The 70035-nt window shown below is 44.9% G+C and overlaps 5 protein-coding genes across 7 annotated transcripts; 2 read left to right on the top strand and 3 right to left on the bottom strand.

Annotated features, from left to right (window-relative positions):
• Positions 1 to 35874: 35874 nt before the first annotated feature.
• Positions 35875 to 42096, top strand: LOC123148237 (E3 ubiquitin-protein ligase RGLG5). The gene is made up of 12 exons (XM_044567618.1): positions 35875 to 36273; positions 36952 to 37185; positions 38514 to 38598; positions 39138 to 39278; positions 39385 to 39498; positions 39627 to 39724; positions 39852 to 39931; positions 40032 to 40137; positions 40226 to 40353; positions 40459 to 40729; positions 41477 to 41533; positions 41619 to 42096. Exons 2-12 carry the CDS (start codon positions 36985 to 36987, stop codon positions 41697 to 41699), a joined length of 1362 nt encoding a protein of 453 aa, XP_044423553.1. The 5' UTR covers positions 35875 to 36273; positions 36952 to 36984; the 3' UTR covers positions 41700 to 42096.
• A 1001-nt stretch (positions 42097 to 43097) lies between these two features.
• Positions 43098 to 50619, top strand: LOC123148236 (E3 ubiquitin-protein ligase RGLG2). 2 transcript variants are annotated; one of them, XM_044567617.1, is made up of 12 exons: positions 43098 to 43509; positions 44344 to 44575; positions 46317 to 46401; positions 46782 to 46922; positions 47586 to 47699; positions 47814 to 47911; positions 48054 to 48133; positions 48225 to 48330; positions 48419 to 48546; positions 48654 to 48876; positions 49984 to 50040; positions 50126 to 50619. In XM_044567617.1, exons 2-12 carry the CDS (start codon positions 44363 to 44365, stop codon positions 50204 to 50206), a joined length of 1326 nt encoding a protein of 441 aa, XP_044423552.1. In that variant the 5' UTR covers positions 43098 to 43509; positions 44344 to 44362; the 3' UTR covers positions 50207 to 50619. The 2 variants fall into 2 exon arrangements, with proteins under 2 accessions (XP_044423552.1, XP_044423551.1); XM_044567616.1 differs by having other exon boundaries at positions 43098 to 44171.
• A 603-nt stretch (positions 50620 to 51222) lies between these two features.
• Positions 51223 to 52998, bottom strand: LOC123148234 (fructose-bisphosphate aldolase 5, cytosolic). The gene is made up of 3 exons (XM_044567613.1): positions 52699 to 52998; positions 51923 to 52608; positions 51223 to 51821 (listed from the first exon to the last, which is right to left on the bottom strand). Exons 1-3 carry the CDS (start codon positions 52724 to 52726, stop codon positions 51453 to 51455), a joined length of 1083 nt encoding a protein of 360 aa, XP_044423548.1. The 5' UTR covers positions 52727 to 52998; the 3' UTR covers positions 51223 to 51452.
• A 617-nt stretch (positions 52999 to 53615) lies between these two features.
• Positions 53616 to 56538, bottom strand: LOC123148235 (protein transport protein SFT2). Of its 2 annotated transcripts, XM_044567615.1 has the most exons (5): positions 56360 to 56538; positions 56039 to 56292; positions 55115 to 55382; positions 54267 to 54371; positions 53616 to 54040 (listed from the first exon to the last, which is right to left on the bottom strand). In XM_044567615.1, the coding sequence occupies exons 2-5, from the start codon at positions 56242 to 56244 to the stop codon at positions 53930 to 53932; spliced, it is 690 nt and encodes a 229-aa protein (XP_044423550.1). In that variant the 5' UTR covers positions 56245 to 56292; positions 56360 to 56538; the 3' UTR covers positions 53616 to 53929. The 2 variants fall into 2 exon arrangements, with proteins under 2 accessions (XP_044423550.1, XP_044423549.1); XM_044567614.1 differs by lacking the exon at positions 56360 to 56538 and having other exon boundaries at positions 56039 to 56339.
• A 549-nt stretch (positions 56539 to 57087) lies between these two features.
• LOC123148233 (ABC transporter B family member 28) lies at positions 57088 to 69665 on the bottom strand. Its single transcript, XM_044567612.1, has 16 exons — positions 69175 to 69665; positions 68902 to 69089; positions 67990 to 68013; positions 67099 to 67200; positions 66765 to 66855; positions 65875 to 65975; positions 65707 to 65757; positions 61754 to 61882; positions 59468 to 59530; positions 59114 to 59372; positions 58526 to 58674; positions 58341 to 58430; positions 58000 to 58134; positions 57862 to 57918; positions 57657 to 57713; positions 57088 to 57535 (listed from the first exon to the last, which is right to left on the bottom strand). The coding sequence occupies exons 1-16, from the start codon at positions 69596 to 69598 to the stop codon at positions 57299 to 57301; spliced, it is 2157 nt and encodes a 718-aa protein (XP_044423547.1). The 5' UTR covers positions 69599 to 69665; the 3' UTR covers positions 57088 to 57298.
• Between the last annotated feature and the right edge of the window lie 370 nt (positions 69666 to 70035).

Below are 70035 nucleotides of genomic sequence, written 5' to 3'. Positions count from 1 at the left end.
TGCTAGAGTTTTCCAATGTCAAAGTATCTTTTCCTTAGACCATGAGATCGTGTAACTCCCGGATACCGTAGGAGTGCTTTGGGTATGCCAAACGTCACAACGTAACTGGGTGACTATAAAGGTAGACTACGGGTATCTCCGAAAGTGTCTGTTGGGTGACATGGATCAAGACTGGGATTTGTCACTCCGTATGACGGAGAGGTATCACTGGGCCCACTCGGTAATGCATCATCATAATGAGCTCAAGTGACCAAGTGTCTGGTCACGGGATCATGCATTACGGTACGAGTAAAGTGACTTGCCGGTAACGAGATTGAACGAGGTATTGGGATACCGACGATCGAATCTCGGGCAAGTAACATATCGATAGACAAAGGGAATAGCGTACGGGGTTGATTGAATCCTCGACATCGTGGTTCATCCGATGAGATCATCGTGGAGCATGTGGGAGCCAACATGGGTATCCAGATCCCGCTGTTGGTTATTGACCGGAGAGTCGTCTCGGTCATGTCTGCTTGTCTCCCGAACCCGTAGGGTCTACACACTTAAGGTTCGGTGACGCTAGGGTTATGAAGATATGTATATGCAGAAACCCGAATGTTGTTCGGAGTCCCGGATGAGATCCCGGACGTCACGAGGAGTTCCGGAATGGTCCGGAGGTAAAGAATTATATATAGGAAGTGCTATTTCGGGCATCGGGACAAGTTTCGGGGTTATCGGTATTGTACCGGGACCACCGGAAGGGTCCCGGGGGTCCACCGGGTGGGGCCACCTGTCCCGGGGGGCCACATGGGCTGTAGGGGGTGCGCCTTGGCCTAGATGGGCCAAGGGCACCAGCCCCTATAGGCCCATGCGCCTAGGGTTTCCCCTAGGAGGAGTCCTAGTGGTGGAAGGCACCCCTAGGTGCCTTGGGGGGGAGGGAAACCTCCCCTTGGCCGCCGCCCCCCTAGTAGATGCCATCTCCTAGGGCCGGCGCCCCCCCCTGGCACCCCTATATATAGTGGGGGAGAGGAGGGACTTCATACACCAGCCCCTGGCGCCTCCATCTCCCCCCGTTACGTCTCTCCCTCGTAGTCTCGGCGAAGCCCTGCTGCTGTGACGCCCTGCATCCACCACCACGCCGTCGTGCTGCTGGATCTTCATCAACCTCTCCTCCCCCCTTGCTGGATCAAGAAGGAGGAGACGTCTCCCGTCCCGTACGTGTGTTGAACGCGGAGGTGCCGTCCGTTCGGCGCTGGTCATCGGTGATTTGGATCACGTCGAGTACGACTACATCATCACCGTTCTTTTGAACGCTTCCGCTCGCGATCTACAAAGGTATGTAGATGCATCTAATCACTCGTTGCTAGATGAACTCCTAGATGATCTTGGTGAAACGAGTAGGAAAATTTTTGTTTTCTGCAACGTTCCCCAACAGTGGCATCATGAGCTAGGTCTATGCGTAGTTCTTCTTGCGCGAGTAGAACACAATTTGTTGTGGGCGTAGATTTGTCAACTTTCTTGCCGTTACTAGTCCTTTCTTGCTTCAGCGGTATTGTGGGATGAAGCGGCCCGGACCAACCTTACACGTACGCTTACGTGAGACCGGTTCCACCGACTAACATGCACTAGTTGCATAAGGTGGCTGGCGGGTGTCTGTCTCTCCTACTTTAGTTGGAGCGGAATCGATGAACAGGGTCCTTATGAAGGGTAAATAGAAGTTGACAAATCACGTTGTGGCTTTAACGTAGGTAAGAAAACGTTCTTGCTAGAACCCTAATTCAGCCACGTAAAACTTGCAACAACAATTAGAGGACGTCTAACTTGTTTTTGCAGCAAGTGGTTTGTGATATGATATGGCCAAAGTTGTGATGAATGATGAATGATCTATATGTGATGTATGAGATGTTCATGCTATTGTAATAGGAATCACGACTTGCATGTCGATGAGTATGACAACCGGCAGGAGCCATAGGAGTTGTCTTTATTCTTTTATATGACCTGCGTGTCATCAAGAAACGCCATGTAAATTACTTTACTTTATTGCTAAACGCGTTAGCCATAGTAGTAGAAGTAATAGTTGGCGAGCAACTTCATGGAGACACGATGATGGAGATCATGATGATGGAGATCATGGTGTCAAGCCGGTGACAAGATGATCATGGAGCCCCAAGATGGAGATCAAAGGAGCTATGTGATATTGGCCATATCATGTCACGTTTATTATTTGATTGCATGTGATGTTTATCATGTTTTGCATCTTGTTTACTTAGAACGACGGTAGTAAATAAGATGATCCCTCACAATAATTTCAAGAAGTGTTCCCCCTAACTGTGCACCGTTGCGACAGTTCGCTGTTTCAAAACACCACGTGATGATCGGGTGTTTTATTCAGACGTTCACATACAACGGGTGTAAGACAGATTTACACATGCAAACACTTAGGTTGACTTGACGAGCCTAGCATGTACAGACATGGCCTCGGAACACAGAAGACCGAAAGGTCGAGCATGAGTCGTATAGAAGATACGATCAACATGAAGATGTTCACCGATGTTGACTAGTCCGTCTCACGTGATGATCGGACACGGTCTAGTTTAACTCGGATCATGTAATACTTAGATGACTAGAGGGATGTCTAATCTAAGTGGGAGTTCACTAATAATTTGATTAGTTGAACTTAATTATCATGAACTTAGTCTAAAATCTTTGCAATATGTCTTGTAGATCAAATGGCCAACGTAGTCCTCAACTTCAACGCGTTCCTAGAGAAAACCAAGCTGAAAGACGATGGCAGCAACTATACGGACTGGGTCCGGAACCTGAGGATCATCCTCATAGCTGCCAAGAAAGATTATGTCCTACAAGCACCGCTTGGTGACGCACCCGTTCTCCCTGCAGAACAAGATGTTATGAACGCTTGGCAGGCACGTTTCGATGACTACTCCCTCGTTCAGTGCGGCATGCTTTACAGCCTAGAGCCGGGGCTCCAAAAGCGTTTTGAGAGACATGGAGCATATGAGATGTTCGAAGAGCTGAAAATGGTTTTCCAAGCTCATGCCCGGGTCGAGAGATATGAAGTCTCCGACAAATTCTTCAGCTGTAAGATGGAGGAAAACAGTTCTGTCAGTGAGCACATACTCACTATGTCTGGGTTGCATAACCGCTTGACTCAGCTGGGAGTTAATCTCCCGGATGATGCGGTCATTGACAGAATCCTCCAGTCGCTTCCACCAAGCTACAAGAGCTTTGTGATGAACTTCAATATGCAGGGGATGGAAAAGACCATTCCTGAAGTATTTGCTATGCTGAAATCAGCAGAGGTAGAAGTCAGGAAGGAACATCAAGTGTTGATGGTCAATAAAACCACTAAGTTCAAGAAAGGCAAGGGTAAAAAGAACTTCAAGAAGGACGGCAAGGAGGTTGCCGCGCCCGGCAAGCAAGCTGCCGGGAAGAAGCCAAAGAATGGACCCAAGCCCGAGACTGAGTGCTTTTATTGCAAGGGAAGCGGTCACTGGAAGCGGAACTGCCCTAAGTACTTAGCGGATAAGAAGGCCGGCAAAACAAAAGGTATATGTGATATACATGTAATTGATGTGTACCTTACTAGTGCCCGTAGTGGCTCCTGGGTATTTGATACCGGTGCAGTTGCTCACATTTGTAACTCAAAGCAGGGGCTGCGGAATAAGCGGAAACTGGCAAAGGACGAGGTGACGATGCGCGTCGGGAATGGTTCCAAGGTCAATGTGATCGCCGTCGGCACGCTACCTCTGCATCTCCCTTCGGGATTAGTTTTAAACCTTAATAATTGTTATTTAGTGCCAGCTTTGAGCATGAACATTGTATCGGGATCTCGTTTAATTCGAGATGGCTACTCTTTTAAATCTGAGAATAATGGTTGTTCCATTTTTATGAGAGATATGTTTTATGGTCATGCTCCTATGGTGAATGGTTTATTCTTTATGAATCTCGAACGTGATGCTACACATGTTCATAATGTGAGTACCAAAAGAAGTAAGGTTGATAATGATAGTCCCACATACTTGTGGCACTGCCGCCTTGGTCACATAGGTGTCAAACGCATGAAGAAGCTCCATGCTGATGGACTTTTAGAGTCTCTTGATTATGAATCATTTGACACGTGCGAACCATGCCTTATGGGTAAAATGACCAAGACTCCGTTCTCAGGAACAATGGAGCGAGCAACCGACTTATTGGAAATCATACATACTGATGTGTGCGGTCCGATGAGTGTTGAGGCTCGCGGTGGCTATCGTTATGTTCTCACCCTCACTGATGATTTAAGTAGGTATGGGTATATCTACTTAATGAAACACAAGTCTGAAACCTTTGAAAAGTTCAAGGAATTTCAGAGTGAGGTTGAAAATCAACGTGACAGGAAAATCAAGTTTCTACGATCAGATCGTGGAGGAGAATACTTGAGTCACGAGTTTGGGGCACACTTAAGAAAATGTGGAATAGTTTCACAACTCACGCCGCCTGGAACACCTCAGCGTAATGGTGTGTCCGAACGTCGTAATCGCACTCTGTTAGATATGGTGCGATCTATGATGTCTCTTACCGATTTACCGCTTTCTTTTTGGGGCTATGCTTTAGAGACTGCCGCATTCACTTTAAATAGGGCTCCGTCGAAATCCGTTGAGACGACACCGTATGAATTATGGTTTGGGAAGAAACCTAAGCTGTCGTTTCTAAAAGTTTGGGGATGCGATGCTTATGTCAAGAAACTTCAACCTGAAAAGCTCGAACCCAAGTCGGAAAAATGCGTCTTCATAGGATACCCAAAAGAAACTATTGGGTACACCTTCTACCTCAGATCCGAAGGCAAGATCTTTGTTGCCAAGAATGGGTCCTTTCTGGAGAAAGAGTTTCTCTCGAAAGAAGTAAGTGGGAGGAAAGTAGAGCTTGATGAAGTATTACCTCTTGAACCGGAAAATGGCGCAACTCAAGAAAATGTTCCTGAGGTGCCTGCACCGACTAGAGAGGAAGTTAATGAATGATCAAGATACTTCTGATCAAGCCCCTACTGAAATTCGAAGGTCCACAAGGACACGTTCCGCACCAGAGTGGTACGGCAACCCTGTCTTGGAAATCATGCTGTTAGACAACGGTGAACCTTCGAACTATGAAGAAGCGATGGCGGGCCCGGATTCCGACAAATGGCTAGAAGCCATGAAATCCGAGATAGGATCCATGTATGAAAACAAAGTATGGACTTTGACTGACTTGCCCGTTGAGCGGCGAGCCATAGAAAATAAATGGATCTTTAAGAGGAAGACAGACGCGGATGGTAATGTGACCATCTATAAAGCTCGGCTTGTCGCTAAGGGTTATCGACAAGTTCAAGGGGTTGACTACGATGAGACTTTCTCACCGGTAGCGAAGCTGAAGTCCGTCCGAATCATGTTAGCAATTGCCGCATTCTATGATTACGAAATATGGCAAATGGACGTCAAAACGGCATTCCTTAATGGTTTCCTTAAGGAAGAATTGTATATGATGCAGCCGGAAGGTTTTGTCGATCCTAAGAATGCTGACAAAGTGTGCAAGCTCCAACGCTCGATTTATGGGCTGGTGCAAGCATCTCGGAGTTGGAACATTCGCTTTGATGAGATGATCAAAGCGTTTGGGTTTACACAGACTTATGGAGAAGCCTGCGTTTACAAGAAAGTGAGTGGGAGCTCTGTAGCATTTCTCATATTATATGTAGATGACATACTTTTGATGGGAAATGATATAGAACTCTTGGACAGCATCAAGGCCTACTTGAATAAAAGTTTTTCAATGAAGGACCTTGGAGAAGCTGCTTATATATTAGGCATCAAAATCTATAGAGATAGATCGAGACGCCTCATAGGTCTTTCACAAAGCACATACCTTGATAAGATATTGAAGAAGTTCAATATGGATCAATCCAAGAAGGGGTTCTTGCCTGTGTTACAAGGTATGAAATTGAGCTCAGCTCAATGTCCGACCACGGCAGAAGATATAGAAGAGATGAGCGTCATCCCCTATGCCTCAGCCATAGGTTCTATTATGTATGCCATGCTGTGTACCAGACCTGATGTTAACCTTGCCGTAAGTTTGGTAGGAAGGTACCAAAGTAATCCCGGCAAGGAACACTGGACAGCGGTCAAGAATATCCTGAAGTACCTGAAAAGGACTAAGGAAATGTTTCTCGTTTATGGAGGTGACGAAGAGCTCGTCGTAAAGGGTTACGTCGACGCTAGCTTCGACACAGATCTGGATGACTCTAAGTCACAAACCGGATACGTGTATATTTTGAATGGTGGGGCAGTAAGCTGGTGCAGTTGCAAGCAAAGCGTCGTGGCGGGATCTACATGTGAAGCGGAGTACATGGCAGCCTCGGAGGCAGCACATGAAGCAATATGGGTGAAGGAGTTCATCACCGACCTAGGAGTCATACCCAATGCGTCGGGGCCGATCAAGCTCTTCTGTGACAACACTGGAGCTATTGCACTTGCCAAGGAGCCCAGGTTTCACAAGAAGACAAGGCACATCAAGCGTCGCTTCAACTCCATTCGTGAAAATGTTCAAGATGGAGACATAGAGATTTGTAAAGTACATACGGACCTGAATGTAGCAGATCCGTTGACTAAACCTCTCCCTAGAGCAAAACATGATCAACACCAGAATTCCATGGGTGTTCGATTCATCACAATGTAACTAGATTATTGACTCTAGTGCAAGTGGGAGACTGTTGGAAATATGCCCTAGAGGCAATAATAAAAGCATTATTATTATATTTCCTTGTTCATGATAATTGTCTTTATTCATGCTATAATTGTGTTATCCGGAAATCGTAATACATGTGTGAATAACAGACACCAACATGTCCCTAGTGAGCCTCTAGTTGACTAGCTCGTTGATCAACAGATAGTCATGGTTTCCTGACTATGGACACTGGATGTCATTGATAACGAGATCACATCATTGGAGAATGATGTGATGGACAAGACCCAATCCTAAACATAGCACAAGATCGTATAGTTCGTTTGCTAGAGTTTTCCAATGTCAAAGTATCTTTTCCTTAGACCATGAGATCGTGTAACTCCCGGATACCGTAGGAGTGCTTTGGGTATGCCAAACGTCACAACGTAACTGGGTGACTATAAAGGTAGACTACGGGTATCTCCGAAAGTGTCTGTTGGGTGACATGGATCAAGACTGGGATTTGTCACTCCGTATGACGGAGAGGTATCACTGGGCCCACTCGGTAATGCATCATCATAATGAGCTCAGAGTGACCAAGTGTCTGGTCACGGGATCATGCATTACGGTACGAGTAAAGTGACTTGCCGGTAACGAGATTGAACGAGGTATTGGGATACCGACGATCGAATCTCGGGCAAGTAACATATCGATAGACAAAGGGAATAGCGTACGGGGTTGATTGAATCCTCGACATCGTGGTTCATCCGATGAGATCATCGTGGAGCATGTGGGAGCCAACATGGGTATCCAGATCCCGCTGTTGGTTATTGACCGGAGAGTCGTCTCGGTCATGTCTGCTTGTCTCCCGAACCCGTAGGGTCTACACACTTAAGGTTCGGTGACGCTAGGGTTATGAAGATATGTATATGCAGAAACCCGAATGTTGTTCGGAGTCCCGGATGAGATCCCGGACGTCACGAGGAGTTCCGGAATGGTCCGGAGGTAAAGAATTATATATAGGAAGTGCTATTTCGGGCATCGGGACAAGTTTCGGGGTTATCGGTATTGTACCGGGACCACCGGAAGGGTCCCGGGGGTCCACCGGGTGGGGCCACCTGTCCCGGGGGGCCACATGGGCTGTAGGGGGTGCGCCTTGGCCTAATGGGCCAAGGGCACCAGCCCCATAGGCCCATGCGCCTAGGGTTTCCCCTAGGAGGAGTCCTAGTGGTGGAAGGCACCCCTAGGTGCCTTGGGGGGGAGGGAAACCTCCCCTTGGCCGCCGCCCCCCTAGTAGATGCCATCTACTAGGGCCGGCGCCCCCCCTGGCACCCCTATATATAGTGGGGGAGAGGAGGGACTTCATACACCAGCCCCTGGCGCCTCCATCTCCCCCCGTTACGTCTCTCCCTCGTAGTCTCGGCGAAGCCCTGCTGCTGTGACGCCCTGCATCCACCACCACGCCGTCGTGCTGCTGGATCTTCATCAACCTCTCCTTCCCCCTTGCTGGATCAAGAAGGAGGAGACGTCTCCAGTCCCGTACGTGTGTTGAACGCGGAGGTGCCGTCCGTTCGGCGCTGGTCATCGGTGATTTGGATCACGTCGAGTACGACTACATCATCACCGTTCTTTTGAACGCTTCCGCTCGCGATCTACAAAGGTATGTAGATGCATCTAATCACTCATTGCTAGATGAACTCCTAGATGATCTTGGTGAAACGAGTAGGAAAATTTTTGTTTTCTGCAACGTTCCCCAACACCAAGGCCCAGCGCAGCGCCAAGCCGGCCCAGCTCTGTCCCTGCTGGCCCACTCCCTCCACCCACTCCCCGAGTTTCCCACGTTTCATATGCCTATATTCATCATGTCGTAACTCCGCATCCGTAACTCCGATTTGAGCATATAGCATATCAAAATGTTCGTCCCAGAGAGCACATCATTTCGTTCCATTGCATCATTTTTATTTGAGTTCATATTGATGCCCGAAATGCTGTTAGAAGAGTGCTACTTGAGATAATTGTCAGATCTGCTGCTCCATTTAGATATTTGTCATTTTTGCCATGATTATTGTGTGCATGATTATGCCCATGAGCTCTACATGTGTTTTGTTAAGGGTTTTGCCATCTATCCAGAGGTGCAACCCATGTATTTTTGTGATGTGTGTGGTGACTAGCACAAGCTTGCGAAGTGAGGCACTTGGTAATGCTGATTTCAGGGACTTAGCATTTCCACTAAGTCCTTGATCTGTTTATCTCATTATGCCATATGTTCATGTTGTTTCCTAGTGATCCGTGCCTCTTTTGAGGATGATCAGTAAGGATGTTTTGTTAATCTTGTAGTGCTCTATCCATCCATGTCTTTGTTTGCAATTATGGAGCACCCTAGCTTGAGTCAATCGAGCTCTACTTTTGTCATTTCGTGAATTTGGGCAGATTGTCTACTTGTTAGCGATTTTGCCGAGGATGTTGTAGTTGATCCGTGCATGCTATGTTATTGTTCTTGCCATGCCTAGCTTGGATTTGTGTATTCTTGATGGGTGTATGCTTAGATTATCATGACTTGATCCGTAGTGAGTGCATCGAGCTCGTAAACATGCCTACTTGATATCTGTTTTCAGCATGCTCCAGTTTTTCACTAAGTCTGGAACTGATTACGTTTTGCCATGTTCACATGCTTGCAAATGTGTTTTTCTGATCCCTTTTGGCTCAAGGTCACTAAGGGCTTTTGTTAAGCTCTTTGAGTAGCTCCATGCCATGCTTTTACTTTGCCATGTTCAGGTCCTGTAGCATGTAGTTTTGTTGCTCCAAAGAGTGCTATCTGATCTGAGATTCCAGACAAGTGTTAATTTCACTAAGACTGAAATCTGTTTACCATATGCATTTTTTCCATGCTTTTTTGAACCTGTTAATGGATGAATTGGCCATAGCTCAGTGCTAGTATTTTGTTAAGCATCATGAATGGATCCCTGCCATGTATTTTGTTGTCATGTTTGGGTGCTGTAGCATGTTCATCTTGTTGCATTTAGATGGCTACTTGCTGTAAATCGCAGACCGGTGCCATATTTGAATCGCTTGCCATTTCCAAACCGTAACTCCGATTCCGGTGACCTTTATATCATTTTCAAGCGATTTCATCTCACCTTTCTAGTGGCACACTTGGATGTCCAAGTTGAGTCCAGGTTCATGCATTCCTTGTCCAATCATACATATGCATCGCATACCGCATCTCGCATATCATACCATGCTCATGTGTTGGTTGTTTACTATGTTGTGTGCTTCTTTCCGGTGTTTGCTTCTTCGGGTTGGTTCCGGTAACGTCGTGTTTGTGAGGACCCGTTCGTCTATGTCCGTTTGTCTTCTTCATGGACTCGTTCTTCTTCCTTGCGGGATTTCAGGCAAGATGACCATACCCTCGAAATGACTTCTATCTTTGCTTGCTTAGTTGCTCGCTCTTTTGCTATGCCTATGCTGCGATACCTACCACTTGCTTATCATGCCTCCCAAATTGTTGAACCAAGCCTCTAACCCACCTTGTCCTAGCAAACCGTTGTTTGGCTATGTTACCGCTTTTGCTCAGCCCCTCTTATAGCATTGTTAGTTGCAGGTGAAGATTGAAGTTTGTTCCTTGTTGGAACATGGAGATGTTGTTCCTTGTTGGAACACGTTTACTTGTTGGGATATCACAATATATCTTACTTAATTAATGCATCTATATACTTGGTAAAGGGTGGAAGGCTCGGCCTTATGCCTGGTGTTTTGTTCCACTCTTGCCGCCCTAGTTTCCATCATATCAGTGTTATGTTCCCGGATTTTGCGTTCCTTACGCGGTTGGGTTATAATGGGAACCCCTTGACAGTTCGCTTTGAATAAAACTCCTCCAGCAAGGCCCAACCTTGGTTTTACCATTCGCCACCTAGCCTTTTTCCCTTGGATTAGGCCAGCCCAAGGGTCATCTTTATTTTAACCCCCCGGGCCAGTGCTTGTGTAAGTGTTGGTCCGAAATAGAGCCACTTGCGGCGCCACCTCGAGGAAACTTGAGGGCTGGTTCTAGCTGTATGTAGTGTTCATCCGGTGTTGCCCGGAGAACGAGATATGTGCAGCTCCCATCAGGATGTCGGTGCATCGGACGGTCTTGCTGGACTTGTTTTACCATTGTCGAGGATGTCTTGTAGAACCGGGATACCGAGTCTGATCGGAATGTCTCGGGAGGAGGTCTATTCCTTCGTTGACCGTGAGAGCTTGTCATGGGCTAAGTTGGGACACCCCTGCAGGGATTTGAACTTTCGAAAGTCATGCCCGCGGTTATGGGTAGATGGGAATTTGTTAACGTCCGGTTGTAGAAAACCTGAAGTTTGACCTTAATTAAAATGCATCAACCGCGTGTGTAACCGTGATGGTCTCTTTCCGGCGGAGTCCGGGAAGTGAACACAGTGTTGGAGTTATGTTTGACGTAGGTTGCTCTAGGATCACTTCTTGATCATAGATTTTCGACCGTGCTTTTGCCTTCTCTTCTCGCTCTCATTTGCGTATGTTAGCCACCATATATGCTAGTCGCTTGCTGCAGCTCCACCTCATACCTTTACCTTACCCATAAGCTTAAATAGTCTTGATCACGAGGGTGCGAGATTGCTGAGTCCCCGTGGCTCACAGTTTACTCCCAAAACCAGCTTGCAGGTGCCGAGGATACCGTGCAGATGACGCAACCGAGCTCAAGGAGGAGCTCGTTGAAGATCTTGTTCTTTATGCTGTTCCATTTTCCAGTTGATCAGTAGTGGAGCCCAGTCGGGATGATCGGGGATCTGTGTAGCATTTGGGGTAGTCTTCTTTTATTTTGGTTCCGTAGTCGGACCTTGATTGTATCCGGTTGATGTAATGCTTTATTCATGTAATTGTGTGAAGTGGCGATTGTAAGCCAACTATGTATCTTTTTCCCTTATGTATTACATGGGTTGTGTGAAGATTACCTCACTTGCGATATTGCTTTCAATGCGGTTATGCCTCTAAATCGTGCTTCGACACATAGGAGATATAGCCGCATCGAGGGCGTTACACACATGCAAACACTAACCATAATATCTATCCTAGATGCACATAAGTACAATAAAGAACCAATCATGGAGCGGTATACCTTTTGATCGAAGTCAATACCATTTTCATCAGTGCATAGATGACCATTTGTGGGCATAGGGATTTTGACTCCTTTGCAATCTTGCATGCCGAATTTCCTCAGTACATCCTTGAGGTATTTCTCCTAAGATATGAATATGCCATTGCGCTGTTGACGAATCTCAAGACCTAAGAAGAATTTCAATTCTCCTATCATAGACATTTGATATTCTTCACTCATCATATAGGCAAATTCATCACTGTAACGTTGGTCAGTACAGCCAAAAATGATATCATCAACATAAATTTGGCACACAAACAATTCACCATCATAAGATTTAGTGAAAAGAGTTGGATCAAGTGAACCGGGTTTGAAGCCTTTCTTCATGAGGAATTCATTCAAAGTATCGTACCACACCCATGGGGCCTGCTTGAGGCCATAGAGGGCCTCACTACAGGAATCAGCTAATTTGTCGTCCGCCAAGGCAGACTGCAAAGGCCTTTGCCGTTTGTCGCGGACAGAAAAATGCACCGGCAAAGAAAGGATCGATAAAGAGCTTCTTTGCCGTCCGCTTTCGGAAGCGGACGGCAAAGAAACCCGACGGCAATAAATTCGCCGTTAGTCCGTTGGGTGGCTAACGGCAGTGTTTGCCATCCGCGGCTGACGGCAAATATCATCAGGCCTTTGCCGTCCGCCTGATGACGTCAGTTGGACGTCACTTTCCAGCAAGTCTTTGTCGTCCGCCGTTGTAGCCAAAGGCTTTGCCGTTCGCTACTGTAGGCAAACTGACCAAATGGGTCAGCTCCCAGGAAGCATAGTTGGCTGCCACGTGGCTTCTTTGCCGTCTGTCGCGGATGGCAAAGAGCCCATTGCCGTCGGTGACTAACGGCAAAGAGCCTGCATTGGCTCTTTTTTCTGTTTTTTTAAATCCAACAATTTTCACAGCAAATATATATGGCATATATAGATATATTTCACAGGGTTATTTCACAGCAAACATATGACATATCCAGCACATAAGTTTCATCGTACATACATATATAGTTCCATCCATTCATACATAGCAAGTTGCACATACACATTGTTCCATCATAGCAAGCTAAAAATACTAGAAGAGAATGAAAGAAAAAACAAGCACTCCATCATAGCAAGCTAGCTTCCGTGAAGTGAATGAGATCTGCAAAATGGCAAATAAGAAAGTTATAAAAAAGGTGACTAGAAGAAGAAGTATATGTCATTTATGAGCTAACTTAGGTGAAATGGATCATTTATGAGGTAACTTAGGTGAAATGGATCGTTTATGAGCTAACTAAGGTGAAATGGATCATTTTAGAGCTAACCTAGGTGAAATGGATCGTTTATGAGCTAACTAAGGTGAAGTGGATAATTTTAGAGCTAACTTAGGTGAAATGGATCATTTATGAGCTAACTAAGGTGAAATGGATCGTTTATGAGCTAACTAAGGTGAAACGGGTCATTTATGAGCTAACTAAGGTGAAATGGATCGTTTATGAGCTAACTAAGGTGAAATGGATCGTTTATGAGCTAACTAAGGTGAAATGGATCATTTTAGAGCTAACCTAGGTGAAATGGATAGTTTATGAGCTAACTTAGGTGAAATGGATCGTTTATGAGCTAACTTAGGTGAAATGGATCGTTTATGAGCTAACTAAGGTGAAATGGATCGTTTATGAGCTAACTAAGGTGAAATGGATCGTTTATGAGCTAACTAAGGTGAAATGGATCGTTTATGAGCTAACTAAGGTAAAATGGATCATTTATGAGCTAACTTAGTTGAAATGGATCGTTTATGAGCTAACCTAGGTAAGATGCATCATTTTAGAGCTAACCTAGGTAAGATGGGTCATTTTGGAGCTAACCTAGGTAAAATGGGTCATTTTAGAGCTAACTTGGGTAAAATGGATCGTTTACGAGCTAACTAAGCTAATTATGCCATTTTTCATAAGTAAGCTAACTTCGGTAAAATGGATGGTTTTGGAGGTCAGTAAGCTTATTAAGTCATTTTGTAGGAAATAAAGCTAAGTCTAGGTCTTTATGCATTTGTTAAGCAAAACACTAGAGAAACTTACCGTGATCATGGAGGTGTAGGAGCGGGCTACTAATAATCTCGATCACTATCATCAATAAATTCATAATCATCATCATCACTATCATCAATGACGTGCTCATAGGGTTCAGCGGCATCAAAATGTGGAAGACCACCTTGACGTAATCGGTCAAGCATTGACAGGTCATCCGCAGCAGTAACCTCTTCTTGTTCCGGCTCTTCTTGTTCCTCCGCTAGGGTGATGCCAGATTCACTGTCGCTGTCTACTTCAATGTTTTGGGGTGAAGTATATCGGTTCTTGAAACATTTTTTGGAAAGACGTGTCTCTTGGAAGAATTCTCCTTCATATGTGTCTGGGTTAATGTGAGGTTCATAATCCTCTTCCTTTGGGGGAGATAGTCTAGCACGTGGCGGCACTTCATAAACGACATCCCAACCTTTCAGATTTGGATTAGTTTGGCAGGCCCACGGTAGATAGAATACTTGGGTCGCCTGTTGAGCCGTAATATAGACATCAGGAACATCTAAATGGGTGCTTTGTTTGATTTCAACTAGCCCTATATGTTCATGAGTCCTTCTAGTCTCCTTCGGTTGAAACCAATAACATTTGAAGAGTACGACATTCGGTGGGTTGTCACCATAGAATAGAACTTCATAAATTGCTTCAACTCTCCCATAATACTTGGTACCTCCTTCGCCGATAGCAGATACACAACAATTTGTAGACTTTCGGTCGGCCATAGATAGCTCTTTGCCATAGGTACAAAAGCAATACCCTTGATGTCGTATTTGTCAAATGAACGGACCTTATAGTCAAAACCATTAGCGACTTGTCTCAATTCGGCGTCCATAGACTCTGAATTAGTCTACATGTTTAATATGAAAGGATTGTTGCATTAGGCAGAAATTAGCGAATGAAATGAAATGGTCTAATAGAAATTACCGTTTGTTTGAACCAAGAGATGAAACCGGGATAGCCGCCTCCTTGCTTTGCGAGAAGCTCATACTCTTCGACGGAATCCTTTTGGATTACCGCTCCATACGAGAATATGGTGACGTATCGACTGTATGAAATATCCAAGAGTAAGAGAAGTTCAAAGGAAATAGAAGTTGCGAAACAATGTACCGAGAACTTACTCGATGTATGTCCGCACTTCTGTTAGGTTGTTGAGGATATACAACGTAATGGTCCGCCATTTTTCGTTATTCAAAGATAATGGTTTCGAACCACTGGCTAGTGTGAGATTCCCTTTGAATAGGCTGAGGTTGGATCCACCCTTTTGAGGTTCGTCAGCATTGTACCGAGGCTTCAGATTATGCAAATGACGATTTTTGGCTTCGTAGTGTGTTGTCACGAAGTTTGCCGCCTCCTCAGTGATGAATGCCTCATCCATCGATGCTTAAATTCTACGTTTATTTTTGCATTTTTGTCGAAGCGTCTTCTGCATCCTCTTAGTTGGGTAGCACCAACGATTTTGCACGGGCCCCCCAATCTTGCCTCGGTCGGGAGATGCAAAATCAAATGTTGCATTGGATTAAAGAAGCATGGTGGAAAGATCTTCTCTAACTTGCAGATCAACTCCAGCGCCAACTCTTCCATTTCCTCTAGCACGCCAAGCGATAGTTATTTCACACAAAGAACATGGAAGAAATAGCTGAGTTCTGCCAGTACTAGCCATTCATCCTCAGGGATGAAGCCACGCAACATCACCGGCATTACCCGCTCAATCCATATGTGTCAATCATGACTCTTGAGACCAAATATCTTAATTTATCAAGATTTGCTCCCCTCTTTAGATTCGCTGCATACCCATCGGGGGACATCAACTGCTGTTGCACCCACAAGATAATTTCCCTCATAGCTGGCCTTCCAAGATTGAACCATGCCTTTGGCTTCGTCCAGTTCTGCTTTCCTTTCAGTTCTTTCATGTTTTGTAACGGCCTATCACATAGCGCCTCCAGATCGACTCTAGCCTTAGTATTATCCTTTGACTTCCCATCTATGCCGAACAATGTACCAAAAAGTGCATCGGTGATATTCTTCTCAGTGTGCATCACGTTGATGTTGTGTGGGAAAAGGAGGTCTTTGAAGTAAGGCAGATCCCATAAGCATGTCTTGTGAGTCCAGGCGTGTTTAGAATTATACCCCTTGAAGTACCCTGGACGTTTAACTGATCCAGGGTATGTTGGCCTGTCAACGCAGGTGGTGCAGAGTTTTTGACAACTCTACCTCTGATGAAGTTCTTCTTGTCTTTCCTGAACTTATGGCGAGGATTCAGGAACTGTCTATGCATGTCGAAGCAAGAAAACTTGTGACCGGCCTGAAGCCAACAAAACTCAAGAGCTCCCTTGCATGTGGGGCACAGGAACCTTCCATGCACACACCAGCCAACGAATAGCGCATACGCCGGCAAGTCACGCGTCGAGTACATGTACCAGACACGCATTATGAAGTTATGTTTGCTATAGGCGTCGTATGTATTGAACCCATTATCCTAGGCTTCTTGCAATTCGTCCTTAAGCGGCTGCATGTACACATTCATATTTCCCCGGATAGTTGGGCCCTGGAATTATCAACATCAGGAAAATGTTCTTTCTTTGCATAATCTGTCCGGGGGGGGATTGAGTGGAAAGACAAATACGGGCCAACAACTGTATTGGGTTGCCGTCAGACCAAACACACTAAACCCATCCGTGCTTATGTCGACTCGAGGATGCCTCAGATCTGCCGCTTTGTCATCATGTAATCCATCAAACTTCTTCCACGCAACTCCATCCGATGTGTGTACCATCATCAGATTCCCATCTACATCTAGTTTGGTTTTTTTGCCCGTTTTGTGCCATGTCATCTATCTGGCCATCTCTTCAACCATGAAAAGACGTTGAAGTCTTGGTACGATTGGCATATACCGAAGAACACTAACGGGGATTTTGGTCTGCGTCTTCTCACTCATACCGTTGTCTACCACAACATACCTGGAAGACTTGCAAATGGGACAATAGTTCAAGTCCGCATATTCAAGCCTAAATAAGGCACGTCCTTTCTCATGTGCATGTATCTTTTCATAGGGCATCTTCAGTGCACGGAGGATTTTGTTCGACTGGTACAGGTTTGCAAGCATTACATGACCTTTGGGTAGAAAGCGTCCAAATACTGTTATAATTGCATCATAGCATTCTCTGCCCAAGTTGAACTGAGCCTTCAAAGCCATTACTTATGAGATGGCATCCAATTGACAAAGCTTAGTGTGCTCGTGGAGCGGACGTTTTGAAGACTCCAACATTTCATTGAAGGCCTTTGCAGATTCCTCCATCTCCTCGTCCGAATCCCGAGCATCATCCAAGTCTTGCACCATGTTTTCCATCCCGGTACCATGCTCGTCGGTGCGAGGACGAACCACCTTAGCTCGGTCACGTTGGGCAGACTCACCATGAAATGTCCACACCGTATAATTGGGTGTAAAACCACTCTTCTGCGGGTGTTTGCCCATTTCAGCCTCTGTCCTCTTTTCCCAATTGTCGCACCGGGAATAGGGGCACCAGGTTTTACTCTGGCCATTTGCAAATGCGGCTTGCACAAACGCCTTGGTTTTTGTGAACCATTCAGTGCTCCATTTGTTCTGACCAGTGTGACCGGTGTACATCCACGCACGATCACTCATCTTGACTTTCAGAGCTACTGGACACACAACAAATATATATATATATATATATATATATACATATATATATAATTCACCATGTATATATTCATTAGTTGATCTAGTTTGTCAATTTTATTACGTCGATGCAACCTACACTCTAATAGGTAATGATAGGTCCTAATCCCACCAGAGTATGTGTAGATTGGGTTCCTTTTCCCATGCTATGCTCCGGATCCGACGCAAAATTTTGGCAGCACATCCCCGCTGTTCTCCTGATACACGTCTCTGCAATAAACAGAGAGGATGTGTACCCGGAGAACAACAGGGGAGACACTGACGAAATTTATGCGTTGGATCCGGAGCAAAGCATATGGGAAAACGAACCCAATCTACACATACTCGGGCTGTCCATGGATAGCGTTGGACAATTCAAAAGAATCACAGTTATAAATATGCAAATGCATGCATATTTATAGATGTAACCCTTTCGAATGGGAGACGCATAGTGGTTACGCATACTGATGATTGACACCTATAGCTAGCAAGTTTCATCGGCACAAAGACCGGAACAGAGCAAATGAAGGGGGAGGAGGAGATGTCATTTGTGCTCACCAACGAACGCAGGGGCGGAGCTCGTCGAACGCACGGGGAGGTCGTCAAACACCAAAGCCTCGCAGCGACGAAACAACTGCACATTTGAATCCACCCAATAAACACAAATATGTATGATGTTTTGCATAACAAAATCGAAAAATATATGACCTAACTCATAATTCACAAATATATGACCCCGCCGGCCTCTGGAAGGCCAAAGAGCACCTTCTACATATTCTTCTTTTCTTCTTTTCTTCTTCTTCTTCTCCCCTCCTCTTCTTCTCCTACACCTACACTTTCTTCTTCTTCTTCTTCTTCTTCTTCTTCTTCTTCTCCCCTCCTCTTCTTCTACTACACCTACACTTTCTTCTTCTTCTTCTTCTCCCCTCCTCTTCTTCTCCTACACTTTCTTATTCTTCTTCTTCTTCTTCATATTCTTCTTTTCTTCTTCTTCTTTTTTCATGTTTTTTCTACTTCTTTTAATTATATGACTAATTATCTAAAACCCATGCACTAAATCTAACACTAACACATATATATCTACCACTAAACCTAACACTAACAATTAAACGGCAAAAAAAGAAAAAAATAACTCACCGAACCGTGGTGGCGGGTGGTGGGGGCGGTGGCGACGCCGGGGTGGTGGGGCGACAGCACGGGTGGGGGCGGCGACGGGTGGCGGGGGCGGTGGGTGGTGGGGGTGGCTGTCGGTGTCAAAACCGGTGGATCTCGGGTAGGGGTCCCGAACTGTGCGTCTAGGCCGGATGGTAACAGGAGACAAGGGACATGAAGTTTTACCCAGGTTCGGGCCCTCTCGATGGAGGTAAAACCCTACGTCCTGCTTGATTAATATTGATGATATGGGTAGTACAAGAGTAGATCTACCACGAGATCGAGGAGGCTAAACCCTAGAAGCTAGCCTATGGTATGATTGTTGATGTGTATGTTGTCCTACGGACTAAAACCCTCCGGTTTATATAGACACCGGGTAGGGTTAGGGTTACATAGAGTCGGTTACAATGGTAGGAGATCTACATATCCGTATTGCCAAGCTTGCCTTCCACGCCAAGGAAAGTCCCTTCCGGACACGGGACGAAGTCTTCAATCTTGTATCTTCATAGTCTAAGAGTCCGGCTGAAGGTATAGTCCGGCTATCCGAACACCCCCTAATCCAGGACTCCCTCAGTAGCCCCTGAACCAGGCTTCAATGACGACGAGTCCGACGCGTAGATTGTCTTCGACATTGCAAGGCGGGTTCCTTCTCCAAGTACTTCATAGAAGATTTTGAACACAAAGATAGTGTCCGGCTCTGCAAAATAAGTTTCCACATGTTGCCATAGAGAGAATAATATTTACACAAATCTAATCTGCTGACATATTTCGTAGTGTGACATCACACCACCGCCAAGCTTTTATTCGAACCGTTTTACTGTCCCATCTCAGCGCGTTATGCGAGGCGGTTTCCTTGGCACGTCTTGTTAAAGCAGAGATCGTGTCCCCTTATCCCGGGATTCTCATCAATACGGGCGTGGGTAACCCAACCGCGCCATTGATTATGGTGCTTGGAGATAAGCGAGTTTTACTAGGCTGGTGGGGACATGTAGTTGCATCCACCCATATAAGGGGATAAGGATCCACCTTTTCACCTACGCCTTCTTCCTCCTTCTCCTATCCATTCTTGCGCACTCGAGCTCCAGCGCCCAAGTTCGCACTCCCCACCTGAACCTTCTCCAGCCATGTCCGGAGTGGGAGGCAAGTGGATGGTCTCCTCTGTCATGGAGGGACACGTCAAAAAGCTGAGGAAAGCCGGATACCTGTCTAACAACATCGCGTACCGGCTTCCCGAAAAGGGGAAGCTCATCCCCACCCCTAGGCCCCATGAGAGGGTGGTGTTCCTCCCCATTTCCTCCACGGACTAGCCTTCCCTCTCCACCCATTTGTCCGGGGGCTCATGTTCTACTACGGCCTGAATTTCCACGATCTGGCCCCGAACTTCGTCCTTAACATCTCGGCGTTTATCGTCGTGTGCGAGGCCTTCCTCCACATCCGCCCCCATTTCAGGCTCTGGCTCAATACTTTCAACGTCAAGCCGAAGGTGGTGCGCGGCAGCTAGGCGGAGTGCGGAGGCACCATGGTGGGCAAGATGGCCAACGTCCTCTGGCTCGAGGGCTCCTTTGTGGAGACCCTGAAGGGGTGGCAATCGGGGTGGTTTTACATCACCGAGCCACGCGACGCTGAATGGGTCGCACCCCCCGAATTCCGGTCCGGACCCCCAACGTGGCTCATGTCCTGGAAAGAGACGGGCTTGTCATGGGGTAAAAAAGGAGAGCTAACCGGACTCCAAACATGCGTCAAAACCCTGGTGGACAAGAAGCTCAAACTTGTCAACGTAGTACAGGTTATGCTCATCTGCTTGATCCTCCCGTGCCAACAACGGGCTTTCAACATGTGGGAGTTCGACCCGGCGCGGCACCAAACTCTGAGCAGGCTCTTCGACACGACGTACGAAGATGCCTGGAAGGTGCTTTTCAAGGGCGTCGAGGCTCCCGCATCTGCTACTGAGGATCACGGATTCAGTGCGCAGCGTCACGCTCTCGCGGTAAGCTATTTTTTCCTTTTACAGGGCATCAGTTTTTCATAGTTTGACTCCATGCGGGATCTAAACTCCCTTACCTTTGACAGGATTGGCAGGTGACCTCCAGACAGATCAATTGTCCGGCTCCTTTGCTCGAAGGCCCAGCGGATGCTCGCTTGGCGAAGCTGCTGGTTCCGGCACCCTATGTGGTGCCGAAGAAGAAGGTCAAGAAGAAGGCCACGGGGACTCGAAAGAGTGCCCGACGCCCGGAGGTGTCGGATTCATCATTCGACGAATCCAAGACGCACTCCTCCCGTGAAGACGAGGAGGAGGAAGAAAAGGAAGGTCGCCCCAACTGAGGAGGCCGAAGGGTCCAAGAAGGGGAAAACCCTTCCTCCGGACTGCTCCACCGACGCTGAAGGCGGCAGAGAGGAGTGGGCGCCTAGGGCCAAGCCCCTGGCAAAATTGTAAGTATCCGGATACCAGAGTAATTCATAGCATTCGTTTATTGCACAGCTTTCCCTAATGTCGAATATTTTTATGCAGCCCACCCAAAGACCTGCTCGACGCGTTGTCGAGCGGCTCACTGGACTCGTCGGATGTGAACTCACTTCCGACGGCTTCCTCCCCCCGCCCTATGGACGACACCAAAGTGTTGTCTCAACAGGTTCCAAGCCGGAAGGAGGTGGTCCTGGAGGCGCCGCAAGGCGACCTCCCGGACTCCAGGAGTAAAGGGGGTGGAACCCCTCAGGGTTCCAAGTCCGGCTATAGGCCGGACACCGCTCCTGAACCTTCAAAGGTTCCAGAGTCCGGCAGGGGACCTCCTTCCAAGAGGAGCAAGTCCACCGTGCCGGCGGCCCCCGTCCAACCGGAGGCGCCGGACAATATGTTGGAGGCGCTCCAAGGTGCCTCCATCGACGAGGAGCACCACGCTATTATGAGTGCGGTGGTCCAGAAGGTTTAGTCCGCCAAAGACGGACTGACTGAAGCTTGTACTAGCCTTTTGACAGGCTTTGAGGTAAGTAAAGAAAGTGTAAATAACAATACCGCATAGACAGTAGCCCCTGATGCTCTGTTTGGCGTTCGGGAAGAAAAGCCGAATAGAGGATCAAATAGAATTCACAGGAGTCTAACAAAAATGAGTCAATATGCATATGCAGGCTTCCCTGCTTGTGTCCGCCGCACTGACTATGGAAGTGGACACGCTAAAGCAGAACCTCGAGCAGTCTGAGAAAGAGCTCGAACGTTCCAAGAAGCAGCTCGAGGATAATGAAGGTAAGAAATACCTTGTTAAAAATATATATAAAAAGGTGCAATTGCAAAAAATGACAGGATTATCGTGGCTATTGTAGGGGCCACGTCTGAAGTGGCGACCCTTAAGCAAGCGTTGGTCGAGGCCGAGAAGAGGGCGGCCTCGGAGTGCACCGAGCAGGAGAAGTATGAGGCCGAAGTTGGCAAGGTGCGGCAAGAGCTCCAGGCTCTCATGGAAAAACATGAGAGTTTGGAGCTTGACTCGAAGACGCAAGCGTCCGAGCTCGCTGTGGCTGTCGAAAATGCCAAGTCTACCAAGGCCGAATCCCAGAAGACCCTCCAGGAGTTAGATGAGGTGAAGAAGATAGCGGCGGGTAAGGCATTCTTTATGTAAAGCAAACACGTAAACGTGAGTTACTTGTTACTTACCCGAATCCAGAGCTCTCCAAGAGCGTTCGCAGATCTTCCTCGGAGTGTATCCGATGCCGCCTCATTCTATCGAGCCGAGGAGGGCAGCTCGACGGAGAAGGTGTTCTGGTCTCAGTATGCTGAGGCCGGACACCCCGTGCCCCTGAGCGACCAGCTGAAGCAACTGGTCGAGCTCCACAAGGCGGCCAAACAGGCCATGAAGGGCCTCATTGTTCGGCTGTGGCCTGGAGGGGCTCTGCTTGGGAGCTATTTTGGGCTGGTGCGGCGGTTGGTGGAGGCCTGTCCAAGGCTTGAAGTCATCAAGCGCTCCGTCTGCATTGAAGGTGCCCGTAGGGCCCTTGCCCGTGCTAAGGTGCACTGGGGCAAGCTGGATGCTGAGAAGCTGGTGAAGGACGGGCCACCGCCGGGGAAAGAGCATCGCAAGCCCGAGAATTACTATAAGGATGTTCTGAAGGGTGCCCGCCTTGTGGCGGATGAATGTTCTAGGGATGTAATTTTTGAGTGAAACTTGCTCGTTTTGTCCTGTGCGCTGAAAACTTGTTCATATGCGCTAAGCAATGCTGTTGGAATTTAAAATATTACCTTCTGTGTGGCTGTTTATCAATTCTGAGAGATGGCGAGTCGTCGGCTTCTACCCCCGTGCCGCTAGTGCTGGGGTGTTCGGGGATAAACCTGAGCGCTCTTTTTCCCATGTTTGGGTCCTTCGAGGGAGGCGCTCAGCCCAACGAACAAGGCAATCGGACTATAATGCGTGACCACTCTCACTCAGCCATAGAATTCTATAATTTTAAATTTCGCGAAGCACCTAGTATTTGGAAGACCGAGTTCGGGGCGCTATCCACGCCTTGGCCGGACAGAGCCGGCTCCTCGCCCTAAGCGGCATAAGTCTTTAGGGACTCGAAAAAACCTCTCGAACAGCGACCAACTCTCGCTTCATCATGACAGTCAGTTTTAGCTTTCTCCATTGAGGTGCTCGACCCAGCTCAACTGGGGCACAATCGCAGTGGTTCTCCTAGTGCTACCTTAGCCGATATAACGGAACGTAAGGCACCAAAACATAGGAGCCAGGCAAACCCAACTATTGACCCAAGACATGATTCGGAGCCGATGCATATAATGCTATAAGTTCGGGGTGCCGCACTTGTTAAAGTGTTCGGACTTCTTACACCATATTGAGGGGTACTAAAGCCCCTGGCGTATTTTGGCCGTACCAACGTGTACGGGTGCAACATGTCGTTAAGGAACATATATAAAGAAAAAAGGTAATGCAAAAATAGACGAAAGCTATGCATTGTTTATTAAAAGGGCTGCGACTAAAGCAGACCGATACAAATAATGCGATAAGTGGAAGGTTGGACTAGTTAACATGCCCGTTCCAGGGGCAAGCTGCGGAATAGTATGTGGAACGGGTATACTGCTCGTGATAGAGACCACCTGGGAGTTCCGTAATGCGGCGTGGCTTGTCTGCTTCCCTGGTTCTTGCATCATTTGTGCGGCAATTGAACTGCCGAACAGGCCTTCCGAAGGATGGAGTCCTAAAAGTAAGAGAAAATTAAAAAATCGGCAGCCCCTGGTACGGTTTAAGCCGTGTTTTGGGCGTGCCGTGATGGTGCCCCTCCCCCTGTACCCATGGTATCTCTAGAGTGTAGTTATGTACGCGAAGTACTGGCGTCGCCTTTTTGCGAGGGTTGGGGTTAGGGCCGCATTGCTACGCCTGCTCGGATCGTGCCAGGCGGTCTTGTTGTAGGTTACTCCGGGCACGCTTGATGGTGTCCGGTCGTTTAGTGGCCGGACTAGAGAACTGCCTGGAGAGGCTGCTTTGTACTTCCGCTGCAAGGGCCGCCGTGTGCTCCTCCGTTCGGAGGGAGCGTTCGGTGTTTCCATTGACAGTAATTACACCTCGAGGGCCTGGCATCTTGAGTTTAAGGTATGTGTAGTGCGGTACCGCATTGAACTTAGCGAATGCGGTTCGCCCGAGCAGTGTGTGATAACCACTGCGAAACAGGACTATGTCAAAGATTAACTCCTTGCTTCGGAAATTATCCGGGGATCCAAAGACCACTTCAAGTGTGACTGAGCCTGTACAGTTGGCCTCTACACCTGGTATTACGCCTTTAAAGGTCGTTTTGGTGGACTTAATCCCCGAGGGATCTATGCCCATTTTCCGCACTGTATCCTGGTAAAGCAGGTTCAGGCTGCTGCCGCCGTCCATAAGGACTCTAGTGAGATGAAATCCGTCAATAATTGGGTCTAGAACCAATGCGGCGAATCTGCCATGACGGATGCTAGTGGGGTGGTCCCTTCGATCAAAGGTGATCGGGCAGGAGGACCATGGGTTGAACTTTGGGGCGACTGGCTCTACCACGTATACGGCCCTTAACACGCGCTTCCGCTCCCTTTTGGGGACGTGGGTTGCGTATATCATGTTCACCGTCCGCACTTGTGGGGGAAAACCCTTCTGTCCACTGTTGTTCGGCGGCCGGGGCTCCTCTTCGTCATCGCTATGCAGCCCCTTGTCTTCATTTTCGGCGTTTAACTTGCCTGCCTGCTTGAACACCCAAAAATCCCTGTTGGTGTGATTGGCCGGCTTTTCGGGGGTGCCATGTATCTGGCATGAGCGGTCGAGTATTCGGTCCAAACTGGACGGCCCCCTAGGATTCCTTTTGAATGGCTTTTTCCGCTGACCGGATTTAGAGCCTCTGAATCCGGCATTAACTATCGTATCCTCAGCATTGTCGTCGTTAATGCAGCGCTTCTGCTTGTTGCGATGCGACCTGCCGCTACTGTCCCTGGTGTCCGAATTACCAGGGTTCTTGGTCATATTGTTGCTACGAGCAAGTCAGCTGTCTTCTCCCGCGCAAAAGCGGGTCATAAGTGTCGTGAGTGCTGCCATAGATTTCGGCTTTTCCTATCCAAGGTGCCAGGCCAGCCACTCATCACGGATATTGTGCTTGAAGGCTGCTAGGGCCTCAGCGTCCGGACAATCGACTATTTGATTTTTCTTTGTTAGGAACCATGTCCAGAATTGCCTGGCTGATTCCTCTGGCTGCTGAATTACGTGACTTAGGTCATCGGCGTCTGGGGGTCGCACATAAGTGCCCTAGAAATTGTCGAGGAATGCGGCTTCCAAGTCCTCCCAACAACTAATTGATCCTGTTGGCAAGCTGTTAAGCCAATGCTGAGCTGGTCCTTTAAGTTTGAGTGGGAGGTATTTGATGGCGTGGAAATCGTCGCCGCGTGCCATGTGGATATGAAGGAGATAATCCTCGATCCATATCGCAGGATCTGTTGTGCCATCGTATGATTCGATGTTTATGGGTTTGAAACCCTCGGGGATTTGATGATCCATTATTTTGTCTATAAAGTAGAGTGGGTGTGCGGCGCCTCTATATTGGGCTATATCATGACGTAGCTCCAATGAGCCTTGTCTACTGTGTTCGGCCCCGCCGAATTTGTGGCCGATGTGACGGTTACCGTCTCGAGCCGTGGGGCGCCCACGCGATCCGTAGATCGATCTTGTTTGCCTTGCCTTGTCCTCCAACATGTCTTGTAAGTCCGGCGCATATTCCCGTGCCTTGGTATGGGGTGCGGCTTGAGTGGAGGGCCGAGAGGCCTCTCTGTCGCGACCACGAGGTGGCCTGTTGGCCGCATCAAGTGCTTCCTCCTCTAATCGGGGTAGCAACCTGCACTTTGGGTAGCTTTTGGAGGGGCGTTCGAGTTTATGCTCTTCGGCCGCAAGGACTTCAGTCCATCTGTCGACTAGCAAGTCTTGATCAGCCCTAAGTTGTTGCTGTTTTTTCTTGAGGCTTCTTGCCGTGGCCATAAGCCTGCGTTGAAAATGTTTTTGCTCGACGGGATCCTCTGGCACGACGAATTCATCGTCGTCGAGGCTTGCCTCGTCTTCGGAGGGAGGCATATAATTATCGTCCTCGACCTCTTTGTCTGCTGCTCTCTCGCGAGGGCTGGTTTCTCCATCCTCCTGTGCGAAATCTTGCTGGAGGGGGTTTTCTTCGGCGCTTTCCAGAGTATTATTATCTCCCGTGCTGGAATCACCTTGTTTGTTTTGGCGGGATTTTGAGCGGCGCCGCTGACACTGGCGCTTAGGTTGTTTCTTGGAGGGGTCATCCTCCGCTGTTCCATCGCCATCTCCCTCTTTTGGGGTGTCCACCATGTATATGTCATACGATGAGGTGGCTTTCCAGGGCCTAGTAGGCGCTGGTTCTTCATCATCTCCTTCATCGACGTCCATACCGTCGATGTCTTTGGAGTCGAAGTCGAGCATGTCGGTTAAGTCATCGACAGTGGCTACAAAGTGGGTGGTGGGTGGGCTTTGAATTTCTTCATCGTCCGTACCCCAACCTTGCTGACCGTAGTCCGGCCAGGGCTCTCCTGATAAAGAGAGAGACTTCAGTGACTTCAGGATATCGCCGAAAGGCGAGTGCTGAAAGATGTCCGCGGCAGTGAACTCCATGATCGGCGCCCAATCGGATTCGATTTGTAGGGGCACGGAGGGTTCGGAGTCCGGAGAGGGGTCCGGCTCCTTGGAGTCACGAGTCTCGTAGAGTACGGGGCTGGTGTTTGGCTCAATCACCGTTGGGGTCGCAGCCCCCGAGGTGGCGTCCAACCGCCCATCCTCGATCGGCGCAGTTGGCTCCGAATTAAGGGTCGGAGCCGATGCGGGTGCGGCCTCCAGGGCACTGTTCGGTGGCAGAGCTAGATCATGCTCGTCGTGACAGTGCGACGCGCTCGGCAGTGGCTCGAATCCGTCGAAGATCAAGTCCTCGCGGATGTCAGCCGTGTAGTATAAATTTCCAAATTTGATCTGACGGCCAGGGGTGTAGCTTTCGATCTGCTCCAGACGGCCAAGCGAATCAGCCCGCAGTGCGAAGCCGCCGAAGACGAAGATTTGTCCGGGAAGGAAGGGATCTGTCCGGGGAGGAAGGTCTCACCCTGGACTGCATCGTTATCGATGATCGTGGGAGCCATCAAGCCTGACGGCGACGACACAGAGGAACTCTCAATGAAAGCACCAATGTCGGTGTCAAAACCGGCGGATCTCGGGTAGGGGGTCCCGAACTGTGCGTCTAGGCCGGATGGTAACAGGAGACAAGGGACACGAAGTTTTACCCAGGTTCGGGCCCTCTCGATGGAGGTAAAACCCTACGTCCTGCTTGATTAATATTGATGATATGGGTAGTACAAGAGTAGATCTACCACGAGATCGAGAGGCTAAACCCTAGAAGCTAGCCTATGGTATGATTGTTGATGTGTATGTTGTCCTACGGACTAAAACCCTCCGGTTTATATAGACACCGGATAGGGTTAGGGTTACATAGAGTCGGTTACAATGGTAGGAGATCTTCATATCCGTATCGCCAAGCTTGCCTTCCACGCCAAGGAAAGTCCCTTCCGGACACGGGACGAAGTCTTCAATCTTGTATCTTCATAGTCCAGGAGTCCGGCTGAAGGTATAGTCCGGCTATCCGAACACCCCCTAATCCAGGACTCCCTCAGTGGCCATGTGGTGCGTGGCGGCTATTGGCGGCGATATGCTTCGGCGGCTGTTGGGTGACCTCGGTGCTGGGGCGACGCACGGCGGGTGGCGGTATTGGCCTGGAGGATGGGTGACAGTGCGCGCGTGGTTGGCTCTGAGGAAGAGGAGAGAAAGAGAGATGGATCCAAGGCGGGTGGGTCTCATCGTTAGGTAGGTTAGGTCTTTGTCGTCCGCCAAACCTTTGTCGTCAGCTTTTTTCCTCTTCGTCATCCGCTAGCTGACGGCAAAGAGGGGGGCCGTTAAGTTTGGATTAATCAACTCGTTAGTGGGGACCACCACCCTCTCTGTCGTCTGCTAGCTGACGGCAAAGATTCGTTGTCGTCCGCTAGCTGACGGCAAAGAGTAGGAAGATGACAAAGACCGTTCTTTGCCATCGGCTAGTTCATTGTCGTCTGTTTTCTGCAAGCGGACTGCAAAGACCTTCTTTGCCGTCAGCTAGCGGACGGCAAAGACTTGGAAGACGGCAAATTAGCTAATTCCAGTGGTGCCTTATTGAGTCTAAAGACTTTGTCAGGATGCTTTGGATCTTCAAAACCTGGGGGTTGACCAACATATACTTCTTCCTTAAGCTTACCATTGAGGAATGCACTTTTCACATCCATTTGATATAAGATGATATCATGATGGTTAGCATAAGCAAGTAATATGCGAATAGCTTCAAGTCTAGCAACAGGTGCAAAAGTTTCATCAAAATCAATTCCTTCAACCTGTGTGTAGCCTTGAGCTACAAGCCGTGCCTTATTCCTTAGCACAAGGCCATTTTCATCTTGCTTGTTGCGGTAGATCCACTTTGTGCCGATGATATTGTGCTTGCGAGGATCTGGACGTTTGACCAGTTCCCAGACGTTGTTGAGCTCGAATTGATGTAATTCCTCTTGCATAGCTTGAATCCACTCAGGCTCCAGAAATGCTTCATCTACCTTAGTGGGCTCTGTGATAGAGACGAAAGCAAAGTGCCCACAAAAGTTAGATAAATGTGAAGCTCTTGAGCGTGTGAGAGGACCTGGAATGTTGATGTCGCTGATGATTTTCTCAATTTGCACTTCATTTGCAACGCGAGGATGAGCGGGTTGACGTTGAGGAATTTGATCAGCATTTTCTTCAGCACCATTTTCCTCAGGTGCATCAGCATGACGTTCTTCATGTTCTGGAATGACTTCTTCAGCAGATTCTTCAGTAGGAATGACATCCTCAGTAGCCTTGAACTTAATAGATTCCTCAGGAGGTATTTCATCTGTCACAGGAGGTAGGTGCTCTCTTTGCGAGCCATTAGTTTCATCGAACCGCACATCTACAGTTTCAACAACCTTGTGATGACAGGTGTTGAAGACTCTGTAGGTGTGCGAGTCCTTACCATAACCGAGCATAAAACCTTCATGTGCTTTCGGTGCAAATTTAGAACTGTGATGAGGATCTCTAATCCAACATTTAGCACCGAAGACTTTGAAATAACTCACATTGGGTTTCTTGTCAGTGAGGAGTTCATATGCAGTCTTCTTGAAGAATTTGTGAAGATATACCCCGTTGATGATGTGGCACGCAGTATCAATTGCCTCAGGCCAAAAGCGAGGAGGCACCTTGTACTCATCAAGCATAGTGCGGGCCATCTCAACAAGAGTCCTGTTCTTGCGCTCCACGACGCCATTTTGCTGAGGAGTATAAGGAGCAGATAACTCATGAGTAATACCAAGTTCATCAAGATAGTCATCAAGACCAGTGTTCTTGAACTCAGTTCCATTATCACTTCTGATGTGCTTGATCTTCACACCAAAGTTGGTTGAAACCCTCGATGAAAATCGTTTGAAGACTTCTCGCACTTCAGTTTTGTAAGTGATGATATGGGCGCATGTATATCGAGAATAATCATCAACAATGACAAAGCCATATAAGGATGCAGCATTAGTAAATGTGGCATAGTGAGTAGGGCCAAAGAGATCCATGTGAAGTAATTCAAATGGTCGAGTAGTAGTCATGATAGTCTTCGCTGGATGCTTGGCCTTGGTCATCTTTCCAGCTTCACAGGCTCCGCATAAGTGATCCTTGAGGAATTTGACATTTTCAATGCCAATGACATGCTTCTTCTTCGCGAGCGTGTGCAAATTCCTCATGCCAGCATGACCAAGTCGTCGATGCCATAGCCAGCCTTCTGAAGCTTTTGCAAGTAGACATGTAGCAGGTTGTGGTCCTGTAGAGAAATCAACAATATACAAATCTCCTCTCCTAAAGCCTTGTAAGACTTTGGAATTGTCAGCTTCCATGATCACAACACAACGATACTTGCCAAAGACAACAATCATATCAAGATCACAAAGAATTGAGACAGACATGAGGTTGAACCCTAAGGACTCGACAAGCATGACTTTGTCCATGTGTCGATCCTTTGAGATTGCAACCTTACCTAGACCCAATACCTTGCTTTTGCCTTTGTCAGCGTAGGTGATATGATTCAGGTGTGATGGAGATAAAGCAGTGTCCATCAATAAGCTCCTGTCACCAGTCATGTGATTTGTACATCCACTATCGAGGACACACTCAGTGGCTTTGGGTTGATCATCCAGCAGATGAATTACTGCAACTTACGAACTCATATACTTCAGCAATGAAGAATATGGCATCAATTTCATCAAGCAATAGAACAGATAAAGCAGCATGAGGACGTGAGAAATGAAAATTCATTTCTTCATGATTAGCCTGCGTCCTTTCAAGCAAATTCAGGTCTCCAGCAAATTCTTCAGACGATTAAGTTCGTCTGGAGACCTGACCCTGCATAAGAGGTTAGTTCTTTTTCTTCACCACCCACATCTGAAGGGGTGGCAAAGAATTCATCATTCTACGAGCTCCATAAGAGAAAGGTGGCATAGATGCCAATCCACTTCGTTTCACATAAGAGGGGTTAGGGTAAGCATAGGAGTAAGCAGAGAAATTCTTCGAGGACTTATGAACATAATGATTTGAAGAATAATGCACATATCTATAGTCCTTAGATCTTCCCTGCGAAACAGACGGGTTAGCACGATGATGTTCATATGAGGACTTTGATCCTTTTGAGGAATTTGATCCATGTGAGGAGTTTGGTCCGTATGAGGACTTGGATCCATATGAAGAATTTGGTCCATATGAAGAATTTGATCTGGGGTTCCTATTCTTCACAGGTGGTGTCATGATGACATTCACCTGAAGATTTTCAAGGCACCTTTTGGGAACCCAGATTTTCTTCATAGGAGGACCGTTCCTGCAGTTAGTGCCAACATATCTAGCAAATACTTCACCATTCTGATTTTTGAACAGTTTATAGTTGGAGTCAATGACTCATCAGAAGAATATGAAGATTCACATGTAAAGCCAGATAAAGTAGATGGATCCACTGAAGGTCCCTTTGCAGCAACCCATGAGGTTTTGGGATACTGCTCAGGTTTCCAGTAGGTCCCATCAGCATTGAGTTTCCTCTCAAAGGCAATACCCTCTTTCCTAGGGTTCCTGTTGAGGATCTGCTTTTTAAGCACGTCACAAAGAGCCTGATGCCCTTTGAGGCTTTTGTACATGCCTGTCATATACAATTCCTTCAGCCCTGCATCATCAGTGATACTAGCAATGTCCTCAGATGAGGAATTAGTGATAGCAGAGGCAGTTGAAGAATTTGCAGCAATGGAAGTATTTGAGCATTCAGGTGAAAAATTAGCAGTTTCACGTTCAATGCACTTCAAACACGGAGGAACAAATTCATCGTGAGTAGCACTGATCTGTTAAGCAAGTAATGAATCACGCTCCTTCTGAAGATCTTCATAACTCACTCTTAACTGCTCAAGATCTTGCTTTCTTTGAAGAAATTCATAAGAAAGCTTCTCATAATCAGATAGAAGAGTGTTATGATGACCTTGAAGATTGTCAAACTTGGACTGAAGTCTCTGAAGATTTTCAGTCAAAATTTTAGTGCGATCCATTTCCTTGCCCAACATATCGTCGCTCTCATTTAGCATGTTTTGAACTTTTTCCAAAGCTCTTTGTTGTTTAGTGGCAAGGGAAGCAAGTTTGACATAACTGGGTCCAAATTCATCAACAAATTCATCATCACTTGACTCAGATAAGTAGCAGTCAGTTACCTTGGCACCTTTTGCCATAAGGCATGGTGCAGAGGATGATGACTCTGGATTGAAAGTCATAGCCTTGCGTGATTCCATGAATTCTTTGAACCAGGGATCATGGTGAGATCGATGACCTTCATAGACCTCAGAAAGTCGGTCCCAGATGAGTTTTGCATGGCTGAGATGCATAACGTTCCTGAACTGATTTTGTGACAAGCTGGAGCAGATGATGTCCTTCGTCGTGAGGTTGAGAAGTGTGTATTTGCGAATATCATCAGCCTCCGCCATCTTGCATAGGTCAGTAAGACCAATCTCGGTGACGGTCCAGAGTTCGCTGTTCATCGCCATGAGGCGCTTCTTCATCATGGCCTTCCACTTGGGATAATCATGACCGTCAAAGATGGGGCAAGTCACAGTCTTCATTACCGTGGTCGACATAACTAAAACTCCAGGCGGTTAAACCAAAATCACACAGAACAAGGGAGTACCTTGCTTTGATACCAATTGAAAGTGTGTTATATCGACTAGAGGGGGTGAATAGATGATTTTAATGAATTATTCACTAAGGAATTTCAGGGTGAGGAAATTCCTGAGTGAAGAACTACTTGCAGCGGAATAAGTACTCAGAAGTAAACATAACAGAGCATGAGCATGGACTTCATCAAGAAACAAAAACAAGCACAGAGTACAGAAAGCGTAAACACAGGATAACACATGATAAAGACAAATAGACTGAAGAAATTTAACTGAGGAAATAGAGGAAGTCTTCAGTCCAAGTCTTCAAACAGATATGAACAAGCACACAACACAGAAATGAGGAAATGGAAAGGTTGAGGAAATGGAACCAGGTAGCTTGGTGAAGACAATGATTTGGTAGACCAGTTCCAACTGTTGTGACAGTTGTACGTCTGGTTAGGGCGGCTAGGTATTTAAACCTGAGGACACACAGTCCCGGACACCCAGTCCTGAACACGTAGCTCAGGACACTTAGTCCTCATCGTATTCCCCTTGAGCTAAGGTCACACAGACCTCGCCCAATCACTCGTGGTAAGTCTTCAGGTGACTTCGAAACCTTCACAGACTCGGTCACTCGACGATCCACAATTTCCTCTTGGATGCTCTAGACGATGACGCCTAACTGTCTGGAAGATGCACAGTCTTCAAAGGTAACAAGCGTCGGATCCACGCAGGATCAATCTCTTCAGTGATGCTCAATCACTTTGGGTTTGTAGGTGTTTGGGTTTGGGTTTTCCTCACTTGATGATTTTCACTCAAAGTCCTCGGAGGATGGGATGCTCTCAAATGACAAGTGTCAGTTTCTCTCGGAGCAGCCAACCAGCTAGTGGTTGTAGGGGGCGGCTATTTATAGCCTAGGGAGCAGCCCGACATGATAAGACATAAATGCCCTTCAATGATATGACCGTTAGGTGGGTAGATATTTGGGACAGCTGGCGCATAGCACAGCAACGGTCGTAATTTTGAGTATCAAATTCCTCAGGGCTATCATGTTCCTCACTGTGTAGGCAATCCGCACTGGTGAATTCCTAACTCCTCAGTCAGAACAAATTCCTCAGAGACCAGAAGAACTTCGTCTCTGTCACTGAAGAAATTGACTGAACTGTATGAGATTTCCAATGGCTTCACTCGAAGGGATTGGTAGGTGTAGGATTTGAGTTGAGCATCACTTGGAAATTTTTCCTTAGTATTTACTCGACCCTCTTTAAAATTACGGTGTTTCCTATGACTCAAGAAAGAGAAAAGGAAACTACGAAAACAAAAGTCTTCATGCTTCATGTTCCTCGAATGAATACCAAGTCTTCAGGATTACACCAATTTCTTCACTTTCAAAGTCTTCAGAAAGTCTTCAGAAATCCAAAGTCTTCAGTCGGAGAACTTCATTTTTAGGGGTCGACTTTCTCTGTAAATATCAAACTCCTAATAGACTTATAGACCTGTGTACACTCACAAACGCATCAGTCCCTTAACCTACAAGTCTTCAGTACACCAAAATTACTAAGGGGCACTAGATGCACTTACAATAGACAACAAAGTGATAACAATGGACACTGAACATACCTCAATAGCCGCGGTGTTGCAGGAGAGGGTTTAACACAAGCTAATGCTTAGAGAGGCGGACTGGCATCATTGCATCAAGCCGACACAACTATGTCATTGAGGAGATGTTAGCCGCCGCAAGTCTCCACCTTATCCAAATTGACTTGTCTTCGCATCATCTTGTGGGCTTAGGAGCGGCGAGCGGAAGGGGCAGCACCGCTGGGGCGAGGGAAAACATGAATGGAATACTCTAATCAAACCAAGAATCTGAACCAGATACAATATGTTTAGGGAAGCATACAAACGTCATAGTTTGATCCAACAGGTTATAAAAATATGAGGGAAAATCTTAGAAGGAAAAAGATAAGAAGAGATTACTTGAAAGATAGGGGTTTTCCTTCATCTTTGACCAATCATCTCGAACTCAGGGTAAGGAAGAAGGGATTGCTGCCGACCATGACCATGGAGATGGAGACATGCATGGCCGTCGCGCCCACAGCGTCCGTATCTTCGCAGCCGATTACACTTGGAGTGGCTGAAATGGGAAGAGTCAGGGCCGTCGTCATTGAAGTTGATCTGGCACCAGTAGCGGCGAGCCGGCGACCACTGTTATCAACGTGGGGGCACAGTCCATGGCGTGGCGTGCCCATGCTTCTCTCTCTGGTGTGGAGAGTGGAGGCCCGAGGATTGATTCTCTTCCTTCCTCCCACTCGTCGACCTCTGCCATCGATGTTGGTCGATGGACCGCCACTCATTGGATCGCTAAAGTTTTCCTAGAGGCCGTAGACGAAGAACTCGGAGGTGGAAGCGGTAGCGCGCCGCCGGCGCCAAGATGAACCATCGCAGAGTCACGAAGAGATGAGGACACACAGAATGGGCTGGGAAAGAATCCTTTCGGTGGGCTGCGTAGGCCTTCGGCCCAACGAAGGATGTGTCTCCTAGCTCATTCCGTGGAGCAGCGGCCCCGATCATGTGGATTGAGCGGATTGTGAGAACGCGGACATCCTGACGCGCGCTATATTATTTGGTACGTTGGTTAGTTTGATCAGACGGCTACAAATCTCAAATCACTGTAGGGAGTTGTAGCTAGCTCCGTTTTACTGTTTAGTAATTTGATTTGAATAGATAGTTTGACGACGTAGATGTCACACATATTGCACTTCAAGGACCTGGACGACACTTTTCATAGATCGAGGACCTATGTGATACATCTAAAACAGTCAAAGGACCTATGATGCACTTGACTCACAAAAAATACCTATATGTCAATGACGCGAAAAAGTGTGGTTTTTTAAATATCAAATTATCCAAATTCCTGCTCCAGGTCAACTTTTGACACACCGCGGGAAGGACAAATCCACTACGTGTGGTTCCGGCAAACACACACCCACCAGCCTACGTCGCCCCGCGGTACGCACCCAAAGCCAATACGCGACACATAACGCAATCCACGTGCCCTGCGCGGCCGTCTCAGCGGCGCACGCCACCCATGGGCCGGTGAGCGCCGCCTAATTTCTTTCGTGAGGGCCAGGCTAACCACACAAACGCCCCGCATGGACCGCACGACCTCACCGTAGCTTAACAACCACCCCGGAAACCAGGACTGCGACGCGCCAACCACCGAGCCAACACGCCGCAGCCCCTCCGTCGCGCGCGGGCGCAGCGGAGAAAAGATGCCTCCCTGGACCTTTTCGGCGCCAGTCAGTGGATAGGATAACCATCGTGCAAGCCGGTAAAATTCCAGCACACTACGGCGCTCAAACTAACCTTCCCCCCCCCCCCCCCCCCCCCCCCCCGTTTGGTGCTTGCCGATGCCGATGCCGATGACCGAGACAAGTGCGTCAGCGCCACCAAACTAATGACTTAGCAGTAATCCGTCTGAGCTCTCCCCATCCATCCACCTCTTGAATACCACTCCCAGTTCCGAAGCTTCGTACATCGCTCTCAGATAGAGAGCGGACGGAGGACGGAGGGAGGGGGTCAGAGGGGAGGAGCAGAGCGCAAGAAATCTTTGCCGTCTGGCCCCCGCCCCGCTGCCAAGTGCCAACTGCATTGCCTCCCGGGCTGGCGATTGACTTGACCCGCGCCACCGCCTCCCCTTGATTGATTATAGTTTATCTCGTCGTGCCGGGCGTACAAATCTTAGCTGACCGAGCCTATCCCTCCCCCCCCCCCCCCCCCCCCCCCCCCCTCTCCTCTACTTTGCCGATCCTCTTCCGTCCCGGAGCAGCGGCCTGCGACCTTGGTAAGCACATCCCTGCGGATTGCTGGTTTTTTTTGTTCGGGGAGGTTGTTGAGGGAGAGAGAGAGAATTCCGGGCGTTCGTTTCTCGAGGTTGATTGATTCTGGTTCCGCTGCCGCGCTACCACGCCGGCGAGTTGGTATAATCCCGTATCTTCCCACTCCGCCCCGCCGCCGCCTTGTTTCTTTCTTGGTGAGGTGAGGGTGCGCGGTAGAGCCGAGTTGTCCGTGAGCCCACGAGGTGTTTGGATCTGATTGTGTGAGGCAGTTCGTCGAATGCTCCTAGGTAGTAGTAATTGGCGGGTTTTTAGATGATTATATTCGGTATATTTTTTAGGGTCCTTGTCTGATCTCGTTCACACCTTTCGATATGCCCGATGCTCGTATGTAGGAACTGGGCCTTCTGCGGTTGCCAGTCTCCAGTATTGGCAATGAGGACGAAATGTGGGGGTAGATAGGCGAGGCTGTGGCTGTTTTAGGGTGTGAAACTTACCTAGCCGTTTTGGATTAGAAGTCACCCCTCCTCGAATTAGGAATTCGTACAAAGAATTTCACATGTAGTTGATGGATACATCATGTTCTGCTAAAACACCAGGATTTCTTGATTTATTTATGTGCGGAAAGTATCCGTCTTCTTTCCAGCTAGGTGTGTACCCAAGTACTGACATTCTCTTCTGTCCAGTGTTCACCAGGAAGTTCAGCCGAGTGTTGAGGAATGGGGCAAAAGGACTCCAAGCCGTCGTATAACTCTGGGAATTCATCCAACGGGTACAACTCGAGGTATGCAAACACGCCCTCCAGTTACAGCCCGAGGTATGCCTCTTCGGCGGGTAACAACGTGCAGCAGCCAGAAGCACAGGCCAGGCTGCAGAGGAAGTATTCCAGGATCGGTGACGACTACCGTTCCGTCAGTCAAGTATGTATTGATGGCCTCTTGTGCCTTCAGTTCTCTTGTTTTCCTTTCCCAATTTTTGATGCATGGTTGTCAACTTGATGTAGCTGAATGGTACAACCATTCATCTTATTCAGTCGTCTCAGGTGGATTTTGGAGTGTAAACTATCTTTGGTAGAGTTAGTTTTATCTATATGAGTATTTCTAGAAGGATAGTGCTTTAAGTATTCTGGTCGAGAAATCAAATTAAATTTTGCATCAGCGAAGGAAGTTATCTCTTGCTCGATATGAGTATTTTCTGCAATGTTGCAACCATTTAAAAAATTCAAGCCACCTGCATTAATCACGTTCTTTTCAATTGTACTAGCTTCGGGGACATACAGTCTTCTCTTATATAATTTGCACTTATTTTCGGCAGTGAATGCATTTTTCATGGGCCTTCCTCTTCTACAATGTTACTTACAAGTGTGCAATTACTTACAAATATGAGAGGCCGTACGATAGTGTATACAGATTTTGGTTCTCTCCTAAGTCCTAGCCTGTCATATTCTCAGCATTAATTTGACTGGCATGACGATTTAATGATATGGTACTGTCCAAGTGTACTTCGTCTGACATTCTATCAATCTTAGGCAGTTTTTGTTTGTATGGTAGGATTCGTAATCCATGGTTTGATGATGATAAAATAAAATTTCCTGCAGTTAGATTTTACTTCTCCAAAGAAACTGACATGTTCTATAAAATGTGACTGCTACTTACTTTCCAGTGCATTTTCAGTAAAAACCTTGATATCTGCAGTCAGACTTGTGGACCATTAAGCTGACAACTATAACAATCAACTAAATTGGGTAGTTCGAAGGAGGCTGCGTCCTCGCTTAACAGGTCGCCTGTGACCACTTGCCTGCGTTAGATTCCATCAGAATCTCCGGTGACTCTTTGTTTGGGTTCCTTGGAGGATGTGTAATTCTGTTGAATTAGGTCGCGCGTCTGTAGTATAACTGAATCTGGTGACGGTTTCGTTAATGAAATCGGAGCCCCCCCCCCCCCCCGCCCCCTCTTTTGCTCAAAAAAAAAAATTGGGTAGTCCCATCTATTAAGGGCTTTGCTACTTCAGCCTCACAAAAGATAAATAACTACAATGCTGATATGGAGCTGCAGTAGTATACTGTTATGTTATGAAATATTATTGAATTTGTATATACTTAAATGAAATTGGATCCTACCAGCTTATGCATTTTCCTCAAGTACTACAGCCCAGATGACAGTTACAAGAGTCTTCCATATATTCTCCCTTTCGATTGTTGTGTTGTGAACTTAAAACTGAAAGCAACACCTTTTTTACACTGTTACAGGTGACTGAAGCTTTGGCTCAGGCAGGCCTCGAATCTTCAAATCTTATTGTAGGCATTGATTTTACAAAAAGTAATGAATGGACAGGTTAGCAGCTGATCTTTCTGCCTTTTGACTATAGGTGCATATTCTTTTTTGCTAATGCTTGCTTTGGGGTCCACTGGTGCCTATTATTTATTATTAGGTACTGCTTAGTACAGTAGAATACTAGTTAGTTGCCCATATGGACATATAGTTTGTGGTTTATTGCTATTGAAGAAAACCATTTGGTCTGTGATGTCAATGGCATGCCAACTTATCTATTATATATCTTTTGTCAGGCAAAGCCACATTATGCACATGAATTTCTTTAGATGAAAGGCAAGCAATGACAGCATTTCTGCGTTTGTATTGTTAGAAAGAATGCCCCCCCCCCCCCCTGTTGCATCTTATATTGATAATCATCTATGTCAGATCATATTTTCATTTAACTTGGTATAATTTTCCATTTACGTAAAATTTCTTATGACTGCCGCTGTCTACATGAAATTATAAACATTCCAAACCCTTGCTTCTATATGTGACAATCATCTACTCTATATCATATCATAGCATTTTCATTTAACTTGCTATGCTTTTCCATTTAGGTAAAATTTCCTATAACCGCCGCTGTCTACATGATATTGGAAACACTCCAAACCCATATGAGCAAGCCATATCTATTATTGGAAGGACACTTTCAGCTTTTGATGAAGACAATTTGATTCCCTGCTTTGGATTTGGTGATGGTAAGCTTAAGGTTCCAATTTTCTTTTTCATTGACCACTTCATGGATTTTCAATAAAATGTCTAAATGCATGTATTGAATATAATGTTTCCTTTCCCTTCTGGCAGCATCAACTCATGACCAGGAGGTATTCAGCTTTTATCCAGAGAACCAACCATGCAATGGATTTGAAGAGGCATTGGAAAGATACAGAGAAATCGTTCCAACTCTTCGATTAGCTGGTTTGTTTAAGTACTCACTTAATGTAGATTTCATAAAAGTGAAGAGAGGAACAAAATTGCTACCAGAAATAGCTAAGAGTTCCCACAAAAAAAGATGTACGGAAATAATCTGGATTTAACTTGCACAGGACCAACATCTTTCGCTCCAATAATTGAGACAGCAATTGGGATTGCAGACAGCACCGGTGGTCAATATCATGTTCTTCTGATAATTGCTGATGGACAGGTGCACCACAGTTTCACCAAGTTGTGCTTCTGAATCACATGTTCTTTATAGCCATTAAGTGATGGTGACTCTTGCATGTCTTGCTTGTATAACCAGTTTTCACTCTGGCTAAAATTTCTGCTGATAGGTTACTCGAAGTGTGGATACACAGTCTGGGCAGTTAAGTCCGCAGGAGCGGGATACCATTGATGCTATAGTGAAAGCTAGGTACTTAATTCAGGATTTTAAAGTAACACCTTTATATTCTACCAAGTCAATTCTCCTAAACAAATTGCACACAATAACATCTATTTTGAAAATATTCCAGCCACTTTCCCTTGTCTATTGTTCTTGTTGGGGTCGGTGATGGACCATGGGATATGATGCATAAGTTTGACGACAACATACCTGCTCGGTCATTCGATAATTTCCAGGTGATTGCCATACAAATTACATCCAACCTTTAGCTGTTTTTCTGGTTCTCAATAACTGAGACGTGAAAGAATACTTAATTTCATGCAGTTTGTGAATTTCACGGAAATTATGTCAAAGAGCATAGCAGCTGATAGAAAAGAGGCTGAATTTGCGTTGTCAGCATTGATGGAAATCCCTACGCAGTACAAAGCAACACTTGATCTCCAACTCCTTGGGTATTCTATGTTTTTTCAACCTCAGAGTCAAGTAGAACAATGCTTTGTGCTTGCAGAGACTATATTGCCATCTGACCACTTTCTTCGATTCTTCCTCTGTTTCAGCCGTCGCCAAGGAATACCTCCAAGAGTTCCTCTGCCTCCACCAACAAGGACTCCTTATTCACGGTCTACTAGCTTTGACCAACAGTCTGGTGTTTATTCACGGTCTAGCAGCTTTGGTCAACAAACAAGTGGGTTTCAGCAATCAGACAATTTCAAACAGCGACAGCATGGAGCTACAAGGAGGCCTGACAGTTATTCATCAGAAAGTTCACAGCCTGCGGCTTCAAGGATACCCGACACTTATGCATCAGAAAGTTCAGAAAGCACACTTGTACGTATCTTTTCGTGTTTACACCGTATTCCCACCATTTCATACCCATATATGAATAAATAAAACGGTGTAGTAAAAATTAACTTTATCTACACCGCCAAAAAAGCCTGATGGAATCTTTTTAACCAATACTCTTGCACGTTCAGACCTGCCGATGCTAAGGGTTATACGGGGGAACTATTAGGTGAAAATGCACAATGCTGTGAAAACAGCGAATAGAAGTTTAAAAAATTCTCAAATAATTTCCACTACTAAGGACAGTGTGTTTAGTATCCATGCAAAAGTTTAACTTCAAAGTCGAAATACTTTGCAAGATATAAAAAAGACAGATACTTATTGCAAAGTATTTTGAATTAAGTTGAATTTTTTACATGAACGTACCTGTCTGTAGTAGCCTCTTTTAGAAAAAAAATTCAAGCTGACGAAGCACATCGTCATGGAATTTGTGTGTTTTCATTGGATATGCCCCCGAACTTCAGTGCTTGGAATACTATTTCAGAAAACACTGCTAGTTAAATTTGGTTTATCCTCGGTTCACTTCTGCCTGTAAAATATTTATGCTCTTTTTCAAATGTAGACTGTAGCTTGCTATTGTACTTTGACACATACACTTGCATCTTGTGGCCACATGCAGATCATTCCTCTTCCAAATGCTAAGTTTGTGTATACTGACAAAGTTTATGCTAACTGCCAGACCCTCTAATTTTAGTGGAATATGAACTAAGCCTGGCATTTTTGTGCATGCAGTCATGCGCCATATGTATGGATAAATCAAAGGATCTTGCATTTGGATGTGGACATCAGGTGCAGAAAATATTCCCTTACTTTCCTCTGAACATTTATTCACAATTCTTGTTGTATATACTAATTGCTAACACACATAATTCAGACTTGCTATGACTGCGGGAAAAATTTGGTGCGCTGCCCTATGTGCCAGCAGCACATAACCACCAGGATCAGGCTGTACTGACTAAAAGCTGATCTCCTGATGCTTTCGAAGCCTATGGCGTTGCCAATACTGAAGAAGCTTGGTGGAAAATGTTCAGAATCCGCAAAAAATTTAGTGTTCTTACTGCAGTTGGAGTGTCTTGAATTAGCCGGTGATTTAAGGCCCTGTTGTAATGCAGGGTTTATTCTCCATCCCGTAAGGGGAATGTGGATTGAACTGTTTCGGTAAAATTTCTGTGTTCCAAAAGGGCTCTTACTGTCCATACAAGGCACTGAAGAATGTTCCCTGGAAAATAATGTACATATTGCTTTCTTTTCTTTCTCTTGTAAATAAAATGAACAGTAGAGAAATTTCAGGATGAACCAACTAGAAAGACATTTGCGTTGTATATTAATTAAAACCTGTTATTATTGTTGAATATTCAGTTTTGTACTCATTTATTTCAGTATATTTTTTGTGTGTATAATGTAAATACGACGAACACCAGAATATTTGAGGATGAAGCAATCAATCTTACCTGTGTAAAATGAGTATCAGTAATACTACGAGTATCAGTAGTACTGTTGCTTCATCCTCAAATATACCATCAGTAGTAATGGTTAAATAAGGGCAAGTTTGAGGGAGAGAGAATTGAAGTACACGGCAGAAAGGAAGAGCATATATATCTGCATGCATGTACGAATCTCGGTGCTGTGCCGACGCTTTCTTCAAGTTCACCGTGGCATTCAATATGCGGATACTCATGAAGATCTTCAAAGAAGAGATCTCATCGAGGAGTGGTGGACATGGAATGGGCAACAAGACCACCTTTATGTTTCATGTCATGTGCGTTGAACTTTGTGTTATGTTTGATGAACATGTCTGTTGAATTTGAGCTTGTGGATCGATGAACTGTGTAATTAAGTACTATTTGTGTTTTGTTTGCTTTGGATTAATTTGACATGAGTTTGATATTATCCTTTTGGATTTATTTTGTTGAACATGCTTTAAAATGTTGGATAGTTGAAGAAGGCCAAATTTTTAGGGAACCAGTCTTACATCATCTGTTACGACAGAAAAATCTCTGATGTACAAAAACCTTTTCTCTCCAGCCCTAAAACTATTTTTGGGCACTAACTTGGAGATGCTCTAAGGAGGAGGAGAGAGAGAATTCAGCCCAGATCATGCATGCAGGCTTGTTCCAAACAAAAGGTACTTCATCTGTCTCAAAATATACTATATATTGGTTTTGTCTTAAGTAAAACTTCATAAACTTTGACAAAAGAAATGTCAACATCTACAATTTGCCTCCGTCCCAAAAATTATCAAGTTCACATCATATATACATTTGCTATTTTAAGTATTCATATTTTCATGTAGCTGGTCTTTGAACAATACTATTATGCATTAGATTTTGGGATGGATTGAGTGCATACTTTTCCTGAAAGCGAATTTCTTGTTTACCCACTAAACCAAATCCTCATAAAATATTTAATCATGTTTGTTATTCTTTTTTAGAATTTTGCTATCTTGTAGTACAAGTTTGCAAAGATTCTAATCATACAAAATATTATCTCTCCTGTGGAGATGACTGAGCAATTACTAATCCATCTGTCTCTGTCTTTCATCATTTTACAAAGCTTCAGATATTTGCCTCTGCTGCCAACTGCATTACCTCAGGCGATTGACTTGACTTGGCCACCATTTGTCCCTGATTATTATGTACTTATTTGCCTGGTCGTGCGGTGCATATATGATATATCTTGCAGCTAAGCGGCTGCTCCTCTACTCCTCCTTGTCGTCAGGCCGTTGCCGTGGAGCGGAGACCTGCGTTTTTGATACATAGAGCAGAGTAAGAAGCCCTACCCATGGTTGTTTTACTCATCTTGAAGTGGGGGAGAGGGAGATGATGGTTTGTTGGGGTTAACTGTGGGTTCCGCTTCTGCTCCAGCAAGTCTAATCTGGCCTCTGCCCTCTCTGCTCTCGTCCCTTTCTTGTTACTCACAAGTTGACGTTTTAGGTAGGTCGTTGTCTGATCTCGTTCTGTCCCTTAGAGCTTTCTTTCTGAAAAGGGTAGAGGGCCCTCCGTTCCATATTATTTGCCGTTTATTTATTACAAATTTGTACTAAATTAGCGACAATTAATATGGATCGGAGGGAGTATTTTTTGTTTTGAAACGTATTGTAAATTTCTTTGTCATCGGCTTTTCGTGTTAGAGGCCTTGGGGCCACACTTTCTTGGCGTGGCTTCGTGTTTGTGGCCGAAAATCTCATTTATCTTGGTGATCCGCTTTTTGGTTAACTTCTACGATTTTCTTCTAAGTTGATGCTACAGTAATTTTAACCTAAAACTATTAGTTCTGTATGGTTTAGCAGTTTATATTATGCTCTCTTCCTGCCATGAGCCCATGACAATGTTCGGCTATGATTATCTTGATCATATCATGTTGTATTCCTTATGAATTGGGTGATTCAATTGAGCGCTGGTGATTTTTCCACCATAGTAAGTTACCGGTAAGCGTTTCCATAAGAATATCACCTATATCGATTCCACTAGCATCACATTTTATTTCAGAAGTTCTCATGAAATCCAGTAAAGCAAGTAAATTGTTGTATGCATGACAACCATGTCTTGTTTCCAACTAGTTAGTGTAGAGAAGTACTGATCATTTCATCCATTCACCAGGAAGTTCAGTAGTTGAGGAATGGAGAAAAAGGCCCCCAAACCTTCATACAACTCTGCTTATGGTTACGGGAATTCATCAACAGGGTCTAACTCGAGATATGCAACTGCACCCCCGGGTTTGAGCCCGTGGTATGCCTCTTCTGCGGGCAACAATGTGCAGCAACCAGAAGCACAAGCCACTCTGCAGAGGAAGTACTCCAGGATTGGCGATGACTACCGCACTGTGACTCAAGTATGTATTGATGGCCTCCCCTGGCTCCCTAATTTTCATTCCCAACTTTTGATGAATGGTTTTCATCTAGATGTAGCTGAATGATACCATTCATCTTATTTAGTCATCTTATGTAAAAATTTGAATGCAAAGTATATTTAATAGGAATATTTTTATCTATAGGGGTTTCAACAAGTATAGAAACCATAATAGATTTTCATCAGCAAAGGAAGTTATCTCTTACTAGCTATAATTATTGCTCTTCCAACCATTTCAAAATTTTAGGTCATCCGCACTGCCATGGTCACCTTCCTTGTGCTGGCTTTGGTTTCATTAAGTCTTATGAGTGTATAAGTTGTACATCTCCGGTGAATGCATTTCTGATGGGCTTTCTTCTTTTACAGTCAGGACTTACTGATACTTCCTCCGTCCGGAATTACTTGTCGCTCAAACATATTAATTACTAATTCACTGAATGGTCAATGGTCCTAATACCTAGTTAAAATATGAGAAGCAGTAGACCTTAGACTAGCCACAGTGGGAGTAACTTCAGCAGTAACTTCGAATCCAACTCAGCAAATTTGCTTATGTGGCAATGAGTTAATGAGGAGAGAGGTACTTGTAGTAACTTAGCTAGTTACTGTAACATCACATGTCTCAATGCAATATGAGTCTATAACTTAATAAATGAATCTTTGCATGTTATCACCCTTAAGTTACTACCCACTATGAAGGTAGTAACATAGTCTAGGGATATGTGTATGTTACTAATGTATGTTACTATCCATTGTGGCTAGTCTTAGGCTAGTCATAGTGGGAGTAACTTAGGTAGTAACACAGCGCACTTCAAGAAAATTTTTCTTATGTGGCATGTAATTAATGAGGAGAGAGATGTTTAGAGTAACATAATATGTTACTGTAACATAGCGCTTCCCGAGAAAGGATGAGTCTACAAGCTAATAAATAAAGCCATCTATGACACTACTACTATGTTATTTTGCACTATAAAAGTAGCAACTTAGACTAGTGTCATATGTATGACACTACTATAAGTTACTCCCCACTATGACCAGTCTTAGTTTATATAGATTTTAGTTTTCTCCCACATCCTAGCCTATCATATTCTCAGCATTTATTTGAGTGACCAGATGATTTAATTATACAGTATGAAACTAAGTGTACTTAGTTTGACAAAATGTATAAATCTTACGCCCTATTCGGAGTATCTCCGCTCCACAGCTCCACTCCGGGAGCAGGTGGAGTTAGAGTGGAAAACGGCGGAGCGCCTGTTTCCCGGCTCTCCAGCTCCCCGTATTTCGCGGAGTTAGCGGGATTCCGAACAGGGCCTTAGTCTCTTCGTATGGTTTTGTGATGATAAACTATTTTTCCTTGCATTTGCATTATATTTTCCCAAAGAAACTGCCATCTTCTATAAGATGTAACACTATTTACTTTTCCTTGCATTTTCAATACAGACCGTGGTGTCTGCAATCAGGCTTATGAACTAGTTAAGCTGATGGCTATAACAATCAAACATTTAAATCGGACATCAATTCATATTCTGCTACTACACCTGCATGAAACATAATTACTTAAAGTATTCAGATGGTGCTGTGGTAGTGTACTGTCATGTCATCAAAAACATCATTTCAGTTTTTTTGGTAACTTAAATGACACTGCCTTTCTATTAATACATGATTTTTCCTTAGTTCCCTTCAATTATTGTGAACTTAAGACTGAAATTGTACCTTATCTATTGCAGGTGACTGAAGCTTTGGCACAAGCCGGTCTTGAATCTTCAAACCTTATTGTAGGCATTGATTTTACGAAAAGTAACCAATGGACAGGTTGACAGACTCACAGTTGATCTTTCCACCTTCTGACTTTGGGTGCATATTTATGGTTTTTATGCTTTGCTTTTCTGGTGCACTGGTATAGCTATTGTTTACTACAGTTAGCTGGATGCTAGTTTGTTTCCCATATAATTTGTGATTTATTTTTAGTGAAGAAAGCCGTTTGGTCAATGGCTTCCCAACCTGTCTATTGTAAATCTTTTTTCAGGGGAAACCATAATATGCTAAGAAATGTCGTTAGTTAAGGAGAGCTAGCAATGAGGACATTGTACTTTAAGGATGAATGCACCCCATGTTGCTTCTGTATCCCATAATAATCTATATTAGACCATCACATTTTTCATTGAACTTGTTAAGCTTTTTTCATGTTACAGGAAAAAATTCCTATAATCGGCGTTGTCTGCATGATATTGGAAGAACTCCAAACCCGTATGAGCAAGCCATATCTATTATTGGAAGGACACTCTCGGATTTTGATGAAGACAATTTGATTCCCTGCTTTGGATTTGGTGATGGTAAGCTTATGGTTAGAGTTTTCTTTTAAATTGCTCGCTTGGTGTGTTTCCAATAGAAAGTGTAAAGGAATGGTATTGAATAAGAGCATCTCCAACAGCATTCCTATAATTTGGTGACCCAAAACCAGTTTTAGGTGTTGAAAGAAAAGTTTTTGGGTCACCAGAAATTTGTATGCTTTTCCGGCAGCCCTATAACTGGTGCCCTATAATTTGGGAACAACATGAAACAAGACGATCCGGCGGCAGGGGGGCCGGCAGGCAGATCCGACGGCGGGGAAGTGCGGGGATGGCGGCATGAGCGGATCCGATGGTGTGGAGCGTGGTGGGACGGCTGGAATTGGGCGGGACCGACTGGCACCGGCACGAGCTCGGCGACATTCGTGGGGGTCTCGGCAGTGGCCCCCAAGCGCCGGAGCTAGGGGCGGCGCACGGCGGTTGGGTTCCCGCCACTGCATTTTTAGGGCAGCTACTAGTGCTGATGCAAATTTGCATCACTTGTAGCAATTTTTGCATCATGACCTTAAAATTTTGCATCACCATATATAGGTATAGGGCTGTTGTTGGAGGCGATTTTTTTATTCCAAAAGGCAATTTTTTGCACCACAACTGCATATTTAGGGCTGCTGTTGGAGATGCTCTAACGCTTCCCTTCCCTGCTGGCAGCGTCAACTCATGACAAGGACGTATTCAGCTTTTATCCAGAGGACCGCCCTTGCACTGGATTTGAAGAGGCATTAGAAAGATACAGACAAATCGTTCCAGCTCTTCGATTATCTGGTTTGTTTAAATAAACATTTAATGCAGATAGATCTGTTCTTCCTTTATTTTCATAAAAGTGAGTTCCCACACCCAAAAAATGTACTGAAATAATCTGGATGTAAACTTGCACAGGACCAACATCTTTCGCTCCAATAATCGAGACAGCAATTGGGATCGTGGACAGCACTGGTGGCCAATATCATGTTCTTCTGATAATTGCTGATGGACAGGTGCACCACAGTTTTACCAAGTTGTGTTTTTCTGAACGGCATCCTCTTTATAACCATTAAATGGTGGTCAGAAGAAATTCTTGCACAGTCTTATTTGTATATCATATCCAATTTTCACTCCGGCTAAAAGTTCTGCTGATAGGTTACTCGAAATGTGGATACACAGTCTGGGCAGTTAAGCCAACAGGAGTGGGACACCATTAACGCTATAGTGAAAGCTAGGTATCTGATTCAGGATTTTTAAGTAACATCTTGATGAGTCAAACCTCCTAAACAAATTGCACACAATAACATCTGTTTGAAAACATTCCAGCCAGTTTCCCTTGTCTATTGTTCTCGTTGGGGTCGGTGATGGACCGTGGGATATGATGCATAAGTTTGACGACAACATACCTGCTCGGTCATTCGACAATTTCCAGGTGATTGTCATACAAATTACATCTAACCGTTAGCTGTTTTTTTGGTTTTCAATAACTGAGGCGTGAAAGAATACTTGATCTCATGCAGTTTGTGAATTTCACTGAAATCATGTCAAAGAGCATAGCAGCTGACAGAAAAGAGGCTGAATTTGCGCTGTCAGCATTGATGGAAATCCCTACGCAGTACAAAGCAACACTTGATCTCCAACTCCTCGGGTATTCTATGGTCTTTCAACCTCACTGAGTCAAGTAGAACAATGCTTTGTGCTTGCAGAGACAATATTGCCATCTGACCACTTTCTTCGATTCTTCCTCTGTTTCAGTCGTCGCCAAGGACTACCTCCAAGAGTTCCTCTGCCTCCACCAACAAAGACTGCTTCTTCACGGTCTACTAGCTCTGACCAACAGGCTGGTGTTTATTCACGGTCTAGTGTCTTTGGCCAACAAACAAGTGGGTTTCAGCAATCAGACAGTTTCAAACAGCGACAGCATGCAGCTACAAGGAGGCCTGACAGTCATTCATCAGAAAGTTCAGAAAGCACACTTGTACGTTTCTTTTCGTGTTTACACTGTATTCCCACAATTTCATACCCAGATATGAATAAATAAAACTATGTACTGAAACTAACTTTATCTACACCGCCAAAAAAGCCTGATGGAATCCTTGTTTACCAATACTTTTGCATGTTCTGACTTGCCGAGGCCAAGGGTTATACAGGGGAACTATTAGGTGAAAATGCACTATGCTGTGCAAATAGCATTTACAAGTTCCAAAAATTCTCAAATAATTTTCATTGCTTTGCAAGATACAAAAATGTTTAACATCAAAGTCAAAATACCTTGCAAGATAAAAAAAGGCAGAAATTTATCACAAAGTATTTTGAATTTGAAGTTGGATTTTTTTACATGAACATACCCTTCTGTAGTAGCCTCTTTTTTAGATTTTTTTTAAGCTGTCGCAGCACATTGTCATAGAGTTGGGGTAGCACCAATTGAAGAGAAGCTTGTCCAACATCGTCTGAGATGGTTTGGGCATATTCAGCGCAGGCCTCCAGAAGCTCCGGTGCATAGTGGACGGCTAAAGCGTGCGGAGAATGTCAAGAGAGGGCGGGGTAGACCGAATTTGACATGGGAGGAGTCCGTTAAGAGAGACCTGAAGGATTGGAGTATCACCAAAGAGCTAGCTATGGATAGGGGTGCGTGGAAGCTTGCTATCCATGTGCCAGAGCCATGAGTTGGTTGCGAGATCTTATGGGTTTCACCTCTAGCCTACCCCAACTTGTTTGGGACTAAAGGCTTTGTTGTTGTTGTTGTTGTTGTTGTTGTTGTTGTTGTATGCCCCTGGAACTTCAGTGATTCGAAATCCTATTTCAGACAACACTGCTAGTTAAATTTGGTTTCTCCTCGGTTCAGTTCTGCCTGTAAAATATTTATGCTCTTTTTCAAATATAATACACTTTAGCTTGCTATTGTGCTTTGACACATACACTTGCATCTTGTGCCCACATGCAGATCATGAAATAGTGTTCCTCTTCCTAATGCTGACAAAGTTTTTTTTTTTGTGAATATAATGCCGACAAAGTTGTGCTAACTGCAAGACCCTCTAATTTTAGTGGAACAGGAACTAAGCCTTTGCAATTTTTGTGCTTGCAGTCATGCGCCATATGTATGGATAAATCAAAGGATCTTGCATTTGGATGTGGACATCAGGTGCAGAAAATATCCCCTTACTTTCCTCTGAACATTTATTCACAATTCTTGTTGTATATACTAATTGCTAACACGCATAATTTAGACTTGCTATGACTGCGGGGGAAAATTGGTGCGCTGCCCTATGTGCCAGAAGCACATAACCACCAGGATCAGGCTGTACTGATCAAAAACCAACCTCCTAATGCTTTTGAAGCCTATGGCGCTGTCAATACTGAAGAAGTTCGGTGCAGGATGTTCAAAATCCGCATAAATTTTACTTGTTGTCCATAAATTTAAGCGTTCTTACTGCAGTTGGAGTGCCTTCAACTAGCTGGTGATTTAAGGCCCTGCAGGGTTTATTTTCGATTTCCGGCAAGGGAAATGTGGATTGAACCATTTCGGTAAAATTTCTGTGTTCCAAATGGGCTCTTCCTGTCCATACAAGGCACTGAAGAAGTTTCCCTGGAAAATAATACACATATTGCTTTCCTTTCTTTCTCTTGTAAATAAAATGAACAGTAGAGAAATTGTAGGATGAACCAATTTGGAAGTCATTTGCATTGTATATTAATTAAAACCTGTTATAACTGTTGAATATTCAATTTTGTACTCATTTTTTTAGTATATATTTCATATATGTATATAATGTACATAGGGTGAACAACCTTGACGGCGGCTCTCTCTTCGGTGGTGGTGTGTGCAGCTTGTGTTGGCTGTGCGTTCCATCGAGGCTGTCGTGTTCCATGACGGTCGGTGAGGGTGTTTGTGCCGGTTTTCTGCTAATTAACCGGGCAATTCTCTCCTTTATTAATGAGATGAGACAAAGCTTTGCCTCCGTCTTAAAAAAAATAGGGCGAACACCAGAATATTTGAGGATGAACCAACCAATCTTATCTCTGCCTTTCAGTATTAGTCTATATCTATATCTATACCAATATAAAAAGACCCAAAGAGGCAGATCCAATTAATCTTGGTTATCAAATCATGTCAATCTAACGACCTAGACTGCTTTAATGTCGAGCGCTCAACACGTTTAGCGTGCAGTTAATTTCATGCCAAATATAGTGCTAATCACATAATAACACGCAAATAATATCCTACTTAATATCCGCATGCATTTAATATACTTCCAAATTAACGTGCATTGCACGTACACATTGACTAGTGATATTCAAATTTTCCATGAATCAAGCTCAAACATATACTAAAAGCATTGCATTCACACTTTCATATACCACTTATATATCATCAGTAGTTCTGGTTAAATAGGAGAAGGGGAAGGGAGAGAGAATTTAAGTACACGGTAGAAAATGAAGAGCATATATATCTGCATGCACGCACGAATCTCGGCGCAATCCATGTGCCGCGCCGTGTACACACGGGTTGCACCGAGATCCTAGGTCCGGGAATGGCGCGGGAGCGACGGTGGCCTAGTACTTGTACCCCGCGACGTGCAAGCTCTCGGACGCGGCGGCGTCCCCACCGGCGGCCGCGCCGCCGTACTTGCCGAGCGTGGCCTCGGAGTTGCCCTTGCACCGCGCGAGGAAGGTGGCCTGCGCGTCGGCGACGTTCTCCTTCTTGCCGGCCCACTTCTTGATGGTGCTCTGCTGCAGCGCCCGGCCGAAGGAGAAGGTGAGCGTCCAGGGCTTGAGCACCGGCAGCTTGTTCATGGCATCCAGGTTCTGCGTCGCCTGCTCCTCGCTCTGCCCGCCCGACAGGAACACCACCCCGGGCACCGCCGGCGGCACCGTGCGCCGCAGCGCCGCCACCGTGTACTCCGCTATCACCTCCGCGCCAACCTATGCACACAACCATTCACAGCACGATCAGCCATGCAAACGAAGACCATGAAGATCATAGTACATAACTCTGAAAGAAGTAGGGAGAGGGGGGGACGTGCCTTGGGGCTGTCGGAGCCGGGGGTGACCATGTTGGGCTTGAGGAGGGTGCCCTCGAGGAGCACCTTGTGGTCGTTGAGCGACTTGTAGACGGCGGCGAGGACGCGCTCGGTGGCGGCGGCGCAGGCCTTGATGTCGTGCGGCCCGTCGGTGAGGATCTCGGGCTCCACGATGGGGACCAGCCCGTTCTCCTGGCAGATGAGCGCGTACCGGGCCAGCCCCTCGGCGTTCTGCTTCACGGCGAGCTCGGACGGCTCGGCGCCGGGCCCGATCTTGAGCACGGCGCGCCACTTGGCGAAGCGCGCGCCGGCCTCGTAGTACTTGGCGCAGCGCGCGCCCAGGGAGTCGAGGCCCTGGGTGGTGGTCTCGCCGACGGTCCCCGCGATGTCCACGGTGCCCTTGTCCACCTTGATGCCCGGGACGACGTTGCCGGCCTTGAGGATGTCGACGAACGGGGTGCCGTCGGCGGCCGTCTGGTAGAGCGTCTCCTCGAAGAGGATGACGCCGGAGAGGTACTCCAGGGCGCCCGGCGCCGTGAAGAGCATCTCCCGCAGCGCCTGCCGGTTGGCCTCCACGTTCTCCACGTTGATGCTCGCCAGCCGCTTCCCGATGGTGCCCGTCGACTCGTCCGCCGCCAGGATGCCCTTCCCCGGCGTCGCGATGTACTTGGCCGTCTTGATCAGCTCCTCTGCGCATTTCATCATAACACAAAAACCATCAGCAAGCTGCACCACAGACTCTAAAAACACAGTAGCCAGGCGAAACACAAGGCGAGAACCTGCGTATTTCCCGACGAAGGCAGACATGGCGGCGGCGGCGAGCGTGTCGGTCAGGAGCTCCGGGACCGGCGGACCGGTGGCTGCAAAATCCAAACGCTGGGCTGCTCGGCTCGCGCTTTTTGTGAGGTGGGTGTGCGAGCTATCTGTCTCGCCTTATAAACCCCGGACGTGAGGAGGATATGCCGAGCGGGCGAGGGGGATCTGTGATGCGCGGGCCACTGGCTCGCGCGGCGCCGGTCACTCGTTGGGGGTCGGGGGGATAGGGGGGGCGAGCCGCGCCACCCAAACCGGCCTCCGCCTGCTGGCCAGACAAAAATACTAGGAATACAATTTTCGCAGCTAGGAACAGATACATGTAGACACCATGGAGGAAGATCGATCCAAGAAAAAACTGAACAAGTGGTTGTGGTGATGTGGACTTTATCCATGCAGGGTGAACGTAGGGCTGGCCGGGTTTCTGACACGACACGAATGTATCATCAGATGGTGGAGCATACATATATGTAATACAGTTTTGCTAAAGCATATCTAGATGTGCCATAAGTATTGCACATCTAAGTCCTATGTCATTGATCTTACGTTGAGATTCGTGTGGGTATTTCCTTTTTCTTTTTTCTTTATACTTGATTCATTCATTTAGATGTGCAATAACTAGAGCACATCTAGATGTGCCCTAGACACATCCTATGTAATATTTCATTTCCCCGCTCTGCCGTGGGGATATGTGGGCTGTGGTCCGGTGTACAGTGACAGAGTGAGGTGCCAACACGACGTGTAATGTTGCAGTCTACAACAATGTTTTTTCAGTATTTTCCGAGGCCTCGCAACGTGGAAGATATTTAAATTGGATATTTTGATGCACTCTAGGGCTTTGGTGTTATCGTCGTCGGATTTCCGGGAAGTTGGCAGGGTAATGTGATGTAACCAAGGGAGTACATGATACAAGATCGAATGCCAGGCATGCCGCGACGTTACAAAATTCACAAACTATCTGTCTGTCTATTATATTTCGATTCCACACGTCTCCATAAAGAACAAAGCATCTCATCGAGCATGGTTTCCATGGAATCAGTAATACTATCGGTAAGTTGGACATGCATGTATATCGGTGAACACAAGCTCCAGGGTCATCTTTGACACACTCTCTCCATGTCAAAAGCAAAAGCCAAAAAATGTTACTGAGCTGAACACAGGCTGAGACAGATGGGTGAGAGTAACTAACGGATGAACTCATCGCCTGAAGCATCTCAACACTGAGGCCACAAGGGTAGATGACAGAAACTTCATTCCAGCAGACCCGCCAGGGAAGTATGAGATGGCATAGTATACTAGCGCAAGGATCTGAAAAATAGAAGAGTTTTGTTAGCTCGAAGCTAATAGAAGTGATTGAATGCTCGGTACGCAACTGCTACCAGAGACACCAACAATGCCACAAACTGCAACTTTAAGGGGTTTGATGACCTATTCACATGCTACAAATTCACAGTTCTCTTCAAAGTTATTCCTGTTGCTAGCATGCAGAGAAGGGCAAAATAACAGCACAAGAGATTGTGGGAGAAAATTTCACCTGAAGACAAGAGAAGAAAACAGAAAGTATGTAGCTATGGAGCACCATTGACACATAGATGGTAGCAAACATGCTGCCAACAAATCCAATGGTGAAAGGTAACCTCTGTGGAAAAAATTAAAACAACTTCAGAAAATGTACCAAAAACATACTTATTTTCGAGATATAACAAAACTTAAATATATAAAATATAAGATATGAACTAATTAAATCAATAACCCAGTAAGTTCCTTATAAACTGTTGGAATAAAAAAAGTATGACATGGGAATACATAAAACCCAAAATGTGCATATTATTTTGTGAAAAGAAAGTATGTTATCATCTAAAAACACATCAATTTTAAAACAAAGAATACATTCAGTTATTCACTAAGCATGCCTTTGACATGGAACAATAAAAAACAATGCACATTCGATCTTCTGTAGAAAAGCACTTAACCATTGGCAGAAAATCATTGACAATGCATTTTTCAGGTTGATGTTTCACAACTGGATGCTCACTTGATAACATGTCAAACTATCAATGCCTCAAGGACATGCTATGTTACTGTATAAATTTGACCATACATTTTCCTTTTCTTTTGTACTTTCTTCAAAGCAGAGGAATTGTTTGATCATTACTAGAAAAATAAAAGTACAAAATGCGCTCCCAGCAAAATGTATACAATATACAACATATATAGCTTAACTAATATCTTCAAGGAGAGAATTGGATGGAAACAATCTAATATGTGCAGTTTGTGGTAAAATAGAAATTATCAAAAGACAGAAGAAAACAGCACAAGTTTTGTTGAACAGTGCTTCCCAGGAATGGTGCTTATTTAAGGACAAGGAAAATGAACTGATACCTCTCTGGAAATCATATGAAAGAGCTGATTCTTGGGCCCTTTCAATGCAAAGAAAGATCCAATGATGAAGGCACATCCCATAGTGAAACAGATCGCAAACTTTTGAGGCATTATTACCATGACTGGCAGGAATATTGTGAACGCGATGAAAACTAGGAAAATGCCGCTGGCAAGAAAAAGGCCGAAATACATGAGAGATTTGCCAGATGGAACACTGCTTGTTGAGGACTGGAAGCTGCCAGGGAACCCTCTAACTCCTTTAGATACCCTGGAGAGAATAGAATGGCAAGGCAATCAGCATTCAGCAAAAACTAAACAGTTAAAAGAAAGGTTAACTAGAGGTTTGGTCAATGCCATCTTTTACGATTGTTCCTCTAGTTAATCTTGAAGAGCTGTGGCGATGTTTAGCCTTTCAAATTGCTTTAGAGCTAACAATCAACAAATGGCTTTCATATGTATGAGGTATGACTCTAAGCAGCTCGCCATTACAACATGAATCACGATGGTGACTTGCCAAAACATAGATTCCTTGATTGTCTATATACCTAATAAGCGACTAATTCAGCCCAACACCTTGCTCCTGACTAACGATCCTCAATCACGATTTGAGATAACCGGAGGAAATACAGTGCTGGCTAAGAATGATCTAATTGGCCAATGCTAAGAAGCTATTTTACAATACTAGCTATGGAGCAAAAGCCTGCGCAAATTCTCTTCACATGCAAGCGATGTAACCAAAAACAAACAGCACCGAAGCAGTCTCGATCCACATGGAGGCGATCCGGGAAGCGCTACGCTACTACAGTAACAATTTATTCATGGCACCGGTAGTTAAGCTTGGCTGGGGAGAATCCACCGCACCCCGATTCACTCGCGCAAACCCTAGGAGGAGGCGGAGCGACGACGAGAGGGGGGCTTGCTTACACGCCGAAGGTGCCGGTGACGCGGTCGTTGGCGGAGCGGACGGCGGCCTCGATGTCGATCCCGAATCCTCCGCCGACGTCCTCCTCGGCGGAGCGGGCGGCGGCGTAGGAGTTCCATTCCGCGAGCAGAGACGGCGGCGGCTGCGAAGACGCCGCCGACGAGGAGAAGGAGGGCGAGGGCCCGGAGCCGGAGAACCACGCCTGCATCTCGGGCCCACGCCGCCGGGGAGGAGTAGAGACGGCCGGAAATGTGGCCTGTTTACTTGTTGTTGTTATTACGAACCCCTCAAAAAATTATTATTTTTTGTTACGATTTGCTCACCTAAACGATTTGTTTTAGCTGGGGTGCGAGAGCCTTCCCTTGCCGGTGTGGACCGCCCTGGCCTCGCTCGCAAGCTCCGAACCCATCCTATCTGCGCTCCCTTTTCCAGTTAGTCGTGCCTGGCCATCGCCGTTGACCTCGACGCGGCCGCGGTCTGTGTTGTGTGATTTGGACATATGACAGAGGAAGAAGAAAAGTGGGGAGACAAGATGAGTGGCTTACAAGTGGGACACTCGTCCACCTCAGCCGGTCAAATGTCCATTTGGATTAGTCTTCGCCACATAACCCCGTAAACGGACCCGACTGGTCGGTTTTGCTGTTTTCATGAGCTTATCCGGCGGATCAGTGCTACGCGTTATTGATTAAACTAAAAAAATGATGCCTCGGCATGAGCTGTCCCAAATGTGATACCAACTTGGTTATACCAACTTGGTTACCCTAGCTCACAAGGTTGTTATGTGTAATTTCCTCTCAGCATGCAGACCCGTGTTCCAAGCTACTCCCTCCGTCTCAAAATAGATGACCCAATTTTGTACAAAATTGGGTCATCTATTTTGGAACGGAGGGAGTACCAAGCAGTGTCCTCCATCACTTCCTATCTTAGTTAGGTCTGGCTAGGCTGAGCATTGCGTAGAATGGCAATGGGGTTAGACTAATAGCGCACACAGCAAACCACTCCAATATACCTAGTGATGATCAGCTCACACTGACTCTTGAAACAAAACTTCTTTTCTGCTTCACTGTAAACACATTGCACTCGATGAGGACTCAGACAATACAGAGTGCTCTATTCTTGTTTGAGTTTCACTTTTGTTACATGCATGATTAATGTATAATTTCGTAAATCTTCTACAACCTTTAATCTTTGTTTCATGTATTTCGCAAACTGGTTGCAGCCTATAACATCGTGTGTGGAACAAAAAAATGTTAGCAAGGCGTTTACTCAAAGGCAAGCCTTTGCGTGCCTACAAGTGCTGCATAACTGCCTCCCTTGGCGACCAATTCCGCGTGCGTCCCAAGTTCCATGATCTTGCCATCTGAGCAAACGGCGATTCGGTGCGCGTTTTGCACGGTGCTCAACCTGTGGGCGATCACCAAAGAAGTCCTGCCCTTCATCAAGAGATCGAGAGCTTCCTGCACAAGCCGCTCACTAGTTGTGTCCAGTGCACTTGTAGCCTGTAAATAGCACGAGTTCCTTGAGTGAACATAAGGAGAGTCATCCCAACAAAATTTGCACAAAAGGATTATTATCTCATGCAGCCTGCACGGTACACAAGGTTCAGTTTCTGCGAGGTACCTCATCAAGTATTAGAAAAGGAGCATTTTTCAGAAGAGCTCGGGCAATTGCAATTCTCTGTAAAGCAACAGAAGAAGTGTCATTCATTCAGTTTCAATAAATTGACAGTAGTTAGGAGAAAGCACCGATGATGTTATTCCTTTATTAGAGGAATAATATTGTCATCCATTCATTCATCAACTCAAATATTAAGATTGCAAATTACCTGTCTCTGTCCCCCACTTAGGAGACTACCTCGTTCTCCAACAAGAGTATCATAGCCCTGAATTGCAAATAAATGAGATAATGGGTATGGGTATATCATCGGACATAAGAGACTATAACTAGCGCCAGGCTGTCATACCTGTGGAAGCGAGATGATGAATTCATGAGCATTGGCAGCTTTAGCAGCTTTTATTATCTCATCCTTGGAGACAACGTCATCCGGAAGACCATAAGCAATGTTTTCCCCAACAGATGCCGAGAATAGGACAGGGTCCTGATATTTTCATACGAAAAAGAATTAATATAATTGCTATCTTTGAGATAGTATATTTTGTATCGCTTATTTACTGTAATTGTGGAATAATTGCCGACAAAATCTAGCAGTTCAAATGAATCAATGGGGATAACTGATACTTGTGTGCTACTATGAACTAGTGACAAATGGCATGAAAAGATAGGTGCTTTGGTATACAAGTGTACCTGATTCACTAGGGATACAATTTGAGACCATTCTCTTTTATCAAATATACGAATGTCTTCCCCTGCCACCGTGATTCGGCCTTGAGTAGGCTGCAAGATCGGAACAAATCTATAATGTTGCTACATTCATGAAACACAAGTAGACAACAGTAATGTTTGCTATGGATATGTACAGCGGTACTTACCTCATAGTACCGCGCTAAAAGTTGCACCACTGTACTTTTCCCAGCACCACTAGAGCCAACAAGTGCAGTGACTTTTCCACACTCAATTACAAGATCAAGCCCATTTAAGACATCCACATCAGATCTCAGTGGATAGGAGAAATGAACATCTGCCAGATATATGAGTATCAGTTGTATGCCAGTGGTCAACGATGTCATGTGGATTTTGTGCTAGCAGTAAGACAACTTTTGGACATCTCAAGAAACAAACTCAAAAGGAAAACCATTGAGCTACTCTCCTTAAAGTTAAACAGACTCAAAAAATTATCAGAAAAACATACCCCCATCAAATTATGTTTTCAACACAAATAAGTGAAACCTGAGGACGCCATGGCAAGCTTATTACAGAACATAGACTACATTACAAATAAAGTCAAACCTGAAACTTAATCTTAGAAAAATAAGCTCCACATTCACATTTCACAATATGGAAATAATAATAATGGAATATAGCAGATGGTAATGCATCATATGGAAATTATATGGATCTGTGTAATATGGAGGAAACTCCTGCATTAATTGAATAAATATTTAAAACGAGAATCCTACCTTCCAGGTGAATGTCTCCAGACCAGGCTAGATCACTACAGCTGCTTGAAGATTTCAGTGCTGACATGTAATGTGTGTTAACAGTGCCGTTTTCATGCACTCTAGCATTAGAATCTTCAGGTTCTTTATTGTCAAGTTCTTTCGCTAAACCATATGCAAGTGAATCATCAATGTCCTTTGCTGACAGAACAGAATTTATTCTCTCTATTGAAGCAAATGTCCCACGCAGATCACCAAGGGTATTAACAGCTCCTTGAACCTAAAATACATGTTTTTATCTTGTACCTATATATGTGCAATAAACAACAAATGGAACTACAATAAAATACTCAATAAGCAAGATTTGCTACTTACAGCAAAGGTCAGTGTGAATGTGTAACCAATAAAAGATGCCATTGTTCCAATAGACAACTTGCCCTGAAATAGTAAAATAATCATATTCTTCTGATTCCAACCAGACAATACAAGCCTCATCGCACACACGAAATTCATAACACGAATGAACATGCATGCTGATGAGTGAAAGCGTAAAGCCAAGCCAAGCTGTTGTGTGCATGTATCTTGGATACACATAAAATGTGTTCTCGAAGCAAGACAAATGAATAATCGCAAAAAAAAGAAGACAAATGAATGATTTGTGTACAGAATCAGTTTCAGCAGCAGAAGCTTACATGGTGCTAAGGCACTTTTGAATTGATTAATTTTAGGATGAAGCAAGTAATGTTATTTGTGAAATGACATATTTCAGCAGTGTAAAATTATGGCTAGGAACACCATGTTAAACCTAAAAGACAATGAGAAAATTGTTTATATTTTATTTTTAAAACTAAAGGTCAAAATGGAAGAGAAACTTGTAAATATTGGTGCTAAAGTCTAGCACCGCACTATGCTTGTTGCTAGTGCTTGTAACACCCCAACCACTCACAGACTGGCACCAGTTACTCCTGGCTATCATCCTCTAGGCTCTAGACTGGTCACAGAGGGGAACTTCCCTGGTCGGTCACCCATCTCCAAATTACTCCGAGCCAAGCACATTTAACTCAGAGGTTCTTAGGAGATGAGCTTCCAGAAAAGAAGATCCGTCTTGTTGATATGAGTAGTACTATCAGTCCTTTAAGCTAGGATGCCACAGTGGTGTCAAAGAGATTAGCCAAAGTTCCAAACTACTCCCTCTGTAAACTAATATAAGAGTGTTTAGATCACTATTTTAGTGATCTAAACGCTCTTATATTAGTTTACAGAGGGAGTACTAGTAACCCGCTCAATAGTGAATGTCTTTTCCTTTCTTTCTTTCTCTTTCTTTCTTTCTTTATAACAAACTACTGGCTACTGGTAAGCAGTAAACCACTCAAAAATAAAAACAGTGCAAACAGCTCAAGCTATGTAGAAGGCTCCAATGTTGTAGATGATTTAGTGTTGTATACAGTAAGAAGTTAGACATCCTAAGGTCCACGGTAAGTGGTTGGATTACATCCTCAGCCAATAAAATTGTACATGTGTCTAATATATTCTCCATTTATGGAATCCCTCTGCCAAAGCTTTGTCCGTGTTATAAGAGCAAAAAGCACAGCATGCCAGAAAATGGCAAGGAATACTCCCCCCCCCCCCCTTTGCTCCCCAGGATGGCATAGAACCTTGGCGTGGTTGGTTGAGGTCATGGGAAGGAATATAATGGAATGGTTCTGTTTTCTGAGGCGATTCCCATGTTTGGTCGAGGTTTGGAATGGAACCGACGTCTCACGTGACAGCGCACCTGAGAAAAATCTCACTGCTTGCCCGATTGAGAGAGGGGGCAAATGACTTAACCCTCACACATTTCTTTCTCCCCATCTTTCCTGTCTTGGCGGGCATGGCGGTGGCGGATCAAATCCTGCACGGCGAAGCGGCAGCAGCAGGCAGCGACACCTGTTCCGGCTCGTTTCAGAATCTCCACCATCCAAGCAGCGCCAAGCAGCAACGGCACGTTGGCGGGAACCAGAGCAGAGCAGTGGCGGCCAGACCGTCTCCCTCCCTGTCTCTCAAGTGGCGGCGGCTGGAGCTTGGGCACGGCCGGCGTTGGTTGTGGCAGGTCATGGCCGACTGCTGCTGGGTTGTGGTGATTCTGGCGCACATCATCGATGCGAGCGGGCAAGCTAGCAAGATCAGGATGGATGCAACACATTGTTCGGTGCCTGGCTGATTAAGTTGTGACATGATCTATTTTGTGATAGAATGTACGTATGTCTTTCGCATGTTATACACACATTGGTCGTTTACTGCTCGTGTGTGTGCAACTTATGATCAAGTGTTGAGTACAGATAAAATATAACTAAATTTTGAATAATTACAGCTAAAAATGCAAGTGAGTTAATGTGAAAATTTATAAATACAACAGAGATAACCTCACCATTCCTATACGGAAGGTAAATTGAATCAAATTCACCCTATTCTATCTCCCCAACCAAATGCCGAGACAGAACCATTCCATCTCGTTGCATCTAACCATGAGTCCATGACATTCCATTCCACTTGGTTCCTCAACCAAACACACTCTTACTGTATTACATAACTAAACAGCAGCAGTTGCAATCTTTAGAGAAGAGTATTGCATGTCAGGCAATTGTAATTAGTATCTTATACACAATGTATTCAGAGGCTTACCGCACTGACTTTGCTTCCACCAAGAATGTAAAGTGCCATTAGGGAAATATAAACTACCACTCGAGTCAATGACTCATTGGCAGCTTTCAGCACTCCTAGCTTTGTGCCGCTATTTTGAAAAGAAAGTGCCTATCAAACAAAAAAGAATGTGTTAACAAGGTAAGAAAGCCTGTGTTACCAGCATAACGTCAGTATAAGAATATAACCGCCAAAAGGAATAATCAAACACCGCAATACTCTGCAAAAGAAACACTCTATAGTCCCATTGAGGAGCCTGTTTGCTATGCTTCTTGAGTTTGGCCAGGGCTTCTCCTTAGGGAAGTTTGGTCAGCGTTTAGGTTCATTAGATCACTTCAGTCTTCAAATTAATATCTGCTATTCTACTCTTGTGACTGTGAGTACAATCAGGGCAGGCCCTGACATATCGCGGGGGGGGGGGGGGGGGGCAGGGCAAGACAATAACTCAAGGCCTTTCCTATGAACTGTAAAAATACTTTCCATTTATACACCATAGAAGTTGGTTGTCACAAAACATTGAAAAAAAGTAGATAAACAAACTCTAATGATAGGTTAACCTGGTAAAAAAACAATCGTAGTCTTAATGAGCACTCCCTCCTTCAAATAATAATCTTGCAGAAGGCTTAATTAGTCCATTGACCTATCTTCTGTATTAGTTGTGACAACCTGAAAAAATTTCGCTAGGCTTTTAGGCGAGGCTTGTGTGGATGTTGTTTGGTACACCAGGATCCGAGTAGCGTGTGCTCCCTTTATTTAAAAACTACAAAAGAAAATTTTAAAAATCCAAAAAACAAAATAATAATGCATCTAAATAATAGAAGGAACTATGTGTCTTTTAGTTCATGTGAAGAAAATAGTGATTGTAGTATGCATGAAAATAAAAAAATGGGGAGCCAAAGAAAGCAGGCTCAGGTGATTCAGAGCATAATTGGTTTGCTGCCAAAAATTGGCATGCCAATGTTTGGCATTGTGCCAAATATTGGCAACTACTTGGTTGGCTACGAGTTGTTTTGCCTCTTCACATAAAGTTGCCAATAGTTGGCAATTCTCGGTATTGCCAATAGTTGGCAGTGCCAACATTTGGCAAGCCAAATATTGGTAGCAAACCAATTATGCTCTCAAACTTTTATGTTTCATTTTAGTGTGCAAATGCCACAAAAATAAATGGTATGATACTTAACTTTTAGACATATTACTCACATCGGTATGAGTCTTTTTTCAATAAAAGAAGAAGAACCCCTCTTGTTAGAGACAGTGGTAAGTGCTCCGAAGCTTTCTTATGCTCTACCCAGGCATGTGCGTGTTGTTTTTTGCAAAGAAAAAGGAGAGCGGACCAGGTGGCCTTTGTTCTGTACGAGCAAAGCTATTGCTGCCGATTCACTGTCATTTTCACTTGAGTAAATAGGCCCTTGGCTCTAAGAGATAGCTCAGTTGGGCCCCCTGAGGTTTAGGGGTCCAGGGTGGTCGCCCTAGCTACCCTGCCCCAGGGACGGGCCTGAGTACAATGAGTTATTTTTCATGCGGTCATAAGATTGTGTTAAGTAGATCGTAAATTTTGTAGAAGCAGGCGTAATTTTACAAATGTGATGGTGGATAGTAAAATCATAACTTCTGCTGTAGAATTTTGGATCATAAATTCACTTAGAAATTATTGTAACTCTTTTCACAAACTATCAGGCATATATATGCGTAGAAACCCTATTCTAAGCATGAGTGTAGAATAGCTTATTCTATGACCCTAGTAAAAAGTGTACAAAATATATTAAACTAGTGTACAAAATTTAGTAATTTTTAGAATAATGTAGTAAATTAGTGACTTAGATAGTAAAAAAATCATTTTGGAATTACTACCTTTTATACACAGTTTTACTAGATTTTATAAATAGTTTGTATATGTATGAAACTACTTCAAGGAGCTACAGTTTACCACTATTTTGAATCAAAGAACTTAGGGCCTCCTTTGGTTCCAGGTAGGGTAGGAAAATTATAAGGAATAGAAAAGGTCATAGGAAAGGAGCATGACATGCATCTCGAATCCTATGAGTAGGAATAGAAAGGAGATGTCCTTTGTTCACATCATAGATTTTTTCCATTGAGTCTAGGGCTAACATGTTTTATTTTCCTATTGAAATGTGGAGGATAGGAAGATTTCCTTCATAGGAAATATGATTCCATTCCTACAACCAAAGAGCCCTCTATAGAATTTTCCAAAAAATCCTACCTATAAAATTCCTGGTACAAATTTTCAAACAAAGGAGCACTTCTTATTCATTGAATGGGTCCTAGAAGTGACAACCAGCCCACTTGCAAACTTGCATAAGCCCCCGTTGGCGAGCACGCTACCAGTGCAACATAACCGGGCGGGAGTAGCTTACTGACTAAGGACACACGAGTGCATCTCCTCATAGTACACAACAGGAGATGGGACCATTGCCCCCAGACATGCCCTCGTGCTGCGAGATGTGAACCATTGATGCTGGCCTTAGTGGGTTTGGGACGATGCATATGGTTGATGCTTTGGAGGGGATTGAATGTGCCAAGGTCTTATGTGGATCTACAGGTGGGCTATAACTGTTAGGACCGGTTGGAATTAAATTGTGGTTGATTCTCATAATCCCGATTGCTCGCTCAGCTTTTTCCTAATTTACCATTTGGCTTGTTATAGTTATATTATGTTTCCATGTATAGCCTGTATATTTTCCCCGCAGTATAAGGGGTTCCGTGCATATATATACACACACACACTGGCCATTGGCCCCCAAGTATTTTTTTTCACCCATGGAGCTCAATGCTCACCTCTGTGCTTCTTATGGTGACCCCTTGTATGATCCGACACGTTATCGCCATCTTGTTAGGAGTCTTGTCTATCTAGCTGTCACTCATCCGCATATCCCCTATCACGTCCATATTTTGAGTCAGTTTGTTTCTGCTCCCACTTCGGTTCACTATAGTTACCTTCTTTGTGTTCTCCGATATCGTGGCACGATCTCTCACCGTCTTTTCTTTCCCCACTCCAGTTTGTCACAGCTTCACATCTATTCGGATGCTACACAGCTTCACATCTATTCGGATGCTACGTGGGCTAGTGATCCCTTGGATAACCGTTCACTTTCTGCTTACTGTTTTTCTTGCTGGTTCTCTCATTGCCTGGAAGACAAAGAAACAAATTGCAGTTTCCCGTTTGAGCGCAGAGGCTGAGTTGTGAGCTATGGCTCTTTTGACGGCATAGGTGACTTGGTTACCGGGGTTACTTCAGGAGTTTGGCGTTTCTTCTGTCACTACACCTACCCTGCTCTTGTCAGATGGTACATGTACTATTAGTATTGCACGTGACCCTGTGAAGCATGAGCTCACCATGCATTTTTTTTGTGTGTGTTGTTTTGCATGACAATTTTATTGCTCTTCAGTATGTATATTCCGAGTTACAGTTGCAAATTTCTTTACGATGGCCCAGATTAAAGTGCAGCATGGACTTCATCTCTTCAAACTCAGTGTTGTGGATCCACCTTCAGTTTGAGAGAGAGAGAGGGGGGGGGGGGGGTGTTAGAGTTATATTATGTTTCCATGTAGCTTGTATAGTTTCCCCGTAGTAATAAGGGGCTTCCTGCATATTTTCCACCTGTGCATTGTATATACATAATGGCCTTTGGCCCCCTGTAAATACAAGTTACTATTTCCTTAACAGCAGACATTTAGAGAGTTGTTATTCTTATGGTTGTAGTTTTCGCTCGGATCATTACTTTGTAATTTTTAATTTTATCTATTATATAGAACAGGCAAAAGGAACATTGAGAACGTCATTATTTCTACAGGCTGTAGTTTCTGTTTGGATCCTTTCTTTGGAATCTGATACAAAGAAACAACTATGGCCAGTAGAATAATGACGGTCCCCGCTGTTTCCATGAAAAAAGAAGTCCGTAAGTGACGTGACATACCAAGTTGTCAAACATAGAAATTTGTCGTTTCTCGCCACCAAATGACCTAACCTGCATATGTATTTTTTAGTTAAACAAGGATAATCCAAACAGTAAAGCATGTGTCTAATAGAACCATATTAAAGTTCAACAGAAGTTCAAATAAGCATTCTGACAAAGTGTACTCACAGTACGGATGGCTGAAAATGTTTCTGACACGCAGTCTGATATATGAGCTTGGACAATTCCGTAAGATTTAAAGGTGGGGACAGTTGACCTCTTGAAAATAGCTGGTTAGAAAAATTACCTTGTCAAAGGCGATATGTAAATCATTCAAAACCAAATCGCCTAATTACAACCCTAGGGAAAAAATTATGGGGAAAAGAACTCAAAATTATTCAATACAATTAATTTCCTAGAAAACGAAGTTCACTTATTCAAGACCTAAGAAGCAAAGTCTTGGAAGCCTATTAAATGTGGTGATCATCTGTGACAAAAATAAATTATTAAAACACAAACATCAAAAGAAAAAAACAATTTTATATTTCAAAGGCACAAATTATCTCGTGGCTGCCTTTAAAAACCAAATAATTCAACGCACGATCAGTTGGCAGTTGGCACTCAATTATTCATCATTCTAACAAAAGCTCTATACTAACGTGGTTTGAGAACTCGTAGGGAACACATAAATAGAAATAATTTTCATTAGCTAGGGAACACATAAATAGAAAGAATTTTCATTAGCTGAACACAAAGGACATTCAAGCTTTTGAGCATATGACATACATGTTACTTTTAAGAGAAATCACAAATCTAATACCAAGATTATATTCAGGTTCTTCAGAGGCTCAAAACAAAATTTTAAAAGGTAAAAGATACAAGGGATAAGCCTCCAAACATAGGTCCTTATAGCAATCCTGTTATGGTTATTTACCACAAATAATAGCCCATTTTCAATACATACTTTAACATTTCCAAATGATGAAAACTACTCTAGCAATCTGAAGGAAATGTCATACATAGTAAAAAGCATAAACAACAAAGGACATGCCCCACACATATAGCTTTCAGAAAATTACCAACTATTACAGAGACAGAGACTATGAGGAGTCCTAGAACAGGAGCAAGCTCAGTGGATAATGTGAAAAGTATACACAGTGTACCAGTGATCTGAAAATAGAATAGAAAATTATGAGGCCAGCATGAGACAGAGTGCAAGCAAGTAAGATCATTAAATTAATATCAAGTACATGATATGAATGAAATAGTAGGCTACGTGTGAACAATGGTTAGAACTGAAGAGGGTAGTTAAGAGCATTACAATTAGCCCTGAGAGATTATGTAATTATACCGATCAAACTCTTAGCATTTAGCAGCATCAAGCTTACATTCTCATAATGTAAAATTTCTTGCCTCAGAGAATGCCCTTAACCCACGATCTCTTGATATGTTGTCACTTACTACACCCTTCAAAGAACCTAAATCAGATGTCAACAATCCAGTTAACTCGCCGACCTGCCATAAATGATATTAAGATATCTGCACCAACACATGAAGCAGACTAATTACTGCCAATTTATTGAGACAACCACAACAATATATCACCATTCTCCTATGCTCTCTTGTAAGGTACATAGAAATAAGTGTCTATGACTGACACTAAAGTTAAGTAACACAAATCCGTAAAAACATCATGGTATAACTTGCTAGAGATGAAATAATGGAATAGCTTGTTGGCATCTACTAACTAGTTTGTCAGTACTCAGAACATAGGTGTGCATCTATCAAGACATCTTTTGGTTCACATAATTTTAGGAGAAGAATGCCTTTCTACAAAAGTGTACACAGTACAATTTTATGACAGACCAAACTAAATCATGTTCTCTGTACAATGATTTTTAAACATAAATAAAAAAGATATTTTCTCTTTCCTAAGCTATATTCACAAAATGTGTAACTAATAAAGTGAAAAATCCCATGCAACATTTGCTCAGTAAACTTTTTTGTACTGAAATGTGGTTCTTAATTAACTTCAATAAACCGTGTACCATGCTTTAACATATACACACACCGAACAGCCTAAATTTAATTCTATTACTTTCATGGTTGAATAATAGTCACATGTCAAAATTGAAAATTTAACATCTTACCAGATATTATATGAACAAGCGACATTTAATTTCCTCCCGTTGTATCATTTAACAGTACGACAAAGTTTTTTAATTGGATGGGAAACTTGAAGTTTATGGTTGACATGTTTTTCTCCAAGTAATAATCATGGACATTGTATGTCAACTGGCATACCTTGTGACGATCAAAAAATACCATCTGCAAGAAAAGAAAAGGGCATTTATTACCAGTTAAATAACATAATGTGCATATGAGAAGTAGTATAAAATTGTTTAGTATGACAGATTGGCACAAGACGGACTTGTATAAAAACGTAACCATTACCAAAAGAAAAGGAGCAATGAGACTGCATAGCAAAGGAGTTTAGCAGGTTATGAGCTTAATGTATCACTTCCGTGCAGATTAATTAGTTTATTACACTTCATGGTGCATGGCCATAGAGAGATAAAACCATATCACATCACAGCATGCACCTGTGTCAATTCTAGTCCTTATAACTCCATCGTGTACAATGCCTATAGCAGAGTCGACTGACTCAACATAAATACTTGCAGCTATCTTGCTGCCACCTCTAAGGTGCATCAGATGCTGCAGTAAAACCGTACCAAGAGCTGGTTCAGCCTAGGAATGGAATAGCATTCATGAACCATTTCATCATAATGCTAAGATAATTTCATAGTTATTGTGTATTAGATGTTTAAAGTAACAAAGGAATGTCAGACAAATCTGTTGGCAGCAATAGTGAACAATCAACATATTTGCATATGTACTGGAATCACCAGCCCCTTAGCAGTGGTCAAAATTCTCATCACCGAAACACTACTGGTACAATGGCACTTAATGCTTCCAATTCAGCACAACTACGAACTAAATCAGCCGCACAGACCACAGATGTGATAACAACAGCAACCTAACAAAATAGCAAACATAAATCTACTGCAATAGCTGGAAAAGCACACCAAACATGCTTAGCTAAATTCAATAACAACATAACAGCAATACACCAAGCAATCAAAGATGTCATGCGAAGTACTTCCACCTGCAAGCTTGGCAGCAGCGACTACAGCGTTATGCTCTAACATTTACCTTTTGGATCAGAATCCTCCGAAATATCTGGCTCCGCAGTCTCCCCATCACTTTCTCCCAGACCACCGTCATGTTGATCACGAAGACGATGGTAAATATCGGCTCCAGCGTGTATAATACCGCGATTTTGGACAAGAGCCTCGTTAGGGGCTCGGACCCCCTCCCTATCAGGGTTTCGAAGAACCTCCCTGTGCGAACATCCAACCACCACATTTCAGAAACAGGCCAGCATCCATCCCATCGACAGAGGGGGGCCTGAAGGCTGAAGCATACCTGAGAAGAGCGGCATGGAGAGGGTGCAGGTCGTGCACGCGAGGAGCGCGGCGAGGGAGATCGCTAGGCGGGCCTTGTGCTGCGACAGGAGGGCCCAGACGCCGGCCCAGGTGATGGCGTCAGTTGAGGAGATGGCGGCGGCCACATCGGCAGCTGCCTCCGCGGCGTCGAAGGAGGGGGACTGGTAGGCGTCGGGGCCGGGCGCCGGCGCCGAGATGTACGCGTGGGGCGGGCGGCCCAGGCGGAGGCAGCGGCGTCGGCCGGAATCGGGAACGTGGGACGTGGCGGGGAGGTAGGGGAGGCGGCTGGGGCGAGGGTTGACGATGGGGACGGAGGGGCTGAGGAGGAAGCGGCTGCGGCGAGGGTTCGGGGCGGGGCGGGAGGGGCTGGAGGGGAGGCGCATGCTCCAGCTGGAGAGCGCCATGGCTTCCCCGCTTTCCCTTTTCCTGGTGGAGTTTTGGCCCTTTTTTTGTGCGTGTTTGTGGAGATGGAAGGCGGGGGAGAGTGGGGCGGAGAGGACAGCACCATAGATAACGGATAGTTCGGGTTGAAGGGATGTTTGGCATTTGAGTTAATACCACTATTCATACATAAACTTGTAGGGGTGGGAATAGTTTCATAAAAAACTAAAAAAACCCACAAAACTAGCCCTCCAACTTGTCTGCTGTAACAAATTCATACAAAACAACTGTGGATGCGACATTTGGCATGCCACGCTGGATTTTGGCCTGCGCCTTTAATTTTACAAAAGCCCCCTCGCACTCTGTGTATTTTACAAAAAGCCCCCCGCCCTCTCTCTCTGCATCGATTCCCCATTCGTAAATCCCTAGTCGTCGCCCTCCCCTTTGCCGTCGCCCTTGT

The sequence above is a fragment of the Triticum aestivum genome, chromosome 7A (genome assembly GCF_018294505.1).
Source record: "Triticum aestivum cultivar Chinese Spring chromosome 7A, IWGSC CS RefSeq v2.1, whole genome shotgun sequence".
NCBI lineage: Eukaryota > Viridiplantae > Streptophyta > Magnoliopsida > Poales > Poaceae > Triticum > Triticum aestivum.
The sequence above is the reverse complement of the archived record's forward strand: the minus strand, read 5'-3'. Positions and strand labels throughout refer to the sequence as shown.

Excerpts from the sequence above, each read along its gene's own strand:
- LOC123148237 (XM_044567618.1), top strand. The coding sequence starts at position 36,985 with ATGGGGCAAAAGGACTCCAAGCCGTCGTATAACTCTGGGAATTCATCC. Across the intron at positions 39,932-40,031 it reads GATGCTATAGTGAAAGCTAG|CCACTTTCCCTTGTCTATTG; the intron begins GTACTTAATTCA and ends AAAATATTCCAG. Across the intron at positions 41,534-41,618 it reads CATTTGGATGTGGACATCAG|ACTTGCTATGACTGCGGGAA; the intron begins GTGCAGAAAATA and ends CACATAATTCAG.
- LOC123148236 (XM_044567617.1), top strand. The coding sequence starts at position 44,363 with ATGGAGAAAAAGGCCCCCAAACCTTCATACAACTCTGCTTATGGTTAC. Across the intron at positions 46,402-46,781 it reads GAAAAGTAACCAATGGACAG|GAAAAAATTCCTATAATCGG; the intron begins GTTGACAGACTC and ends TTCATGTTACAG. Across the intron at positions 48,877-49,983 it reads AAAGTTCAGAAAGCACACTT|TCATGCGCCATATGTATGGA; the intron begins GTACGTTTCTTT and ends TTGTGCTTGCAG.
- LOC123148234 (XM_044567613.1), bottom strand. The coding sequence starts at position 52,726 with ATGTCTGCCTTCGTCGGGAAATACGCAG. Across the intron at positions 52,609-52,698 it reads CTTCGTCGGGAAATACGCAG|AGGAGCTGATCAAGACGGCC; the intron begins GTTCTCGCCTTG and ends TGAAATGCGCAG. Across the intron at positions 51,822-51,922 it reads CCGGCTCCGACAGCCCCAAG|GTTGGCGCGGAGGTGATAGC; the intron begins GCACGTCCCCCC and ends TTGTGTGCATAG.
- LOC123148235 (XM_044567615.1), bottom strand. The coding sequence starts at position 56,244 with ATGCAGGCGTGGTTCTCCGGCTCCGGGCCCTCGCCCTCCTTCTCCTCG. Across the intron at positions 55,383-56,038 it reads GTCACCGGCACCTTCGGCGT|GGTATCTAAAGGAGTTAGAG; the intron begins GTAAGCAAGCCC and ends TATTCTCTCCAG. Across the intron at positions 54,372-55,114 it reads TTCATATGATTTCCAGAGAG|AGGTTACCTTTCACCATTGG; the intron begins GTATCAGTTCAT and ends TTTTTTCCACAG.
- LOC123148233 (XM_044567612.1), bottom strand. The coding sequence starts at position 69,598 with ATGGCGCTCTCCAGCTGGAGCATGCGCCTCCCCTCCAGCCCCTCCCGC. Across the intron at positions 69,090-69,174 it reads CTCCATGCCGCTCTTCTCAG|GGAGGTTCTTCGAAACCCTG; the intron begins GTATGCTTCAGC and ends ATGTTCGCACAG. Across the intron at positions 61,883-65,706 it reads TTTCTATGTTTGACAACTTG|GCACTTTCTTTTCAAAATAG; the intron begins GTATGTCACGTC and ends TTTGTTTGATAG.